This window comes from Prionailurus viverrinus, unplaced genomic scaffold, assembly GCF_022837055.1.
Source record: "Prionailurus viverrinus isolate Anna unplaced genomic scaffold, UM_Priviv_1.0 scaffold_49, whole genome shotgun sequence".
Lineage (NCBI taxonomy): Eukaryota > Metazoa > Chordata > Mammalia > Carnivora > Felidae > Prionailurus > Prionailurus viverrinus.
The window spans coordinates 1418381-1486184 of record NW_025927612.1 but is presented as its reverse complement, the minus strand read 5'-3'; the positions used below and the strand labels follow the sequence as shown (position 1 = coordinate 1486184).

At 55.1% G+C, this 67804-nt stretch overlaps 4 protein-coding genes across 14 annotated transcripts; 3 read left to right on the top strand and 1 right to left on the bottom strand.

Annotated features, from left to right (window-relative positions):
* Positions 1-13443: 13443 nt before the first annotated feature.
* Positions 13444-33246, bottom strand: IKBKG (inhibitor of nuclear factor kappa B kinase regulatory subunit gamma). 4 transcript variants are annotated; one of them, XM_047847450.1, is made up of 11 exons: positions 33057-33209; positions 29194-29395; positions 26277-26488; positions 21101-21219; positions 18991-19143; positions 18344-18440; positions 17112-17255; positions 16730-16872; positions 16451-16512; positions 16075-16251; positions 13444-14427 (listed from the first exon to the last, which is right to left on the bottom strand). In XM_047847450.1, exons 2-10 carry the CDS (start codon positions 29378-29380, stop codon positions 16109-16111), a joined length of 1260 nt encoding a protein of 419 aa, XP_047703406.1. In that variant the 5' UTR covers positions 29381-29395; positions 33057-33209; the 3' UTR covers positions 13444-14427; positions 16075-16108. The 4 variants fall into 4 exon arrangements, with proteins under 4 accessions (XP_047703406.1, XP_047703408.1, XP_047703405.1 ...); XM_047847452.1 differs by having other exon boundaries at positions 13444-16251; positions 33023-33246; XM_047847449.1 differs by having other exon boundaries at positions 13444-16251.
* A 257-nt stretch (positions 33247-33503) lies between these two features.
* On the top strand, positions 33504-47206 carry G6PD (glucose-6-phosphate dehydrogenase). Of its 2 annotated transcripts, none has more exons than XM_047847447.1 (13): positions 33504-33716; positions 34624-34751; positions 41960-41997; positions 42079-42187; positions 42866-43083; positions 44049-44207; positions 44366-44491; positions 44806-44899; positions 45288-45474; positions 45760-45995; positions 46086-46162; positions 46248-46340; positions 46441-47206. In XM_047847447.1, the coding sequence occupies exons 1-13, from the start codon at positions 33605-33607 to the stop codon at positions 46529-46531; spliced, it is 1668 nt and encodes a 555-aa protein (XP_047703403.1). In that variant the 5' UTR covers positions 33504-33604; the 3' UTR covers positions 46532-47206. The 2 variants fall into 2 exon arrangements, with proteins under 2 accessions (XP_047703403.1, XP_047703404.1); XM_047847448.1 differs by lacking the exon at positions 33504-33716 and adding an exon at positions 33834-33990.
* A 4721-nt stretch (positions 47207-51927) lies between these two features.
* On the top strand, positions 51928-59917 carry FAM3A (FAM3 metabolism regulating signaling molecule A). Its single transcript, XM_047847471.1, has 11 exons — positions 51928-52011; positions 52223-52390; positions 52573-52769; positions 54181-54294; positions 54832-54855; positions 57037-57160; positions 57250-57308; positions 57774-57824; positions 58148-58232; positions 58309-58435; positions 59251-59917. The coding sequence occupies exons 3-11, from the start codon at positions 52757-52759 to the stop codon at positions 59344-59346; spliced, it is 693 nt and encodes a 230-aa protein (XP_047703427.1). The 5' UTR covers positions 51928-52011; positions 52223-52390; positions 52573-52756; the 3' UTR covers positions 59347-59917.
* Positions 59918-63852: 3935 nt separating this feature from the next.
* Positions 63853-67613, top strand: SLC10A3 (solute carrier family 10 member 3). 7 transcript variants are annotated; one of them, XM_047847464.1, is made up of 5 exons: positions 63853-64211; positions 64570-64603; positions 64725-64880; positions 65149-65227; positions 65810-67613. In XM_047847464.1, exons 3-5 carry the CDS (start codon positions 64762-64764, stop codon positions 67379-67381), a joined length of 1770 nt encoding a protein of 589 aa, XP_047703420.1. In that variant the 5' UTR covers positions 63853-64211; positions 64570-64603; positions 64725-64761; the 3' UTR covers positions 67382-67613. The 7 variants fall into 7 exon arrangements, with proteins under 7 accessions (XP_047703420.1, XP_047703419.1, XP_047703421.1 ...); XM_047847463.1 differs by having other exon boundaries at positions 63853-64603; XM_047847465.1 differs by having other exon boundaries at positions 63853-64880; positions 65810-66304; positions 66392-67613.
* Positions 67614-67804: the final 191 nt, after the last annotated feature.

The window sequence follows — 67804 nt, the reverse complement described above, 5'->3', positions numbered from 1 at the left end:
ACTTCTGGTTATTTATCCAAAGGAATTGAAATCAGGATTCCAAAGAGATATCTGCACTCCCCTGTTCACTGCAGCAGCATTATTCTCAATAGCCAAGATACATAAATAACCTAAATGTCCATCAACAGATGAATGGATAAAGAAAATATGGCATATACATACGAAGGGATATTATTCAGCCTAAAAAAGATGGAAATCTTGCCACGTGCAACAACATGGGTGGGCCTGTGGGACATTATGCTAAGGGAATGAAATAAGCCACAATACAGAAAGACTAATACTGTATGATTTCATATATTTAAACTAGTCAAACTCATAGAAGCAGAAAATAGAATGGTGGTTGCCAAGGCCTGGTGGAAGGGGGAAATGGGGAAAAGATGGTTAAAGGATACAAAGTTTTAGTTACAAAATAAATTTATAACATAAATTCTAGAGATCTATACAGCATAGTACCTATAGTTAACAATAATATATACTTAAAATTTGTTCAGAGGGTAGATCTTATGTTAAGTGTTCTCAACACAAACACTAATAATAATAACAATAATAATAACAATAATGGCAGGAGGAAACTTTATGGCGTAGATTGCAGTGATGTTTCATGAATGTATACTTATCCCCAAACTCATCGAGTTGTATACATTAAATATGTACAGCTTTTTATATGTAAGTCATACCTCTATAAGTGAAAAAGACAACAATGAAGAATTATTACACAGCAATAGATAACTAAAACAGTAGCAAAGCTATAAAGAAAAGAAAAAAGAACAGTAACATAAAACACAGGGTGGTGGTTACCTCTAGGAAGGAAGTAGAGTCATGATTTGGAAAAGGTACAGGGCTTTCTGGAGTTATGGTAGTGTTTTATATCTTGCCTTGAGCAATGGTTACACTAATGTTATAGTAATGTATTAAACTGTACATTTATATTGTGTGTCCTTGGCTATATGTGTGTTATATTTCACAATAAAAGGCTTAAGAGGGGTGCCTGGGTGGCTCAGTAGTTTCAGCATCCAACACTTGAACGGGCCTGTGATCCTCTCTCCTTCTCTCTCTGCCTCTCTCTTTCTCAAAATAAATAAATAAACTTCTAAAAAATTTTTTAAAGGCTTAAGAAAGATTCAACCAAGCCGGTGTGTATATCTCTAGTTCATTATTTTCACTGCTATATAATACTCCGATAAATGATAGCACAAGAATATAAACAGATAACACAACCTGATAACACAATTAGACCTGGAATAGCTGAATATCAGACATTGCCTCCCCTCCCCTGCCCAGCCCCCGTTCTCAAACAGATGCAGTCTAAAGTTTTTACTTTCACCAGGAGGTCATGGAAGGGAGGGTAAAGCCAGGAAGGAAAGAAACACATAGCTTTGTCTCAGGAAGCAAGATGGAGGGAGGGTCTCCCCAGTATTCTCCCAACCCAATATCCCCAGACCAAGTAGATAAAACAAGGCCCAACTAAGTGGGAGATTCCTATAGCTACTGTCCCTCTCCTGGAAGTCCCAGCCCTTGGACCCAGAATCTTCATCAATGCTTATGCCAGGGCAACACCTGCCAGTAGATGGCACCAAACTCTAGCCAGGGTCAGGACAGATTTGGATGGTCTAATAGGCTTGCCCCATTCATTTCATTAATCCCACAATGACAAAATTTCACATTTTATATGATTAAATTTCTTGTAAGCTATCTATCACATTATGGCAGGGGTTGATATTACTCCAATTTATCCATTCTACTGTTGATGGGCACTTGGGTAGTTTCCAGTCCTTGGCTATTATAAACAAAGATGCTATTTAATTATTTAATTACATCGCCTTTAATTTCTTTCAGCAATGTTTTGTTGTTTTCGGCACACAAGTTTGTACTCCTTGGATAAATTTATTCCTAAGTACTTTGCTCTATTTGGTGCTATTTTAAATGTTTTAAAATATTTTTTTGAAGAAAGAGGGTGCGAGCAGGAGAGAGGCAGAGAGAGAGGGAGACGCAGAATCTGAAGTAGGCTCCAGGCTCCGTGCCGTCAGTGCAGAGCCCAACTCGGGGCTTGAACTCATGAACCATGAGATCATGACCTGAGCCAAAGTCAGATGCTCAACTGACTGAGCCACCCAGATGACCCTATTTGGTGCTATTTTAAATAGAATTGTTCCTTAATTTTGTTTCAAATTGTTCACTGCTTGTGTATAAAAACACAACTAATTTTTGCATGTTGATCTTATATCTGCAACTGTGCTGAATTCATTTGTTACCTTTAACGGTTTTTTTGTGGATTCCTTAGAAATTTCTATATATGGGGTGCCTGGGTGGCTCAATCGGTTAAGTAACCGGCTTCAGCTCAGTCAAGTTCTCATGGTCCATGAGTTTGAGCCCCATGTCGGGCTCTGTGCTGTCAGTTCAGAGCCTGGAGCCTGCATCAGATTCTGTGTCTCCCTCTCTCTCTCTGCCCCTCCCCCACTCACACTCTCTCTCTGTCTCTCAAAAAATGAATAAACATTAAAAAATTATAAGAAATTTCTACATATAACATTACGTCATCTGCAAATAGAGATAGCTTCACCTCTTTCTGTCCAATATAGATGTCTTTTAATTCTTTTTGTTGCCTAATTGGATTGTCTTTTTTTATTATTAACTTGTTTTATTTTTTGTTTTTTAAGTTTACATCCAAATTAACTAGCATATAGTGCAACAATGATTTCAGGAGTAGATTCCTTAGTGCCCCTTACCCATTTAGCCCATTCCCCCTCCCACAACCCCTCCAGTAACCCTCAGTTTGTTCTCCATATTTATAAGTCTCTTCTGTGTTGTCCCCCTCCCTGTTTTTATTTTATTTTTGTTTCCCTTATGTTCATCTCTTTTGTCTCTTAAAGTCCTCATATGAGTGAAGTCATATGATTTTTGTCTTTCTCTGAGTAATTTCACTTAGCATAATACCCTCCAGTTCCATCCACGTAGTTGGAAATGGCAAGATTTCATTCTTTTTGATTGCCGAGTAATACTCCATTGTATATATATACCACTTCTTCTTTATCCATTCATCCATTGATGGACATTTGGGCTCTTTCCATACTTTGGCTATTGTCGATAGTGCTGCTATAAACATGGGGGTGCCTGTGTCCCCTCAAAACAGCACACCTGTATCCCTTGGATAAATGCTTAGCAGTGCCATTGCTGGGTCATAGGGTAGTTCTATTTTTAGTTTTTTGAGGAACCTCCATACTGTTTTCCAGAGTGGCTGCACCAGCTTGCATTCCCACCAGCAATGCAAAAGAGATCCTCTTTCTCCGCATCCTCGCCAACATCTGTTGTTGCCTGAGTTGATAATGTTAGCCATTCTGACAGGTGTCGGGTGGTATCTCCTGGTGGTTTTGATGTGTATCTCCCTGATGATGAGTGATGTTGAGCATTTTTTCATGTGTTGGTTGGCCATCTGGATGTCTTCTTTGGAGAAGTGTCTATTCATGTCTTTTGCCCATTTCCTCACTGGATTATTTGTTTTTTGGGTGTTGAGTTTGGTAAGTTTTTTATAGATTTTGGATACTAACCCTTTACCTGATATGTCGTTTGCAAATATCTTCTCCCATTCCATAGGTTGCCTTTTAGTTTTTCTGATTGTTTCCTTCACTGTGCAGAAGCTTTTTATTTTAATGAGGTCCCAGTAGTTCATTTTTGCTTTTGTTTCCCTTGCCTCCGGAGAGGTGTTGAGTAAGATCAACACGTGAGTAAGACGTTGAGTAAGACGTGCTGCGGCCAAGATCAAAGAGGTTTTTGCCTGCTTTCTGCTCGAGGATTTTGATGGCTTCCTGTCTTACATTGAGGTCTTTCATCCATTTTGAGTTTATTTTTGTGTATGGTGTATGAAAGTGGTCCAGGTTCATTCTTCTGCATGTTGCTGCCCAATTTTCCCAGCACCACTTGCTCAAGAGACTGTCTTTATTCCATTGGATATTCTTCCTGCTTTGTCAAAGATTAGTTGGCCATATATTTGTGGGTCCATTTCTGGGTTCTCTATTCTGTTCCATTGATCTGAGTGTCTGTTCTTGTGCCAGTACCATACTGTCTTGATGATTACAGTTTTGTAGTATAGCTTGAAGTCTGGGATTGTGATGCCTCCTGCTTTGGTTTTCTTTTTCAAGATTGCTTTGGCTATTCGGGGTCTTTTCTGGTTCCATACAAATTTTAGGATTATTTGTTCTAGCTCTGTGAAGAACGCTGGTGTTATTTTGATAGGGATTGCATTGAGTATGTAGATTGCTTTGCGTAGTATCGACATTTTAACAATATTTGTTCTTCCTATACAGGAGCATGGAATCTTTTTACATTTCTTTGTGTCTTCTTCAATTTCCTTCATAAGCTTTCTATAGTTTTCAGCATATAGATTTTTCACCTCTTTGGTTAGATATATTCCTAGGTATTTTATGGTTTTAATTGGATGTCTTTTATTTCTTTTTCTTGTCTCATTGCTGTGGCTAGAACTTTAAGTACAATGCCAAAAAGAAGTGGTAAGGGGCACCTGGGTGGCTCAGTCGGTTAATAACACGTCCAACTCTTGATTTTAACTCAGCTCATGATCTCACAATTCATGAGTTCAAGCCCCATGTCAGGCTCTGTGCTGATGGTGCAGAGCCTGCTCAGGGGTGTCTCTCTCTCTCCCTCTCTCTCTGTCCCATGCTCTCTCTCTCTCTCTCTCTCTCTCAAAATAAACAAACTTTAAAAAAAAAAAAAGAAGTGGTAAAAGTGGACATCTTTATCTTATTCTTGATCTAGGGAGAAAGTCATTGAATATTATGTTAGTCATGGGTTTTTCATGAATGCCCTTGATCATGTTGAGAAAGTTCCCTTCCATTCCCAGGTTTCTAAGCATTCTATCATGAAGGGGTGTTGGATTTTGTCAAATGCTTTCTCTGTGAAGGATTTTTGGACCCATATTCATAAGGGGTAGTGGTCTAGTTTTCTTATATCTTTGTCTTGCTCTGGTATCAAGGTAATGCTCGTGGAATGAAGGGAAGGGAAGGCCCCACACAATGGATTGGGAAGTATTTCCTCCTCTTCATTATTTTAATGAGTTTAAGAAGGATTGCTGCTAATTCTTTAAATGAAGCTATCTGGTCCAGGACTTTTCTTTTAGGAGTTTTTTTTTTTCTTAAGTTTATTTATTTTGAGAAAGAGAGTGCACACACATGGAAGAGAGTGAGTGGAGGAGGGGGAGAGAGAGAGAGGGAGAGAGATAGAGTCCCAAGCAGGCTCCACTGCCAGCATGGAACCCGACTCGGGGCTCAATCTCACAAACCACAAGATCATGACCTGAGCCAAAACCAAGAAGCTTAACAGACTGAGCCACCCAGGCACCCCAGGAGGTTTTTGATTACTGATTTCCTTGGTCCATATGGGTTGCTTTAACAAAATGCATGGATGGGTGACTGATTAACAACAGAAATTTGTTTCTCATTTGTTCTGGAGGCTAGAAATCTGAGATCACAGTGCCAGCATGGTCAGGTGAGAGCTCTCTTACTGGCTGCAGACTTCTTGTGATGTCCTTACATGGTGGAAGGGGCAAGCAAGTCCTCTGGGGCCTCTTTTATAAAGATGGGTCCCATCTCAATCATCTCCCAAATGCCCTATCTCCTCATACCATCCTTTGGGGGTTAGGATGTCAACATATGAATTTAGGGGGAACACATTCAGATCACAGCAATGATTCAGTCTCTTTACACATGATAGGCCTGTTGAAATTTTCTATTTCTTTTTTTTTATTTTTTGTAATGTTTATTTCTGAGAGAGGGACAGAGCATGACTGGGGGAGGGGCAGAGAGAGAGTGAGACATAAAATCTGAAGCAGGCTCCAGGCTCCAGGCTCCAGGCTCCGAGCTGTCAGCACAGAGCCGATGCAGGGCTCGAACTCACAAACTACAAGATCATGACCTGAGCCGAAGTCGGACACTCAACTGACTGAGCCACCCAGGCGCCCCCCCCCCCCGTTTTTCTAATGTTTTGAAAATTTCTATTTCTTCTTGAATCAGTTTTGGTAGTTTGTGTTTCTAGGAATTTGTCTATTTCATCTAAGTTACCTAATTTGTTGGCATATAATTAATTATTCATAGTATTCTCTTAGGATCCTTTTTAATGGGGGAATTCAAGCTAACTTTATTAATAATCACATTGTTCATATCTTACCAATAAACATACTTCTAAAAAAAATTTACCGTTTATTTTTGAGAGAAAGAGACAGAGCGTGAGTGGGAGAGGAGCAGAGAGAGAGGGAGACACAGAATCTGAAGTAGGCTCCAGGCTCTTAGCTGTCAGCAAAGTCTGATGCGGGGCTCAAACTCACAAGCAGTGAGATCATGACCTGAGCTGAAGTCAGACAACCAACCGACTGAGCCACCCAGGGGCCCCCTTTTTTTTAAATTTTTTTTTTTTTTACCAATAGCATATTTTAATGATGACAATTTAATACCACCCCAGATATAAATAAAAATACATACTCTCAAGGGGCACCTGGGTAGCTCAGTCGGTTGAGTGTCTGACTCTTGGTTTCAGTTCAGGTCATGGTCTCATGGCTTGTGAGTTGAAGCCCCACGTTGGGCTCTGTGCTGACAGTACAAAGCCTGCTTGGGATTCTCTCTCTTTCTCTCTCAAAATGGATAAATAAACTTTGTTAAAAAGTTTTTTAAAAAAATACATATTCTTGGGGCACCTGGGTGGCTCAGTCGGTTAAGCATCCGACTTCAGCTCAGGTCATGATCTCGCGGTCCGTGAGTTCGAGCCCCGCGTTGGGCTCTGTGCTGACAGCTCAGAGACTGGAGCCTGCTTCCAATTCTGTGTCTCCCTCTCTCTCTGCCCCTCCCCCGCTCATTCTCTCTCTCTCTCTCTCTCTCTGTCAAAAATAAACATTAAAAAAATTAAAATTAAAAAAAAATTTTTTTATTTTTATTTTAAAAAAAAATTTTTTTCTACGTTTATTTATTTTTGGGACAGAGAGAGACAGAGCATGAATGGGGGAGGGGCAGAGAGAGAGGGAGACACAGAATCGGAAACAGGCTCCAGGCTCTGAGCCGTCAGCCCAGAGCCTGACGCGGGGCTCGAACTCACGGACCGCGAGATCGTGACCTGGCTGAAGTCGGACGCTTAACCGACTGCGCCACCCAGGCGCCCCCCAAAAAAATTTTAAATACATATTCTCAAAGGACAGAAAAGGCTTGAGATAGAGATCAAGATATCAGTCATAAATGATTTGCATTTGGGGGGGAGCAATAATAAATGTTCTCAGCTTTTCTTGTTTATTATTCTTTAATTTCTCTGAAGTTTACCCAACGTGGGGCTTGAACTCATAACTCTGAGAACAAGAGTCACGTGCACTTCTGACTGAGCCAGCCTGGCACCTCACTCATGGCCTTTCTTTATCAAGTGTAAGAGGGCTGGGGTCTGCAGTGATGTCTTCTCAGTTCTCCAATATCTGCATCCCACTCAGGTGGCTCCACGCAGTCCAGAATGAAGGCCATCTCCTTTGGGACAGAGCAACATGTGGACTTCCATCTCCCATCATTGGGTCCCAATGTCCTAGGGACCATGTCTCAAATTAAGTCACCATGAACTATTTGACTAGAACAAGTAATGGGATAAAGCTGAAGTGTAAGCCTTCCAATTGGATTTCAGGTGAAGTAACAGCAAATTGGAAAGAGATGCAAAGATGTTTCAAGAGTCTTGGAAATTCGCAGTCATCTAAGAATACACTTCACTCAATTTCAGAAAAAAATCCCAGACTCCCCTAACTCCTGGTCCAGGCATTGATATTCTCCTATGATATTTCCTTTGCTGAAAAAGGAACATTGGAGCTTAGGAGGGAACACTTTGATAAGATTTCAAGTATTTTCCTAGCTTTTCATTTTCTCTTTTATATATACTCCAATTAAATTTTATTTTGTTTAAAGGCAATTTTTAATGTTTATTTACTTATTCTGAGGGGGACGAGCACAAGCGGGGGAGGGCCAAAGAGACATAATCCCAAGCAGATTCCATTGCTGTCAGCACAGACCCCGATGTGGGGCTCGATCCCACGAACCATGAGATCACGACCTGAGCCAAAATCAAGTTAGACACTTAACCGACTGAGCCACCCAGGAGCCCCATCCAATTAAATTTTAAACAGTAGCTGGGGGGCACCTGGGTGGCTCAGTTGGTTAAGCATACAACTTTGGCTCAGGTCATGATCTCGTGGTTTGTGAGATTGAGCCCCACATCGGGCTGTGTGCTGACAGCTCAGAGCCTGGAGCCTGCTTTGGATTCTGTGTCTCCCTCTCTCTCTCTGCCCCTCCTTCACTTGTGTGCTCTCTTGCTCTCTCGCTCTCTCTCTCAAAAATAAACATTAAGAAAAATTCATAAAAAATAAAAATAAATAAACAGCGTTGGTCATCCAGAAGCACAGACTGTCATAGTTTTCATGTCCCCTATAGTGCCTTGCTAAATATACATTTGTTGACTGAATCTTTTAAAAATGATTATTTTTGAGAGAGAGAGAGAGAGAGAGAGAGAGAGAGAGAGAGAGAGACAAAGAGCATGGGGAAAGGGCAGAGAGAGGGAGACAGAGGGTCTGAAGCAGGCTCTGCACTGACAGCAGCAAGCCTGATGCAGGGCTTCAACTCATGAATCTTTAGACCATACCCTGAGCCCAAGTCAGACACTTAATTGACTGAGCCACCCAGGGGCCCCTAGTTGAATCTTTAAACCCACAAGTAAAAATTTACTGCTGTAAAATGTAAAGTCACTGGTAAAAATCGATCTTTCAATCAACATAGATCATGGAGGGGCACCTGGGTGGCTCAATTGGTTAAGCATCTGACTCTTGATTTCGGCCTAGGCCATGATCTCGTGGTTCGTGAGTTCGGGCCCCACATCAGGCTTTGCTCTGGCATCGTGGAAACCTGATTGGGATTCTCTCTCTCTCTCTCTCTCTGCTCCTGCCTTGCTTGCTTTCTCTCCCTATCTCTCAAAAAAAAAGAAAAACCTAGATCATGGATGATGAGGTTTGGGGTGATGGCTGGGGTTCGTGAGGTTCAGGACCAATGGCCAAGAAAGAATTCTTGAGACATCTTTGATGCAAAAATGGTGATTTTATTAAAATATGGGGACAGGAGCCATGGGCAGGAAGAGCTGCCCTGGGACCCTGAGGAGAGACTGATTATATCCTTGGGAGTCAGAGGAGGTAAAGTCAAGAGAAAGTTTCCCAAGAGATTTTCACATGCTAAAGAAGGATACCAGAGGCCTAGCTATTGTCAAACTAGGTTGATTTTCCCTCCAGCAAAGCATTATCATTAAGACAGTAGTTGCAAATGACATATCTGGCAAAAAGGGCTAGTATCCAAAATCTATAAAGAACTCACCAAACTCCACACCCAAAAAACAAATAATCCAGTGAAGAAATGGGCAGAAGACATGAATAGACACTTCTCTAAAGAAGACATCCAGATGGCCAACAGGCACATGAAAAGATGCTCAACGTCACCCCTCACCAGGGTAATACAAATCAAAACCACACTCAGATACCACCTCACGTGGGTCAGAGTGGCTAAAATGAACAAATCAGGAGACTATAGATGCTGGTGAGGATGTGGAGAAACGGGAACCCTCTTGCACTGTTGGTGGGAATGCAAACTGGTGCAGCCGCTCTGGAAAACAGTGTGGAGATTCCTCAGAAAATTAAAAATAGATCTACCCTATGACCCAGCAATAGCACTGCTAGGAATGTACCCAAGGGGTACAGGAATACTGATGCATAGGGGCACTCGTACCCCAATGGTTATAGCAGCACTCTCAACAACAGCCAAATTATGGAAAGAGCCTAAATGTCCATCAACTGACGAATGGATAAAGAAGTTGTGGTTTATATACACAATGGAATACTACTTGGCAATGAGAAAGAATGAAATATGGCCATTTGTAGCAACTTGGATGGAACTGGAGAGTGTGATGCTAAGTGAAATAAGCCATACAGAGAAAGACAAATACCAATGTTTTCACTCTTATGTGGATCCTGAGAAACTTAACAGAAGACCATGGGGGAGGGGAAGGGGAAAAAAAGTTAGAGAGGGAAGGAGGCAAACCATAAGAGATTCTTAAAAACCGAGAATAAACTGAGGGTTGATGGGGGGTGGGGGGGGGGGTGAGGGTGGGTGATGGGTATTGAGGAGGGCACCTGTTGGGATGAGCAACGGGCATTGTATAGAAACCAACCTGACAATACATTTCGTATTTTAAAAAAAGACAGTAGGGAGTTCTGAAGGAAAGGTTTACTTTGCCTGCCTCAAGTATTTGCCAATGGGCTGCAGGTTATAAGGAAATTTAATTTTATCTGCCAATTCCTTCTGTCTTTGCTTCCCACATCAATGGAAACATCATTCCTAAATGGCACCATAATAGATACAAAAGAATTAGGGTTTTTAATAAGAGTTTATTGTTGGGGCGCCTGGGTGGCTCAGTCAGTTAAGCGGCTGACTTCGGCTCAGGTCATGATCTCGCGGTCCGTGAGTTGGAGCCCCGCGTCGGGCTCTGTGCAGCTCAGAGCCTGGAGCCTGTTTCAGATTCTGTGTCTCCCTCTCTCTGACCCTCCCCCGTTCATGCTCTGTCTCTCTGTCTCAAAAATAAATAAACGTTAAAAAAAAAAGTTAAAAAAAAAAAGTTTATTGTTAAGTAATCTCTACACCCAATGTGGGGCTCAAACCTGCCACTCCCAAGATTAAGAGTCACGTGCTCTACCAGCTGAGCCAGCCAGGTGCCCCAAGAATTAGGGTGTAAATTTATTTATTTATTTTGAGAGAAAAAGAGAGAGAACAGAAGCAGGTGAGGGGCAGAGAGGCGAGACCGAATCCCAAGCAAGTTCCATGCCATCAGTGCAGAGCCTGAGGGGCTTGAACGCACAAACTCTGAGATCATGACCTGAGCCAAGGTCAAGAGTCATACACTTAACTGACTAACCACCCGGGAGCCCCAAGAATTAGTTTTAAAGGAGCACTTTGAACAACCTTCACTTAAATTCACCATGGATTCTGATCTCAGTCCACTGCACTTAGAGCTATTTGGATTTACTTGCTTTGACACCCAAGGCTGATTACTAGTGAGGAAAACCGTAGGGCAATTTGTTTTCTTCCTCCATAAGAACTTCCAATAAATGAAAGAAAGAGGAAAAGGGGAAAAAAGAAAAGAAAAGAAAGGGAGTGGAACCCTGATGATGTCTATTTAATAAATATAATATTTACTACTTAAAGTACTTAAAAGACAGAGCTCCAGGGGTGCCTGAGTGGCTCAGTCGGTTAAGCGTCCGACTTCAGGTCATGATCTCCTGGTTCACGGGTTCAAGCCCCACATCGGGCTCTGTGCTGACCGCTCAGAGCCCGGAGCCTGGTTCGTGGATTCTGCCTCCCTCCCTCTCTGCCCCTCCCCTGCTCGTACTCTGTCTCTGTCTCTCTCTCAAAAATAAATAAAACATTAAAAAAAAATAAACAAGAGCCCCAGAGATGCACAGTAACTTAAAAAAAAATCATAATGCTCAGCTACTTACTATTCAGCTGTTACATCAAAGAATAATTAGCCTACTACAGGAAAATATATCCTCGGGTGATATACCTTGTGGAACAAACTAACAGTGGCTTCAGAAGAGGAGGAAAGAAAGGAATATTGGGGAATGCAGAGAAACCATGAGGCGGCCACACGGCCATGCTGAGAAGCTCTTGTGGCCCTATGGGATTTCCTCCTTCTCTTCTCCATCCATTGTTGTGGCAAAGGAGGCAAACTACAGCCAGCTCTCAGCAGCTACTCTAATGGAAGGCAAAGCTTTGAGGTTCTCATGTTATGGATGTGGAGACTGGGGCTCGGAAAGGTGAAGTCATGGACCCACCATCACACAGCCACCGGGCCCAGGGCGGCCTCCTCTAGCACACCGTCCCCTCCTCCGCTGCTCTCCGAGGCTCAGCAGAGAACGTGGGAGAACCCATGAGCTCCGTTTGGATTACTAGTATCCTGCTGCGGGGCCTAGTCCTCAGCCAAGGAAGCCAGCTCAGCCCGGTCACCTTCGTGCAGTATCAATGGTCAGCTGTCAATGGAAGGCTTCCTGCTCCTGCTGTGGGCCGGGCCGCATGCTCTCCTGCTATGAAACGGGGCTGGGCTACCCGTGCGTTATGGGCTAAAATGTGTCCTCCCGCCACAAGAAGAAATGTGGCAATCCTAACCCCTAGGACCTCAGAATGTGACCTTACTCGGAGACGTGGTCTTTACAGCCGGGACAGTTATCAGGAAGTCACGAGGGCAGGCCCCAACCCAAGAGGACCGTGTCCTTATAAAAAGGGGACGTTTGGAAACGGACACGCACAGACACGCACATGGGGAGACCATGCCAAGCAGATGGGCCTCGAACCAGTCCTTCCCTCACAGCCCCCAGGAGGGACTGAGCCTCCCAACACGTGGATCTTGGGCTTCTGGCTTCCAGAGCCGGGAGAAAATACGTTTCTGTTGTTGGGGCTGCCCAGCCTGCCGTTCCTTGTCCTGGCAGCCCCAGCAGATACACCCCAGGAGCATCAAATCAGTCACTTAGACAATTCATTGGCAGTCACGTGAGTGTGCCCTTTTCTCAGCCACTAGCACAGACAAAACCTCAGTGCTAATACCAGGCGGACTTTGCAGTAACATACATTTTCTGTGTATCAACTTACTACGTGCAAAGTATAGGCATTCAGAAGACACATTAAATACAAAAGGAAAACTTCAGGGGCACCTGGGTGGCTCAGTCGGTTGAGCGTCCGACTTCGGCTCAGGTCATGATCTCGCGGTGAGTTCGAGCCCTGCGCCGGGCTCTGTGCTGACAGCTCAGAGCCTGGAGCCTGCTTCCCGTTCTGTGTCTCCCTCTCTGTCTGCCCCTCCCCCACTCATGCTCGCGCGCTGTCTCTCTCTCTCTCTCTCTCTCTCTCTCTCTGTCAAAAACAAACAAACATTAAAAAATTTTTTTTTTAAAAAAGGAAAACTTCATTACCGGTCATCCTACCACCCACACCCATCCAAACGGTAACCGGGTGTGCACCAGCTGCGGTTACTTTTTTATTGGGGTCACACTCTGTACAGAATCTCGTCTACTGGCTTTTTCACATTGACGTGCTACAGAGTGTTCCACGTGGCCAGATGTTCACAACACAGTCCCCAAGCACAGCTACAAAGGATGGCACGGCGAGCGCCCCTGCGATGCCAGAGTCGCTGTGTGCACCCGGCTGTCGCTTCCACTTCCGGTGGAGCGGGCTGAGGCTGCTTCCTAAGTGCTGGTTCCAGCCTGCCAAACCAGGCCCCGGCAGGGGGCCGGCCATGCACTTTGCCCGCAGGACACCCAAGGTCTTCATGTGTTGCCAGTTTGACATCACTTTTTGTCAAGTTTGTGTGTTTTAGTTACTAGTGAAGGAGAAACGCTTTCTTACTGTGCTCATTTTATTGGTCACCTGGATGTCTCTTCAGCACTGACCAGCACGTAGCCACACAGTCAAGTGTGAGCAACAAGGAAGGACTCGGGTTTCGGCGGGATGCGCTTCTAGCTCGGTCTTTGTCTCCCGAACCCAGGGTTGTGAGGGTCAAGGGGCACGGTAATTAGGTAGGCAGGCTGCTTCCCTCACAGGAGGGATCTAACCACTTATTCTAGAAGCCCAATCTCAGGAAAGCCAGAGAAGAAAGCAGAAGCCCCTCACTCCTGAGTGAATGGTGTGCTTTCAATCCTTGGGGTCTAACGTACAGTGGCCATACGGGCGCACGGCCATGCGGGTGACGCTGCCAGAACCCGAGGCAAGGTCCCGGGACGCGAACATCTGCCTTTCACTACTGCCGGGTCTCATCCTCTTCCTCTCAACTCCCTTTCAAAAGACAGGGCCGGTCACAGAGGGGCTCCCCATGCCTGTGTTCGCTACCCCGACAAAGCAGGAAGCCCGTCCCTACCCAGATGGTAGCTGGGGCCCAGGGCGAGGGCCGCTCCCTCGGCTCTGTCCCGCAGCCTCCCCCTCCTCTCCCCGCCTGTGTCTGCCGGCCCTGGCGCAGTGTCCAGCTGGGCACACGATGTCGTAAAGAGCGACATTCCCACCTGCAAGGACCTGCCCCACACCCAACCAGTCACGTGCCTCTGCAGCCACCATCACCCCGGGGAACAGAGCCCCACCAACGGAGCCACCAGCGCTGAAGACATCTGGCTTCAACTCCATTTGTCCTAGTCTGTGCGCTGTAGAAGACAGCCCTGTGCTGGGCTCAATGGTGGCCCAAAAGATGGATGCATGTCATAATCCCCAGAATTTGTGATTACGACCTTATCTGGAAAAAAAGAGTCTCTGTGGATGTAATGAAGATAACGACCTCGAAGTGAGCTCATCGTGGATATGATGTAGGTGGGCCCTACGTCCAGTGACGGGTGTCCTTGTAAGAGACAGAAAAGATGACACGGTCAGAAAAAAGAAGAGGCCATGTAACCACGGAGGCAAGCACCAGAAGCTGGGAGATAGGCCTGAAACTGATTTGCCCACCCCTGCTGTCACTGTCACCCAGATTTCAGACTCCTGACTTCCACAACCACAAAAGAATGAATTCCTGTTGTTTTAAGCCACCACATTGGTCTCTTGTCACAGGGGCCACGGGAATTTAATACCCACCCCCCGCAAACTAAAAGTGCTCTTACAGAAAAATCACAGGACCAGGACTGAATGCAGCAGGTGAGAGTCGGGGGGGGGCCTGTCCGGGCCTTTAACATTTTCCCAAAGTATAATCACGTGCAATTAGACACTTGGGCTTCGGGCAATGGAAAAGGCACCCCTGCTCCCGCAAGCGCCACCCAAGCCCTGGGCCAGGCTTGTCTTCAGCAACAGCCCGCTCCCAGCCAGGGGAGAACAGAGGAGGGCCCGAGGAGCGTAGGACATTCTCCCTCCACTTCCAACATTCTTTCCTGACAACTGCAGGGTTAACGCCCGTGGCTTTGACATCCAAGGAAACATCCAGCATCTTACAAAGCAACGATAAGGAGTGCTCCAGCGTTCACGATCTGCCAATCACACTGCCTAGTGGCCTCCCTTCACAAGCACCGCTGCTCACACAGGGCAGCGACGCGCCCGGGGAGGGCAAGAGCACGCTGCGGTGCAAGGAAAGGGAAAGGAAAAGTGTACACGTGGGAAGCGGCTCCCCGTCAGACCGGGAGCTGCTCACAACGGCAAACCCAAAGCGGTGCAGGACAGGTGGAGAGATGTGAGTATGAAAGATAACAAAGTTCAGACCCATGACACGCTGGTACAAAGTCAGGGTAGGAGAGGATCATCGCAATGTCTACCACACTCGAGAGCTGATCCTGCTTATGACCGGTAGAAAAGTGGGCAACAAGTACAAACGAGCCATTACCACCAGAAGACCTGGAGACGATCCTTCAAGCTCCACAAAGATGCTCAAACCCGCCCTTAACAGACAACCCCACGCCTGACAGATGGGCAAGGCTACAAGGAAGTGGGGGCAGCACCCTGACACCACCCACCCCGTGTGCACGTGCTCAATGCCACTGCCTCTAACAATCTGCCCCAGAGATACGTGTAACTGATGCACACGGCTGTTCGCTGTAGCATTCTCGGTGACAATAAAAGAGCGGCCACAACCCAAATGTTCGTCAGCAGCGGACTGCTTGGATCGCGCATGGTGCAGCCTCCAAACGGAATGGCACACAGCCCGCGAGAGCGCTGGCGCCACGGTGTGCTGGAGCTTGGGGGGGGCTGGCGCGGGGAAGGGCTTCTGCCCATCTCGGCTTAAGAAGTTCTCTCTGAGAGCCCTGGCCTTGATTCTCAACTTCCCCAGAGGAGGTGGAAAAAGACAGAGCCCCTAGAGGCAGGCAGTTCAAGCAGACAGAACAAACAAAAACAGCAGAGCATCGGGCCTAACTGGGGTCGCAGGTACCCTAACTGAGGCAAGCCAGCAGATGGGGGAGCTGAAGCGTGAGGTCCTCGAGCTAGCCCTTGGTGCTCAAAGAGGCGGCCCGCTCCGTGTCAGCCAGCCCGTAACCGAGGACCGGGCGCGCAGGACAGCACGCACCGTGCGGCCCCGTGCCACTCGTCAGCAGGCGGCCCTACTCGATGCACTCCATGACATGTATCTGCAGGGTGTCCATATCGGGAGCCTGATACTGGCACTTGGGGCAACAGAAGTCAGGCGGCTCCTCGGGGGGGCTTCTCCTCTGGTTGGGCAGGGCCAGGTGGAAGGAGGGGTGAGCTGGAGAAAGAGGGGAAGCCGCAGAAAGTACGGAGGCCTGTCAGAACTGTTGGGTGTGGCTCCTGGAGTCACCACCACCGGCCCCTCCCCGTTAGGCCCCCCCAGGGGGCAGTGCGCTCCACAGAGTAAGTCCGGGGAGGCGGTAAGGGGCTTTTGCTGGCACCCTCCCTCTCCACCCACCCTCCAGCGGCTCACTCACCTGGGGCAGGGGCTACGGGGGCCTGGGAGGCCTCCACGTGCCGCTTCCTCATATCTTCAATCCTTTGAAAAGAAAAACGGCCAGATCAACGAGGGCAAGTAAAGCTCCAGGGCCTACGTAGGAGGCTGAAGGGAGGGTGGGGCAGGAGGAGGGGGCGGGAAGAGGGGACGGACGGAAGGCGAAGGGCCGACAAGCCACGAGCCCTGCCTCACCGCTCACTGCGAGAGAAGGGCACCGGGTCCCAGTCCTGGGGCGGGGGGGGGGGGGGGGGGGGCCCACCTGGCGGACTCCTGGCAGCTGGCCTTCAGGCGGCTGTAGTCCCGCTGCAGCTGGGCCAGCTGCTCCTGCAGAATCTCCTTCTTCTCGGCCAGCTTCTCCCGGGCCTGCCTCTCAGCCTGGAAGTCGGCCTTGTAGATGTCCGCCTGGCAAAGCCAAGAGAGGGGCATGCCTGCCATCCGTCGGCCATTCACCGGACACTCCGTGCTGGGGGACCAGGCAGAGCTGGCTCCTGCCCTCCCACAGCCCACAGCACAAGGGAAAGTCACCCACACGTGCACCGACAGGTCGAGGAATGGCACGAGGGGCGCGAAGGGCTTCCCAGAAGCCACGGCAAAAGGACACGAGGTCCCGGAGCCAGCAGGCCACAGAGGAGCGCGCTCACCTGGGCTTTTAGCACCGGAACGGTCTCCATCACTATCTTGTGCTGCTCGGCCTCTTCCTTCAGCTTGTCAATCACTTCCTGCTTGGCCACCAGGGCCTCCTCGGCCTGTTGCAGCTGCTGCTTCAGGTCCTCCAGCTGCAGTCCCTAGAAATGGGCAAGTGGGGGGCTGCCGGAGCCCGAGCTGGCCCAGGGCAGGGGCCGGCGGCCGCTCCAGGTAACAAGAACCACGAGGAACGAGAGACCGAGGCCGGCCAGCGCCAGAGTGATGCCGACCACAAGATGTCGGTGTGTGCAGGGCCCAGGAAAGGCAAGAGGCTGGAGGGGGAACTGTGAGGTCAGCCGGTGCGACGTGCCTTTCCCAGAATCCCCAATTGCACAGCCCTCCTCCAACCCTTCAAGGGGCACCGCCAGACCCCCTCCTGAGGCCATCCTCCACACCGAGCGGGTCTCCTGCACGAACGCTCCACGACATGCCACCACTTAGCTGAGAGCCATCAGTCTTCCACCCTGCCCCCTGGTCAAAGGTCTGCTGGTCCCTCACAGAGGTCCCCCGCCCCCGCACGCACACACATACGTTACAAACACACACATGTACGTACACGCGGACAGCCACACACACCACGAAGCCTTCCTTCTGGAGACCAAGGGGCCACAGCTTTGTAACCAACTGTTCTTCACAGGGTCGGTTTCAGGCTTGACCCTTATAAGTCTCCCCTGCGTACGTTCACATCTGACAACATCCTTCGCAAAATGTGCTCGCTAGAAACTGCGCCCAGTACAGATCTGATGAGAACAAACCAGAAGAGGGCTCCCAGCCACCTTCAACAGGGGGATGGAAACATTCCCAGGGCTTACCTTGGCTCTCAGAAATCTGAGCCAGGAGCCGATCTGGTGATGGCTGGCAGGAACGACTGGCCATGGAGACAGGCAAGTTCCCAGCCCACAGAGAGAGCATCCAGAGGCCCAGCCCAGTCACCCATAGGCAGCAAACGGCACGGCACACAGATCGCCGTCTCCCCACGTCCTGCCCTGGGCTGTCACACCGCGAGCTTGACAAAGCTCTAGGACAAGTCTGGTATCCCTCCTGAAAGCCAATTCTGTCAACTCTTCAGATAGGGCCTTGAGTTCCAACGTCCCTAAATTTGGGGAACTAGGCTCCGAGTCTAGGCCACAGGGAGAGGAAGCAAGGCGGAGTCCTAGACAGTCCCAGGGACGTCTCCCCCCGTACTCACTCGGTTCCGCTCGCTGCTCACCACGCTGCTCTTGATGTGGCTGTCGTACTCCTGGAAGAGCTGGTGATAGGCCACCTGTAGCTGCGCCAGCTTCCGCCTAAGGAAAAGGAGCTTTTGCTGGAGAAACACCTCGTCCTGGCTCAGCCACAGGCTTCTGTGCCTCCCACTCCACCCTTGTCCTTCTTGTCACGTCCACACACCAGAAAGGGGGTGGCCAGGGTGCCTCCGGGCCTAGAAGGCCGTCAGCTCTGAGGCAGGCTTCACTAAATGCTCAGCATCCTTTTTTCTTAAAGCTAACATTTTTAAAAATAAGAGAAGGAACGTCTGCAACACTGTGGAACCACCTGTGCTCTTCGAAAGAGTCAGCGTCCCAAAAAACACAGAAAGGCGGGAGGACCGGCCTGGGTGCAAGGAGACTCAGAGGCACGCCAAGAAAGCCTCCCGGGGTCCCGGGCCCGATGCTGCCGACACGTGGGCCAAACGGCGCCGTGTGCACGTGGGCCACGGAGCAGACGTCGTGGGACCGAGGGTGGGCCGGCTGGGTGTGACGGCGCTAGGGGACGGGCCCTCGAAGGGCTCCTCGCCGGGGAGAGAGCCGCTGACGGCCCTCCGGCCCCTGTCGGCCCAGGGGGTGGGGCGCCACTCACTTCTCCTCCGAGGCGGCCTGGCGCTCCATGCGCAGCGCGGCCTCCACGCTCTGGCTCTGCATGCGCAGCTGGTCCACCTGCACGCTGTGCTGCTGCTGCAGGGCCTCCCGCTCGCTCTCCAGCTGCCGGGCCTGCTCGCTGGCAGCCCGGGCCCTGGCACGGGGGAAGGGGGAGGTCACGGCGGGGCCCCGGCCAGGCCGAGAAGCCCTGCGGCCCGCGGGTGCGGGCGCGCTCACAACGTCCCATCGATGCAGAACCGGTTCTGGGCGAGAAAAGGGGGAGGCTGTCCATGTCAGCGTGGAAGCACCGTCATCAGAGACGGGGCAACCGCACAGGGCTGGCTTAGGGGAGTGGCTCTCTCCCTCCCACTCAGTGTTCTAGAAGCGATGAGGCAGCTGACCCGCCGCAACGGCTCAGCCGGAGCCCCCGGCGCACACACCTGGAGTGGAGCCGCGCCCCTGCCCGGCTTGCCTCTTCTCACCTGGACCCCATGCCCCCGTCCTCGCAGCCACATCACCCCACAGCCCCCAGTCTCCCATTTCCACACTGCTCCCTAGATGTGCAGGCCCAGGCTCCAGCCATGTCATCCTGCTGGCCCAAGGCCTCACGTGGTCCTCTCTGTGGAGGCGACAGTGGCTCCTTCTGGGTGGGAGAGGCCACCGGGGACGGTCACTGCTACCACTGTCCAAATGCACGGAGCACACTGCCCTCTGTGATCTGTCCTGCCCAGGGCACAGAAGTGTATGAAGTCTGCAGCTCTTAAAATGGCCACGTGGGAAACCCTAGGTGTGAGCGAGGCCGTGTCCACGCTGTCCAGTTCAGCATTTGAGTGCCAGACCACATCAGGAGGGACACAAAAGGATGTTGCTCAACAGCCCAGAATTGCTGAAGTAAACATTCGTGCGGGGTCGTTAACCGACCAAAGTTGCCTCTAGCTGTTTCTTTTATGTACACAGAAAAAGACAGGCAGAAAAGACACCAAATTGTCCTACAGGTGATACACGTGATTTTAGAAAGCTAGACGTACAGAAGAGTCCACCGGGGAAAATACCAGAACATGACGAGCCAGAGGCCACCAAGCTCGGCCTTCTGATGCCTTTCCTCACTCACGGTCGGCTTTCTGGATGGAAGCACATTCACGTGGTCTCTCACCTCGCTCTGATACTGGAAAACTCGGGTCCGCTCCCCTCAGCGCCTTCAGGAAGGCGTCTTTGCCACCGCCCAGTGCACCCCAATCACCTCCTGCACCGGGAGAGCTGGACCCGCTGTCAGGGGGACCCATCTTTCTTTCTGGACGGCAGCACCTGGGTGGCATGAGAGTGCGGTGGGGGGGGGGGGACATCTGTGCCCTCTGACCCAATGACCCCACTACAGGAAGCCCTCTGCAGAAAAGAGCAACCGGCAGGCCACTCACATTAGCAGAGCCACTTGCCAAGTCAGCCCTCTGGTGGCACCCGGGCAATGGGCTGGTGCGGGTCCCTGAAACGACATGACACTTTGCCTACTGACAAGGGTGGTCCCTGCGCCTGGACTGCTCGCACAACTGGCTGGTTTATTCATAGCACCTGCTTTGCAAGGGGGCAGGGAGTTTGCTGTGTGCCCGGCAGAGGGGGCCCATGTGACCAGCGTCCAATAAGACCCCTGCTGCTGAGTCTTGAGTGGGTTCCCTTGGTCTCCAGGGATGTATCTGTCACTGCTGGAGAAGGGAGAGCACTCAGCCGGCCCCCCACGGAAGGGGGGAGGGAGCCCAAGGCGTGGAGTCCTTCACCCCGACCTGTGTCTTCTGTCCTCACGGGTCCTGTGTGCCCTCTCCCTGTAATAACCTCAGCTGTGAGAGCACGGAGTACTTCTAGAGGATAACTGTGGATCACGGGTGTGCTCCTAGGGTCTCCCCAAAATGCTCCCTAAGGAAATGATCCAAGCTCCAGCAAAAGGTCAGGGAGCCCAGAAGCACCGCTGGGCTCCAGATTCTCCAAGCCCCTGTGTGCTCACACTCCACATTTTCCAGTCGATTCTCTCCCAGAGGAACCCCCCCAGAGGTCCCGAAGGTGCCTCACTCTTCTCAGGCACCGCGACAGCAGCCCCTGGCGGGCTCTCCCTTCCCACTCACCTGCCCTCCAAAGCCTGCCGCTCTTTGATGGCGGCCTCCAAGCGACTCTGGCTCTCTTGGAGCTCCCCCAACAAGGACGTCACCTGGGCTTTCACTGACGCCTTGTCCTCAGCCAACTGCTGTGTGAAAAAAAGCCACTTCCCATTAGTGATGCTTTCTTGCCAGCTGCCCACCCCCAGCGCCCCTGAGCCCCAGGGCAGCCTGCAGGCACTGAGACATCACCTAAGGGCTTCTCTCCTGCCCCCAGTGCCACCACTCATCTGGTCTCTCACCTCCAGAAGCTTCCCAACCCCAACAAGGCAAGTCTCCTGGGACCCCACACCCCCAAGCCCCTCCTCATCCCCATGGATGGTAGCATGGAGCTGCCTCGAGTTTCATGAGGCTGGCGAGCAGGCTGCGAGGACGGAGCCGAGTGGGAATCTCTCAGCCTCTGAGACTTGCCGCCAACGGAGGGGAGACCTAAAGACAGTGTCAAAATACACGCTCCACCCACAGGCTGAGGCTGCCAGAAGGAGCGCTGAGACGGACTGATGTGTTTCCAGAAGACCTACGCCAGTGACAAAACTCAAGAGCCGTTCATACGCCCTGAGGCCCATCCTCCCTCATCCAACTGTCCACACCAGGTCCCCTGCAACCTCAAGCCACTCAAGCCCAGGGTTGGCCTCGGTCCTCTGCATCCCGAACCCTCCATAGCGAATAACACTCCTGTCCTCTGTACCCCCACCCTGGGCTCCTGTGCGGGCACCACACCAATGCTCCTTCCCTTCTCTGCAGGGACTGTGGCCCAAACCCCCGGCTTTCTGCATATACATACCTGGGGCTGGTCTGCAGGCCTGCTGTCCCCCTGCAGGCTAACAGGACAGACTCCTCCCACGAGCCCAGCCCGGCTGTCCAACCACCTGCCCCACGGGTCCATATCTGTGCCCATCAGCAGACCCCATCGGCTAGCGCCCACCCCACTAAAGGCCCTCGCCGGGGGCTGCGATGGCGTCCACCTGGCCTCCTCCTCCGCTCCCGCACCTGTAGGAGTCAGTCTCCTGGGTCTTCTCTAAAGAATCACAAAGCAGGGCTTACAACAGCAGGAATTTACTGCCTCCCAGTTCTGGAGGCCAGAAGTCCAAGAGCAAGGAGCAGGCAGGGTTGCTGCCTTTTGGGGGCTCTGCAGGAAAATCTGCGCCGGGCCTCCGTCCTGGCCTCAGAGGCCACCAGCGCTCCTTGGCCCGTAGATGCTTTGCCCCGATCTCTACTTCTGTCATCTCGTGGCCATCTTCCCTGTGTGTGTTTGGACAGACCCATCCTGATCCAGCATGACCACATCCTAACTACTATTTCTCTTTTTTATGAAAACTTTCTTTAACTTTTATTTTTGAGAGACAGAGTGAGTCAGAGCGTGAGCAGGGGAGGGGCAGAGAGAGAGACCCAGAATCTGAAGCAGGCTCCAGGCTCTGAGCTGTCAGCACAGAGCCCGACACGGGGCTCAAACTCACGGACCACAAGATCGTGACCTGAGCTGAAGTTGGATGCTCATCTGACTGAGCCATCCAGGCGCCCCCCCCCCTTTTTTTTTAATTTATTTATTTTGAGAGAGAGAGAGAGAGAACATGTATGTGTAAGCAGGGGAGGGGCAGTTAAAGGGAAAGAGAGACTCCCAAGCTGGTTCCTTGCTGTCAGCACAGAGCCCGATGTGGGGCTCGAGCCCACAAACGGTGAGATCACGACCTAAGCTGAAATCAGTCGGACACTTGACAGCCTGAGCCACCCAGGCACCTCTAACTTTACTACTTCTGCAAAGACCCTATTTTCAAATAATATCGCATTCTGACGTAAAGAGTGTAGGATGTGGACATTTGTTTTGGGGGGACACAATTCAACCCATAACAGTCCCCCCTATACTCTACAATCTACATGAAACCAAATAATGTCTCACACTAGCACAGAAGCCCCCACAGTCCCTGTCACACTCGGGTCAAAGCCCAAATCCTTCCATTGGCCCCACAAAGCCCACAAAACCAGCCCCTACCATGACTCTCCCAACCACTCCTCAGCCACTTCCACACAGCCTCAGTCATGTTTGCCTCTCGGATGGTCCCTGAAAATGACAGGCATGCCCCTGCCTCAGGACCTTTGCACATGCTCCCCCCCCCCACCCGCCACAAAACATGCTCTCCCCAGATACCCATGCGGCCCAGCCCCTCACTGTGTTCTGGTCCTTACTAGAAGACACCTCAGTGAAGGTCTCCCCACTGAACAGTGCAAATTCCCCACACCACCTGGCCTGTCACATCAGCATCTCCACTTGGGTATCTAGTAGTGTTCTCGAGATGAACCTCTCTTAATCTGCACTCCTGATGGCCCCCCAAAACCAGTTCCCCCCCACAGCCCTCCTTATTGTCGGCAGATGGCAAATCCATCCTCCAGCTACCAGCACAGAAACCTTGGAGTCCCTCTGGACTCCTGTGTCTCACGGCTCACGTCCAATGCATCAGGAAACCCTGTCAAAATATATCCCGGATCTATTTGATGATACTGAGCGATTAACGTTGACTGTTCCGGGCAGGACAGCGGTATTGTGGTTATGTCTTCTCTAAGCCCTCTCTCACAGACGCACACTGAAATATTCACGGATGAAAGCACACAGCGTCTAGAACTTGCTTCAAACTAACGGGGGAGCCACTAGGTATGTACCCGATAATGGAAACACATGTCCACCCCCAAATGTTCATGGCAGCATTACCGGGGGCGCCTGACTGGCTCAGTGGGAGGTCATGAGTTGGAGCCCCACGTTGGATACAGAGATTAAGGAGATAAAACTTAAAATAAAAAATAAATACACAGCAGCATTACTCACCAGCTAAAGAGTGGAAATGAGCCAAATGTCCGTGAACTGATGAACGGGAAAACAAACTGTGGTATCTGCGTACACCGGGATATCACCCGGCATGAAAGGAACAGCACGCACACACTCACGCTGCAACGTGGATGAGCCTCAAAAACACCATGCAGAGTGGAGGAAGCCAGAGGTGAGGGGCACACGCTGGATGGTCCCACTGGCATGCGAGGTCCGGCACAAGCACACCCACAGACAGAAAGCAGACCAGGGAGTGCCAGGGGCTGGGGAGAGGGTGGGGAGTGACTGCTAACGGGGGTGGGGTTTCTTCTGGAGGGGAGCGCGAGGCTGGGGAGGAGGAAAATGTTTTGGAACTAGTGGCAATGGTTCTACAAGTCTACAAATACGCCCAAAATACCACTGGATTCTATACTTCAAAAGGGTGACTTTTATGGCGTGTGAATTTTATCTCAGCAAAACCGTTAAAAAATTCCAACGTATTGTTCTACTGACTTCTCCAGTGACGGGCACTCGGGCTGTGCCCAGGTTTTTGCTCTGCTCAATGGACAAGAGCTTCTCTGAGATGCCCACCTTGGGTGAGGCTGCTCAGTCAGGGGCAACCTGAATTTTCAACTTAGAGAGAAAATGCTTTTCAGAGCTGACAGGCTTGTCAGCGGAGAAACAGGGCTACCGCAGGGGTCCTGGCCCCTGCCGGGAAACCAGCACCCTGTCACGGGAGCCGGGGCCGGCCGGTGGGGGCTCCCGGGGCTGCACGGACAGAGGCCCTGAAGGCACTTAGTAAAGAGCAGTGAGTCCATCTGTCCGAGGCTGTAATGGGCTGAATGGCAGCCCCCAAAAGATAGGTCCACGTCCTAACCCGCAGAACCTATGAATGGGACCTGATTCACAGATGCAATCAAGTTAAGATGAAGCCGTACTGGAGGAGGTGGGGGAGGGAGACCCAATGACTGTTGAGAACTACAAAAGATGTCAGCACAAAACGACTTTGACTCCATCCGAAGCCCTGCACTCAGAGCCGATCTAAGAAAGCTCAGCGCTGCCAAAATTGCCTGTTCTAGCCATCACCAGACCTAGGCCCCCACCTCCGCTCACTTAGAGCATTTACTAAGAGGCCTCCCTAATGTGAAGCCTTCCTCTGTCCCTTTGGAACATCTGCGCACCTCCCACAACCCGGGACACTTTCTCAAGGGCTTGAGAACCATTCCCAGGCTCTGTGCGGGACAGAATGCTAACTTCCGTAACTGCCAGCTAGCCTCATGTATCTACACCGATGGCCCCTTTGTGAGTTTTCACTTGAGCCCCGGATCACTGCCCCTCCGTCCCCATCACTCTTTATGTCGCCAGTCACCTCTGCAAATCACAGTGGAGCTCAGCTCATCCCCTGCTGTCAGTAATTACCAAATAAAACCCGTTCTCACCACTGCAACTACCGTCCAGCTGTATTTCTCTCTGACCCTGGTGTCTTCATAAGAGGGGGAGGAGAGACACACGGACATGGGGAGAAGGCAAGGTGACCACGGAGACAGAAGTGGAGCGCTGTGTCCACAGGCCACGGGAGGCCAACCATCACAGCCATAAGCCAAGGTGGGGAAAGCAGCCTGGCCCAGGTTCTCCCTCGCGGCCTCCGGGAGGCACCCGTCCCGCCCAGACCTTGCTCTTGCACTTCTGGCCTCCAGGACCGGGAGGCAGTACATTTGTTTCTTAGAGCCACCCAGTCTGTGGCCCTTTGTTATGGCGGCTCCAGGAACCCGGCACACTTCCCTGAGGGCCCTGCCAGGCCGTCTGCGCCGACAGTGTGATTCCTGGTGGGGCCCCGGCTTCACATCTGGGGGGCAGAGACTGAGGATCTGAGGTCAGCCACGCGGGAGCCCCGGGCCCACAGGACCGACCCCCACTGAAGACCCCGGACGCCGGTGCTCAGGGAAGCTTCCCCGGCGGTGGCATCCTGTGCGCGTCGTCACGGGTCACCGTGGGTCGGACCGCACTGCCCCACGACCCCCCTGGCCAGGGACCCGGAAGCCCACCCCCGGTCTGTCCCGGACCCCGCCGTACGCCCCTTTGGTCCTTGCTGACTCCCCCCTGTATCCTCTCACTGTAAGCAGCCATCGTCACGGCCGTAACCACGAGTAGGACGGCTCTGCTGAGTTCCGTGGCCCTCCTAGTGCAGCACCGAGCCTGAGGGTGCTCTCGGGGACCCCTGACCCCAGCTGCCCTCTGGGAATGCTGGCGTCCCTGCGGTTTGCAGAATGCAGGCGGCTGGTGTCACAGGTGGCCGGCAGCCCCGGCCGGCCGGCTCCGGGGAAGGACCCACCCTGCCCCTCTGACTACCTTCTGGCATCTCTTCAGATGTTCCACCTCCTGCAGGGCCTGCTCCCTCTGCCTCCTCAGGTCGAGCTTCTCCAGGCTCAGTCTCTCCACCAGTTTCCTGGCTTCCTGGAATTTCTGCATGAGGAACTCCTTCTCTTTCCTCTGGCTGCCTTGGAAACGCTGCAGCTCCTCACAGCGCTCCCGAAGCATCTGGTTGCTCTGCCGGATGGCATCTGGCGGCAGAGGAGAGAGCAGAGAGGTGAGACCCGGTGGGCGCCCCACCAGCCCCTACCTGGGCCCATCACGGCACCCTCCCCACATGCGGCCTCTTACACAGACGTGGCTTTGAGATGGTTCCTTTTATTTTACGTAACACTTTCAGCATCAATTACGCCGACGGCCAGCACCTAAATTTCTCCAAACAAATCAGCTTCACTCAAAAGTGTGTGCCAAATGGCACTCTCTTTGTAAGTGACTCGAACTCATTCTGGTCATCTGTACTGTGGCCGGGTCAGAGGCACGCCTGCCTGCCCTGGGGCGCTCAGTCACAGTCTTAGGCGGAGGGAAATCCTACCCTGCCTGCAGACTCCAGGAAGGCCACCAGGGGAAACTCCCTGTGCCATCACTGGCTGCGGCCTGGGAGCACCAGGTTTGCAGGTGGCCTCCCTGAGCTTTACCGTCCTCGTGTGCCTGTTCAACGGGGATAATCGCACCCACCTCATAGGACGCGGAGGGTTAAATGAAAAAGCAAAGTGCCCAGGGCACAATAAACACACAGGAGACAGCCAGTACCCCTCTCACCAGGCCAAAGGATGCGCGTGTGCAAAGGCCAGACAGTCAGCAGAGGCTGAGGAAAGGAGAGCCACACACCCAAGGACACCCCAGGCAGCAGAGGACCATCGAGCGTTGACAAAACCGATCAGTGACACATGAAGGTTCTAGCAACTACAGAACCATATAAGATAGGAACAGGCAATAGCTTCACGTCACCCTCTGGTCAAAACCCTTGACCTGACGGAACATTCTTTCACTCAAACTACAGTGGCTTTGGAGCCCGGCTCCAGAGTCACCTTCTGCACTCTCCCGTCCCCGTGTGACTTCTCCCCTGCAGGGCTTCCAGCTTCACTCGCCCGACTCCACCTGTTGTAATCCTGCTCGGTTCCCCACCTAAGGCTCAACTCATATGTGACTTCTTTTTCTACTGAGGTAAAACTCACGTAACATCAAATTAATCATTTTAACTATTTTAAAGTATACAGTAATTGAGTGGCTTTCACGTATTCACAAAGCTATGCACCCATCACCTCTAGCTACCTCTAGAACATTTCCACCACCACCCCCAAAAAGCCCATACCCACTGGCAGTCACTTCCCCTGGCCCCCAGCCTCTGGCATCCACTTATCTGTTCCTCTCTCTGGATTCACCCCTCTTGCACATGTCACATAAATGCACTCCTACACTAGCTTAATGCAATTTCTTCCATGACATTTTCCCCCACACACATACTCATTCCAAGAGAAGTCTGTGTCCTCTCCCTGCCCCCTCCTCCTTAGACACAATCATGGGCATTGTTGGGGAGCAGACACCTTCAGGGCCCTGGCGGTTTGACCCAGGACCTGACACAGAGCACCCATTTAACAGGAATGTGCACAGCCGATGCTGTGTGGAGCCAACACACTGAACAACCGTGGGCCAGATGCACAGAAGCAATCCATGCAGCTTCAAGGTCTCTACCTGCTACTAAAGCCTGAGCTCCCTGGGTGGGGAGCTGGTGGTGCCATAATCCCTCTACACCCAGCCTGACAAACTGTCACCCCAAGTTCATGTTGCCAGAGCACCCTGCTGGGGACCAGCAGAGGCCACACATGTAGCTGTGGAAGGTGAGCTGTCTCCCTGCCCCCAACCTGGCCACCAGCTCCATGTGACCCCAACATAGCAAGGCATTTGACAACATTAAGAACACTGTTTGTTGTGATAACTGGAGGAGTGCTATTGGCATCTAGGGGTAGATGCTAGGGATGCTACTCGATACTATGCAGTGACCAGGACAGCCCCTAGATGTCTAAGCGTGATTACAAGGCAGGGAGCAAGGGTAGGGTACTGTCACACGCCAGGCAGAAATGTGCCCCTTCCCAAGGGTGGCCACCCTGCCTGAGAGGCAAGGTGCAGGCCCCTGGGACCTGGAGAAGCTGCCGCAGAATACCAGTGAGGACGCGGCAGATGAGCAGATGAGCGGGTGGGGGCGGTGACGAAGACAGACAGGAACTGGTTCCAGGTTCCAGGAGCCACCGCCGGGCCTGTGGTTACGCCCCGCACAAGCTGAACCAGAAATCCCCTTTCCCAAAGCAGCCCGCAGGCCCTTCCCAGGGCAGGCCACGCCCCCTTCCCAAAGCAGCCCTCAGGCCTTTCCCAAGGCAGGCCGCGCCCCCTCCCAAAGCTGCCCGCAGGCCCTTCCCGGAACAGGCCACGCCCCCTTCCTGGGAGCCTCCCGGCTACTCCCAGGATAGCCAGTGCTTCATGATGGATCAGGAGGAGGCAGAAAAGTCTGGCCCCGTTGGCCCAAATGGGGCAACTCAGAACGGTGGCTCCGGTTCCAGAGCTCCCGGTAGGGTCGGCCTGCACTGCTGTCCAGCTTCTCCCCGTGCCCACCCCTGCTCCTTCCCTGTCCTTCCCTTCCCTTCCCCAAGAGTGGTCCTGTGTAGGCGCACTCTAAATAAACCTCCTGCACATTAATCTATACCTCAGAGTCCATTTCCAGGGAATTCCCTCCTCAAACAAAAAGGGAGGGTGGCTGAGTTTGAATCACTAGCTGGCTCTCAGGTGTACTCCCACCCCAGACCCAGTAAAAGCAGAGGCACCAGTGAGGAGAGTAAGCCTCCCCCACCAACAGGGCTGGGACCTCTGACGTTTTACTCTGCACACCTGCTATCTTCCTCACCTCGGAGCTCTTGATTCTCCTCCACACAGCGTTGGAAGGTCTCAGGAGTGCCCTGCTCAGAAGGTAGGTGGGGCATAGCTGGCTTCCCCAGAGAAGACTCTTCACCCAGCACGTCCTGGTCCCCTGCCGGGCCGCCGCTGGGCTGCACCATCTCACACAGCTGACTCTTCCAGGGGGGCCTGCTCATCCAACAAGTCAGAGTCTGGAAGAGCAAGGCAGCAGAGGTGTCACATGAGACCCTCGCCGAATTCTCTTACCTTGAAGGACAGGGAGTGCAGTCTGTGCAGGAGTTCCAAGGCCACACTTTAAGCAGAATGCCAGGCATTGTGTCAAGTGTAATAGGATGCTAAAATGGGCTTTTCAGTCTAAACGGGGGATATACTTTCATTCCAAAGGGAGGTTCAGGCCCATATGTGGGATTAGAAAGGCTATGTGTATGGCTCAGCACTTGTTATAAACTCTGTCTGGCACCTATCTCCAGGCTGTAAACTGAAATTAAGAATTTAGGGGTGCCTGGGTGGCTCAGTTGAGCGTCAGACTCTTGATTTCACCTCGGGTCATGATCTCGAGGTTCAATAGTTTGAGCCTCATGTCAGGCTCCATGTTTACAGCATGGAGCCTGCCTAGGAGTCTCTCCCCCTCTCTCTCTCTGCCCCCTCCTGCGCACACACGTTCTCTGTCTCTCTCTCTCAAAATAAATAAACTTAAAAAAAATTCCCCAGAGAGTGGAAATTAGGGAGAGAATTATTTTTGTAGGGAGGTATCAGTGTGCTGTGAATCCTACCTGCTACATACACCTCCGAGCAGGAGTGAAGGGTTTTGGCCCCTTACCTAGTGTAGTGGGTTGAATGATGGCCCCCAGCAAGATATGTCCATGTTCTGACCTTATTTGCAAAAGGGGCTTTTTGCAGGTGTAAGTAACTGAAGGATCTTGAGATGAGATCATCCTGGATTAGAGTGGCCTTAAGTCCAATGACAAATCTCCTTATAAGAGACAGAAAAGGAGAGACACAGACACAGAGAAGACAACGTCACAACAAAGGCAGAGAGTTATGTGGCCAAGAGCCAAGGCATGCCTGGAAGAGGCAAGACGGGTCGTCCCCTAGAGCCTGCGGGGGGAGCGTGGTCCTGCAGACTCCTTAATTCCAGAGTTCTGGCCTCCAGAGCTGGGAGAGGATAAATGTGTTACCTAGCCACTCGGCTTGTGGTCATCTCTCACAGCAGCTCTAGGAAATTAATCTGCCGAGTAAGGGGAGCTTCAAGGACACTGCTCAGAACCACATGAGTGTTCCCTGGAGCTGAGGGCTAGAATGGGACATCCAGTGTCTGCTGCGCACTGAGGGATCTGAAAGTGGGAGCTGGACTCGCAGCCTAAGAGAGCAGGCTGAGCTGCGCGCACTCCCCCATGGACTAGTCGGCAATGTGGGGCAGCACTAGCCTGGAGCCCTTATAAATTCCACCCAAGAAGACTGACTACCTGGAGGAGGAAGCCAATCCCAACACAAGCTTCCAGGAGCAGGCCTGCGCTCAGAGAGGACGGCTTTAACGCTGAATAAACTATTACGCTGATAATGCTCCCCTGAACGCCCCACTGAACCATCCATCCACAGGATGTGATGAGCCACCAGTCCTTCCCTCAGCTTCCAGAAAAGCACACTCTCCTGGTTCTCCTACCTCACTGGCTGCTCCTGCTCAGGCTCTTTCACTGGATCCTCCTCACCAAGCCACCCTATCATGTTGTGGTGCCCCAGAGCTCTGTTCCGGGGTCTCTTCTCTAACATCGGTCACCCCAATACAGAGTTCATTCAGCCTCTCAGTTTTAACCCCCATCCTCTTGCTGACGACGCCCAAACCCAGCATCTCCACTTGGATATCTAGTAGTGTTCTCAAAACTAACCTTAAAATTGCACTCCTGACAGCCCCCAAAAGCCAGTCCCCCTCCCCCAGCCCTCCTTATTGTCAGTGGATGGCAAATCCATCCTCCAGCTACCAGGACAGAAACCTTGGAGTCCCTCTGGACTCCTGTGTCTCTCGGCTCACGTCTAATGCATCAGGAAATCCTGTCAAAACGTATCCCAGAATCTATTTGATGACAGTGAGCAATTAATACTATTTTAGGTGTGATAGTGCTATTTTGTTCATGTTTTTTTTAATCCTTTCTTAGAGATGCATACTGAAATACTTAGAAGTGAAATTATACAGTGTCTGGAATTTGCTACTAGGTACCTATCTCCCCGGCAGAAACAAAAACACATGTACACACGCAAATGCTCACAGCAGCATTACTCACAATGGCCAAAGAGTGAAAATGACCCAAAAGTCCATCAACTGATGAGTAAAAGTCCAGCACATTCTCATGCCAAAAAATGGACCAGTCTTACACACATAACACTAAAAGAAGCAATTCACAAGAGACAACATATTGTGTGATTACATTTATGGGAAATGTCCAGAACACGCAAACCCATAGAGACAGAATGATTGGTGGATGCTTAAGAGCTGAGAGATAGGGGGTAATGAAGGTGATAGCTAACGAGGTGCGGGGTTTTTTTGGAGTCATGAAAATGTTCCGGAATGAGATAGTGGTGATGCTTACGAGGTGCAGGGTTTTTTTGGAGTCATGAAAATATTCTGGAATGAGACAGTGGTGATGGTTGCACAACTCTGGATATACTACAAACCAGGGAGCTGTACACTTTAAATGGGTGAATTGGGTGGTATGAGAATTATGTCCCAAAGCCACTATTGAAAATAATAATAACAAGAGATGTGTGTGAGAAGCATAAATTAAACAAAAGTAGCCCTGGGGCGCCTGGGTGGCTCAGTCGGATGAGCATCCAACTTCAGCTCAGGTCAAGATCTCGTGGTTTGTGAGTTCGAGCCCTGCGTCGGGCTCTGTGCTGACAGCTCAGAGCCTGGAGCCTGCTTCGGATTCTGTGTCTCATTCTTTCTCTGCCCCTCCCCCACTTGTGCCCTGTCTCTCTCAAAAATAAATAAATGTAAAAACAATTTTTAAACAAAAGTAGCCATGAGTTGACAACTGTCAAAGCTGGGAGATGAGTACATGGGGTTTACTATTCTATTCTTTCTACTTTTGTACATCTTTGGACTTTTTCATAATAAAATGTTCAAAGCACCACCACCTCTCATCTGGATTACTGCGATAACCTCCTAAAAGGTCACCCTGCTCCTAACTCTTGTCCCCTATAATTTGTTCTCCCCACAGGGGCAGACTGGCCTAACAGGTAATTCTGATCACGTCCCTCCTCTACTCTGTTCCCTACCAGTTCCTCATTGCCCTCCGTGTAAAAGCCAAGGTCCCTAAAACGGCCTGAAAAGCCCTCAACTGTCTGGTCCCTCATTGCTTCTTCTCCAGGTATTCTCCCCTCACACACTCTACTCCAGCTACAGTGGCCTCCTTGCCATTCCTTGAACACGCCAGGATGGCTCATCCATCCCCAAGTCACAGAAACGGTTTGAGGTCGGGTAGACATTAATCGTTTTGCAAAGCGAGGCACATGAAGTAAGACACGTAGCTGCCAAACTATATTTGAAGCCTTTTTAAAGAACTTAACCTCCAATGCAGTCAAGTTTAATGAACAGAAAATGTCTCGGAACTAGAAGAGTCATCCACAAAGCAGGGGTGTGGTCAGACTCCGCAGCGGTGGCGGAGGACGGAAACAGTCCCGCTCGCCAGCAAGGTAACCCGGCCCCTGCATCTGCCGGCCGCGGCCGGTGCGCTACAAGCAGGCAGCAGAAATGGGCCAGGCCCAAAAGGAAAGGGAAGCCTGGATGTCCGGGGGAGTCTCGGAGACAGCGGAACGCTCACCGAAAGTACCCTGTCTTCGAGAAGACGACCACACCTGTCAGGAGAGTCGGTCCGAAGAGAAGCGCAGGAACAGCGAGCCGCGAGCACTCCTCGGGCTCCGGCGCTCCGAGAAAGTCCGGGTTCTGCGGTCACCTTTTCCTTCTCCCGCTGCCGAAATTCACACTTCCGGCTTCCGGTGTCGTAGCTGTGAGATCCGGAAGTAAAACACGCAAGCCCCGCCCCCACCCAGGAGCCGGCAGAGATGTGGCAGAGGCTGCTCCCGAGGGGAACCCGAGCCCGTCAGCCTTCGCTGGCCCACAGGACGTTCCCAGTGATATGCAGCACCTGGTGCTTTTCGGAGCATCGCGACCCACTCTCACCCTCGTCTCTCGGGCGGAGGTCTCCAGCCTCCAGGCGGTGGGCCGCCCCGCCCCCGCCAGGGGAGGAGCTAATAGGGAGCCTCCTGGCTTCAGAAGGCCCCGCCCTGGAACAGGGTCAAGGAGGTGTGGTCACACTGCCGGCGGAAGTAGACCCCTCCGCGAGGGTGCAGGGCCGCCCGAGACGGGCGAAAAAACTGGATTGTAGGACCGGGCCGAGCTAGCGATGGGTACGCGGGCGGACAGCGCAGAGCTGCGCGCGGACCCGCGAGGCAACGAGGACGCGGCGCAGCGGCGGCAGGGACAGAAGGCGCCACACGGCCGGGAGGCGCGAGCAGGTGCCCAAGGGGCGGGGCGGGCCAAGGGTGGGAGCTTAGCGGGGGCGGGGGCCCCCAGCGTGGGATGCGCGCGCACCTCCCCGCGCCCGATTTCCGCCCCGCCCATGTGGGGGAGGGACACGCTGAGGCCCCGCCCACGCGCGTCGCCTGAGGCCGGTCAGCTCAGATTAGGCGCCCGCCCCCGCTGGTTAAATGAGCCGGCGGGGCACAGCCCCCGGAAACGGCCTGGGATTCAGGGGCTAGGAGCGCGGCGTTCATCGGCTGTGAGACGCAGGTAACGTAGGGGCCAGGCGCCGCGCCAGCGGAGGAGCATGCTGTGCCGCGCGGCCCTTTGATTTGCCATGCTTGGGAGCGGGGCCGAATGGAGAGGGTTTAATTGGTCCCAGTGTCCCCTGCATCTCTCCGTTGAACCCCTGAGGAGATAGAGACCCTGAGAGGGGCGGCGACTTGCCGGCGTCTCCCAGCTTGGCCGGAGGAGCGCTGGAACTGCACCGTCGTCTGCGTGGTCTAATATGCTCCCGCTCATTGTGGAGTTTCCGCTGGAGTCTGGGGTGAATTGGTCCCAGGCAGGCTACGTAGCGCTCCAGCAGTTTTCCATAGTCCCGCAGAATTGAGGCTCTTGCTGGCATCCACCAGTGCTTTGAGTGTGGTAAAGTATGTATATTTTGTAGAGTATGCCATGAAAAAAAGTTGCCTGGATAGTATGGTGGGAGCCCAGAGCCTGCAGTTTCTAACCCCCCAGAGCCTGCAGTTTCTAACCCCCCAGCCGTCCTGTTCCCCAGCCATTGAGTGGTTTCAATAATCAGGCATCGCTGGGTGAGATCCCAAAGGGACCCCTCCAGAAGCGGACCAAACTTCTCAATGCTCTTCTGTTCTGTGCCTTGTCAACGAGCCTTTCTTTAACCAGAGAGCATCATGGCAGAGCAGGTGGCCCTGAGCCGGACCCAGGTGTGCGGGATCCTGCGGGAAGAGCTGTACCAGGGCAATGCCTTCCATCGATCTGACACACATATCTTCATCATCATGGGTGCATCGGTGAGTCTCCCCGCGGGCCCCACATCTTAAACAGGCTTCGAGTGTGACATTGCCTCAGGTCCCTTCCTGCTGGGTCCCTGGGCTTTCCCAACTCATTGTCGTGGGGCCCCAGGGGCTCCGCTCCACTAGGCCCTCCCTCTTGCTCCTGCCCGTATGCCACTATCTTCCCAGTACCACCCAGTATAAGTGCACTGCCAGGTGGTCATGAAATCCGTGTGCAGCCATTGACTATAGACCCATGTCCTGGAGCGGGGGGTCCTTAGAGACTTCTTCCTTCACGGGGAAAACCGAGCTGCCGACAGGGGAAGCTGTTCACTTTGGATCCTTTTCCAACCTCTTTGTGACTTGACAAATGTCACACAGTTAGTCCCAAAGGCAGGATCTGAGGCCCGAGCTCCACCTTGTCCCTCTCTACCACAAGTTTCCCCGGAGGGGGAAACACTCGACCTTCCTTTGAATACCATGTCATTACCCAAACTTCCACGGCCTGCTGAGGAGCTATGACCTGTCCCACCCCAGCCCATTGTATCAGCTGTGGAACTGCCATTTTGGTCCAGAAGGTCAAAGTCAGAGGTATAGCACATGAACTGGACATGGTGGAGGGTGGAGACAGGAGGGGGTTGGGGGTGCCTAGTGGGGCCGTGACCCCCCAGCTAAAGCATCCCGCCGGTGTGCCCTGTGGAAACCAGATCTGCCGGGTGGCAAGGTGAGCTGCCAGGGTTTCATCTCCAAGTAAAAGTGATCTCTCTTCACTTTCCTCCTGGGCAGAACGACAACCTGCTAACCATCCCGTGACAATTTCTGCCAGTAACTTGTACAATCTCAAGCAGGAATTCTAACAAAGTAGCTGACTCTTGACAGGGTACACGTTGTCTCTCTGTGCCTTCCATGTCAAGGTCCCCTTAGCTCTGGAAGAGAACTTTGTTCTTTGTTCATGTATCATATGCAGAGCCTCTCCTTGCCAGCTTTTGTGATTCTGATCAGAACTCAGAAAGGGAGGGCAGGACACAGTGCTGCTGGGGGGAGCACTCTGTCAGAAGGTGGGGGGAGGGCAGGCCACCCCAAGCACTGTCCTCTGAGTCCATAACCCCAAGAGTAGGGGGAACCCGGGGACATGGGGCAGCGGGGAGCAGCCTTGGTCTCTACCCTGGCCCTCCTTCGAGGGAGCACGTTCTGCTTCGAGGAGCCATACCTGTATTGGCCACAGACCTTCCCACCTAGGACTCTGACCATTAGGCTGTTTGTTCAAGAAACAAGTTGGAGCAGAAAGCTACTCAGGATCGTTCCTCTTCCTTCCCCCGTCCATATAGCAGCCTGTCATAGGGCGCTCCACCAGCGGACCCCAGGCCACAATAAATGGCTTAGAACTCCAGGCCCTCAACTCTTAGATGCTTTATTGAGAGCATCCAAGCTTGCTGTGTGACTGGCAAGTGTCTTTCCTCTCTGAACCTCAGTGTTTCCACATAGCAAATGAGGCCTTTTGAAACAGATGTCAAGAGACTTGGAGCTGAGCTAATTCCCTGATTGCTCACTGCCTTCGCCTATGGCCAGCTTGGGGTTGAGCAACTTTTTTTGCAATTGATAGGGTTCCCCTTTGCTCTCCTCTGCCCTGAGAGCAACATTCAGAGGCTTCCAGAGCAGAAATGGGAAGTGCCACTACAGCAGGGTGGGGTGGGGGAGGACCCCTTGTCCTGAGTTGTTTCTCCTGTCCTCCTGCTCAAGGGGGCTGGGGCTAGGCGGGTGGGCGTCCCGTGAGCAAGCAGCATCTAGAACAGCTCCCGCTGTCTGATGCCTGCCCCCCCCCCCTTTGTAGGAGATAGAGCGGCACTGGAGACGCACTGTGCCACAGCCTGATTCTGGGAACCAGCAAGTTCCCTACTCGTTCATCCATTAAATCGTAGTCAGTGGCTTCTCTGCGGTGTAGTGAACACGGGCTCTGCTTTCTTTGTGTGATCTGTGTGCTGGGCTGAAGGGACCCAAGGAGAGTTGGTAGCCGAATAAGAACTCGTAGTGGCGCACGTGACAGAAAAAGGAAACAGGCCCTTGTGTCCCCAGCCACCTCCGGCACACAGTTCCCATGAGGAGGGCCTTCCGAGTGAGGTTTGCAGAGCCAGGGTTGGGGAGCACGCGTGCAAAGAGAGGAGCAGGTGCAGAGCCGCCAGTGGCCAGCAGATGCCCCAGGGCAGGCTGGGCCCACAAGGCCACCCTCTGCCCCTTCCTCCTTCCTCCCCTGTTTACCCACCCCTCGCTCTCACGCCTAGCTTCCTTGCTGGGAGCGTCCTGATGCTGGCTTACGGAGCTACCCAATAGGCTTTGAGCTGCTCTCTGTTCCTCTAGTGTGGCCGTCACCCCCTTGCTCAGGACTCCTGCGCCCAGCCGGGGAAGGAGTGGAGGTACTTACTGTACCCGTCGGGAATGAAAGAAACAAGTTTCTCTTTACAGACCAGTGTCAGAGGGGAACCTTGGGCCTGGCAGGTCACCTCCTCTCCCAGCTGATAAGACCACGGATAGGCCAGCAGACTCTCCCCCATAGAGGATGGAGAAAGGAATGGAGGAGCGGGAGAGAGAATAGGACAGGGAGTGTGCCTGGGCAGAACTGGCTCGCTGCAGGGTTCTCGGCAAGCCCCTCGCCTCCCTGGACCTCAAATCTCCCCACCTGGACCGCAAGGGCCATGGACTTGATGGGTGTTCGAGCCTCATGCCCGTATGACCTGGAAGCACTAGCGCGTCTCTCCTTTGGGGGCATTTCTGGGCTGCCTTTCCCCCTTGGGTCGATAAGATTCTTGCTGTGTCATGATGACCTTGGCACTTCCCCAGAGGCCTGATGATTCACGAGCCCCAGGGTGTTAAGAGGGAGGCCCTTTTGTTGGTTTTGCAGCTGAGCCTACCTCGGCAGCCCCCAGGTTCTCCCCGGCTGTCAGGAGCCGACTGGGCCCCAGCCAGGGCCCAGCCTCCACCCCAGGAGTCCAGGCAGATCCTTGACCCAGGTGACCCTCGGGGGACCTGGGTGGCCCACCCCTGCCAGGCCTCCAGCTGGCAGCCAGCCTGTGAAGCTCTCTGCTGTACCCTCCGCCGTAAAATCCTCACACAGAGATGTCGGCAGTGGCTCGGGTTTATAACGCTAGAAGCTGAGGTCAAACCTAGGGGGCAACACGCAGGTGGTGGCCCCCACTGCACTCCAGCGGGGACAGATGTTGGTACCTGGAGATCTTAACGAGGGCCGCTTCTCCTGCTAGGTCACCACAGGTGTCAGGGCAGCTCTTTCCCCACTGTGGTTCTCAGGCAAAATGGGGGGGTTGGGAAAGAGGAGACTTCCAACCGCATTTCACCTGGAGTCCCTGTGCTCCATCCCCCCCCCCACCCCCCCTCCCTCCCGGCTCATGGCATGCTTTGATTTGGTCGATGCCTTCCCACGTTCCTTCTTGCAAAGGAGGCTGGTCTAGGCTGGGGGGGAGGGCGGGCCACTTCCCTGGAGCAGCCGCCAGGACCCCCTACCACTGTCCTGGGTCCCACCTCACCTCTCCCGTGGTTGACGTGGAGCCCAGCAGGCCTCTGGTCACAGGGACTGAGCTGAACAAGGCAAGCAGGTTCTGTTGCTGGTTAATCCCAAGGGGAGCAGCAAGAACAAACAGCTTAGGGTGTTGGGCATCGTGACTCAGCAGACAGGAGGCTAGTCCCCTGCCACCAATCCATTGCCCGCAACCTGTCCCGATTCCTGTCAGCCTACTGGAATTTGATCGTCAGCAAACATCACCTGCCACAAGGAAGGTCGGGAGGTGTTTGCAGGCCGTGGTTCTGATTGTTTCTCCCGCGGGCTGGTCCCCAGCAAACCGGTCCTCTCTGGAGCACGCAGGGCTGAAGTGACCTGAGCAGTGTCTCCCCCCAGCCCCACTGATGGGTCGGTCACTGTGAGGAGTGCCGTAACGAGGGCTGGTGGGCACTGAGGGACATGGACAGGGAGCTTACTTCCCAGGCTGCGGGTTGGAGTGGGACCTTGAAAGACCAGCGACAGAAGCCATCTGAAGGTGGCAGTTACAACAGGGACCCACACCAGATTCCTTGGGGGATCGATTGTGAACAGGAGACGTGGGCACGGGCACCAACACAGGGAACCCTGGTTTGGGAACCACTGACTTTGGGAGTTTGGGGTCCCATTGGAGCCTGGAAATGACACAGGGAGATGACAGAAACTTGCCTGCGTGGGGACATCGGGTCACCCAAGGAGCAAAGAACAGGAGGAAACTGGAGCAAACAAGGCACCCTCGAGCCTGCACCCGCCCCCACCCAGAGTCGGGATCTCCCACCCAGGAGCCCGCTGGGTGCCTTCCTAACTGCTTGTCTCTTGCAGGGGGGAGCATTTAACCAGGCCAGAATTGCTTTGGTTCTGGTCACGTGGCTTCCATTTTGCAGCTGTTCATAGAAATGAGTTTATCCAGTAGTTACATTGCTTCTAAAAGGTAATTTCACATTGAATATTTAGGTCCTCGTCCCTGGAGTTAGTTTCTCGGCCTGCGGCAAGTCCAGTACACCCCAGCCTGGCTTCCTCTCTCCCCGATGATTGGCAATGCTTGGCGGAGCGCGGGTTCCCGCCCGGGGCCCATCCCACGCTCTAATTGTAGGGCACACAGATGAAAGGGCTCTCTGCTGCTCTGTTCTTCCGGAGCCCATGACCGTTCTTGCCCCTTCCTCTTCCACCTGGAGCAGAGAATTCCTTTGTTAGCTTACAAAATTCAACCTTGGTGGAGCGGGGAGAGAAGGAACTCGGTGATTCTTTCTGGGGTGGGGGGGGTCCTCTTGAATATCTGGGATGCGCCACGCTGTGGCTCGAAGCTGCCTTGTGTTCAACACCCTTTCGTTTTGGAAAATCTCGCACATCCACAAAGTAGACAGAATGACGCAGCGAATGGCCGCTGTCCATTGGCCGGCTCCCGTGACTTTCTGCCCTTGTTTCGCCCATTCCCCAGCCTCTGCTCGACTGTTGCATTGAGGTTTGGTTCGGTTCGGTTCGGTTTTCAGGGTTTGTTTCTTAGACGAAATCTAAATGTTGACTGAGCATCTGGGTTGTCCCGAGCGCGGGGCCACCGCGAGTTAACGCTGCCGTGAACGTCCGCGTACAGTTTGCGCCGCCTCCTCTCCGGCGCTCGGCGCTGCCGGTCGTTCGGATTGCAGCCGTTCCAACAGACGTGAAGCAGCATCTGGTGGTTTAACGCGCGTTTTTCTGCCCCCTGATGACCTCGCACACTTGCTCACGTGTCTATTAGCCATTCGTTTCTCTTCCTGGCCAAGTATCCAGTCGATCTCTAATTGTGTTGGTTTCTTATCTTCCCGTAGGAGTAAGTTATATATTCTGGGTCGTAGGCAGAGCTTGCCTCCGGACGGGCTTCCCTCTTGCCGGCGTTTCGGTAGGGCCCCCTGGTAAAGCGCCCTAGTGCACGGGTCAGGGTTTGGTACTGTCGGGGCCGAAAGGTTTGTGGCCGCGATCCGATTTCCTGTGTGACCATCACCCACTCAGGTCCCTGTCCATTTGGATGGATTGGATTTTTCTAGAAATTTGTCCATTTCGTCAAAGTTGTCAGACATGGCGTGAGGTTGTTCATAAAATGCCCTTTTGTGTTTTCCTGACTGTGCTTTTGTCCTGTTGCTCTCCTAATTCTTGGTGCGTTTTAGAAAAACAGTCTCGCCAGAGGGTTGTCTGTCTTCATTAGTCTTTTTAAAAACCAACTTTTGGCTCTGTTGATATATTTTTTCAGTTTGTTTCCCATTTTATGAATTTTTAGTTTTCATTGTTTTCTGCCCTGTAATTTGTTTGGCTTTAAAATCCTCTCGGGCCGCACGGGTGGCTCAGTTGGTTGAGCATCCAACTTTCAGCTCAGGTCATGATCTCACGGTTCGTGAGTTCGAGCCCCACGTTGGGTTTGCTGCTGTCAGTCCAGAGCCCACTTCCGACCCTCTGTCCCCATCTCTCTGTACCCCTCCCCCATTCACACTCTGTCTCAAAAATAAACAAATATTTAAAAATAAAATAAAAGTTCTACTGTCTTGTGTCTGATTTCTTAAGTCTGGCACTTAGCTCTTTAGTCCCAAGCTAATGTCAGCATTTCAGGCCATGCCTCCTAGGTTTTCATATATGCTACTTCTGTTGCCGTTGGGTTCTAGAGTTTTCAGGTTTCCTCATTTAGCCTGTGGGCTGTTTAGAAGTGGGCTATTTGAAGGGTGCCCGAGGGGCTCAGTCTTTTGAGTGTCTGACTTCGGCTCAGGTCATGATCTCCATGGTTGGTAGGATCGAGCCCCGTGTCAGGCTCCATGCTGACTGTGCGGAGCCTGCTTGGGATTCTCTCCTTCTCTCTGTTCCTCCTCGACTCGTGCTTTCTCTGTCTCTCAAAATAAATAAATAAACTTTAAAAAAAAATGGGCTTTCTGAAACTTTTTTTATTTTCGTTTTAGAGAGAACAGGCGTGCACACGTGAGTGAGCAAGGGAGGGGCAGAGGGGGAGAAAGAGAATCTTAAGCAGACTGGGTGCCTGGGTGGCTCAGTCAGTTGAGCATCCGACTTCAGCTCAGGTCATGATCTCGCAGTCTGTGAGTTCGAGCCCCGCGTCAGGCTCTGTGCTGACAGCTCGGAGCCTGGAGCCTGCTTCCCATTCTGTGTCTCCCTCTCTCTCTGCCCCTCCCCTGCTCATACTCTATCTCTCTGTTTCTGTCAAAAATAAATAAACATTAAAAAATTAAAAAAAAAAAAAACAAAAGCAGGCAGCATGCCCAGCATGGAGCTTGACACAGGGCTCGATCACAAGACCGTGAGATCACGACCTGAGCCGAAATCAAGAGTTGGACACTCAGCCGGCTGAGCCTCCCAGGCACCCCGGAAGTGGGCTCTTTGGCCTGGGTTTTACTGCACTTGCACCTGAGACTGGAGACCATGGTTTGTGTGGTCACAGGGCAAGCAGGTCGGTGGACGCTCCTCCTGGGATGAGGTCCATTCGCACCAGGGCAGGGTGGCTACTGTGATACAGGGGTGCTGTCGGCCCAGGGGCAGGGTAAAGGGCTAGCGCAGGCTCTAGTTCCAGCTCCTCTCGCTACTTACAGGGGCGAGACAGGTATACGTGTAGCTGAGCGGTGACCCTGGGCGAGTGCCCCGGTCTCCAAGGCGAGACCGTCTAGGCACTGCCCCCAGCTTCTCCTAACCGTGCCTGTTCCCTCTGCCGCAGGGCGACCTGGCCAAGAAGAAGATCTACCCCACCGTCTGGTAAGCATGTCCCGTACCGTCCCACTGCCCCCAGCCCTCCCGACCCTCCCCGCCCTGGCCACAGCCGTGCTGTGCCCTCAGGTGGTTGTTCCGCGACGGTCTTCTGCCCGAAGACACCTTCATCGTGGGCTACGCCCGCTCCCGTCTCACAGTGGCCGACATCCGCAAGCAGAGCGAGCCCTTCTTCAAAGTGAGTGGCATCTGGGGTCTCCGTGAGGGACATGCCCCCTTCCCATCCCATCACAAGATGCCCTTTCTTCCACGTACTCCTGCTCTCTGGGACAGGACCCTTTGTCCCCTGCCGTGGCCAAGGCCAAGGCCTTGTTAGGAAGATGGCTTGGAGGCGCTCATGCCCTCGCAGTTGTCATCCTTGCCTCCCCCCAGGCACGCACACTGCCCTGGCACACTGGTGCACAAAACCCTGCCGGCCCGAGAGCCCCATCTCCCAGTCCCCCTCTGACCCAGACATAGCAGGTCCCCCCTGCTGCGCCCCCCTCCCCCCGGGGCCAGGAGCCGAGAAAGTCTCTTCACCGCAGAAATCTTACAGGTCTGCCTTTCCCAGCACACCGCAGTTTGGTGTGGTGACTTGGGAGAGAGATCTCTCTCCGGTGTGTTTCTCCCAGGTCACAGTTTCCTGGACTCTAACTTGTGTCTTAGGGCACAAGGCCCCCAGGGGTGACCGCTGGGCCCCAAATCTTGCAGTGTTCATGCTGCCTCAGCCTCCCCCCGTGGGCATGCAAAGCTGACAGGATGGGGGTGTACCCAGCGTGGAGCTAGGATGACTGACCGCTGAGGGAGCCCGCCCCGGCCGTGGGAGGACAGAGGGAGGGCTGGCAAGGGGCAACGTCCCTGGCTCTGTCTTTCTCAGGCCACACCGGAGGAGAAGGCCAAGCTGGAGGAGTTCTTCGCCCGCAACTCGTATGTGGCTGGCCAGTACGACGACGTGGCGTCCTACAGGCGCCTCAACAGCCACGTGAATGGCCTTCACCAGGGGCCGCAGACCAACCGCCTCTTTTACCTGGCCTTGCCGCCCACGGTCTATGAGGTGGTCACCAAGCACATCCATGAGACCTGCATGAGCCAGACGTAAGGCTTGTCTTTTGCCCTCCCTGCCTGCCAGGTGTGCCCTGTGCTGGTCTGGCCTGCCCTGGCGGTTGTCCAGAGCCCCTGGGCCAAACTAGTCTCCGGAGTCGGAAAAAGATGGTGACCCTTGTTTGTTCTGCGCGTGAATTAGCTCCCCCCAGAAGACAAAAGGGTATAAATACGGGTGCTTTGTAATAGCATTTACTGAAAATGCTACCCCACTTGTTTACCCTGGAGATCCTCGTGCCCCTCGTGGTCCATCTTGCTAGAAATCCGTTTCCTTGGCAGCTATCCCTGCCAGGACCACAAGGTGGCAGTGTTGCTCCACAAAACTCCTGCTGCTGGTTCCTTGTTCTCTGGGTTTTTTTAGTGTTTTCTAAGGTCACCTTCGTGGCCACAAGGTGGCAGCATAGCTCCACGAGCATGTTGCTTCCTACAGAACACCAGTCCTGGCAGTGCGTCCTTCCCAAAGCCAGTCGTCTGTTTCACTTTGCCTTGGTTTTGAATGCAAAATGCCACGTTAACTGTCCGTGGGAAATAGCAAAGAAAGGGACCTTTATTCATTTTAAAATCCATGGAGACAGCTGTGCCCCTGACATCCGCTCCCCGCCCCATCCCCCAACTAGCTCCCAGGCCACTCCTGAAGATCCAGTGTGGGGCTGGAGGGGAGCGGGATCCGCTGGACGGAGCACTCTTGCTAGTCAGCAGCGGGTCGGGCCGGAAGGCTTCCGAGGAAATTTTGAGTGTGGCATTGAGGGCCGCAGACGACGACTGTCCTTGGGTCTGGGGGCTGTGTGCCAAGGTGGGGCAGGAGGCCTTGCCTAGCAGAGTTTCATTGGTCATCTGAGAATGCACAGGGGAGGGAAGGCTCTGCCTCTCCTTGAGGAAGGGACCCTGGGGGGTGACAGGATTCTGGCCCCTGCTCCCCCAGGACGGGTATGGGGTGATGTGGCTCTGGGTTCCCACAGAGGCTGGAACCGTATCATTGTGGAGAAGCCTTTCGGGAGGGACCTGCAGAGCTCTGACCGGCTATCCAACCACATCTCGTCCTTATTCCGTGAGGACCAGATCTACCGCATCGACCACTACCTGGGCAAGGAGATGGTGCAGAACCTGATGGTGCTGAGGTCCGGCCAGGGCTGGGCAGAAGCCATGCAGCTGGGGAGGGGGGGGGGGGGAGGGGGGGGTGGCCGGGGCGGGGCCGGGCATAGGGAGCGGCGGGGCCGTCCCAGCCTGATGTTGCCCTGGCAATGCGGTGCCACCCTCCACCGTGCGCCTCCTGCAGATTCGCCAACAGGATCTTTGGTCCCATCTGGAACCGGGACAACATCGCCTGTGTCATCCTCACTTTCAAGGAGCCCTTTGGCACCGAGGGCCGTGGAGGCTACTTCGATGAATTTGGGATCATCCGGTGAGAGCCTGTCACCCTCCCTGTCCTGGGGGCTTCTCCTCCCCCCTCCAGGTTCACATTCGTGGGTGGGTGTGTGAGTGGTCAGTGGTGACCGTGAAGCGATGGTTCACTGTCTCTTTCCTTGACTTGAGGTGACGTCCAGGGGTAGCCATGGGCTCGGAGCAAATGTCATAGCTTGTTGCTAGCAAGCCATGTCTGAGGTGCCATGTGCCCGGGCGTGGCCGACGGGGAGGGGCTGGGGTGAGCCCACGCCTCCCCCTTCCTCCCAGCCTGGAAGCCCCTGACGTGCGTTGCGCGCACTCTTCCCTCTGCAGGGACGTGATGCAGAACCACCTCCTGCAGATGCTGTGTCTAGTGGCCATGGAGAAGCCCGCCTCCACTGACTCGGACGATGTCCGCGACGAGAAGGTGGGTGCAGGCGCACCCTCCTGGTCCCTGCTGCTGGCCCAAGAGCAAGAAGCCCAGGATGTCACGTCCCAGGACCGATAGGACCCGTGGGCAATTCGGCGCTTAGCCTCTCCCTCAGAAAAGAGGAGAGCGGGTCCAGGTGGCCCCAGAGAGGCCTTGGGTGGGAGGCCACGGTCACGCCCCTCGGCAGGGTGTGCGCAGCTGGCCGGGCACCAGCCCCTGTCCGGGCACCAGCCCCTGTCCGCACAGACCAGGCAGCCCTGCGGGAAGCCCACCCACGGTCACGTGGCCGCCTCAGGCCGCTGCCGTCTGTCCCCTGCGTGGCTGCTCCGCCCCGGTACCCAAGGAGCTCCCCACACACCCCCCCCCCCCCCCGGCTCTCTTCCAGGTCAAGGTGTTAAAGTGCATCTCTGAGGTGCAGTCAGAGAACGTGGTCCTGGGCCAGTACGTGGGCAACCCCAGCGGAGAAGGCGAGGCCACCAAAGGGTACCTGGATGACCCCACGGTGCCCCGCGGCTCCGTTACTGCCACCTTTGCGGCCGTTGTCCTCTACGTGGAGAACGAGAGGTGGGAAGGTAGGTGGCATCTCCGGGCCTGGCGGGCGGGCCGGCGTCTACCCAGGGAGCCCTCGTTCCCGGGGTGTGACCCGCTTGGGCGCGGCAGCCAATACACGTGGGACTCCGGGCCCGAGGGGCGCTGGGCGGGAGAGGCCGCCTCGCCGCACACGTGCGCACTCGCCTTCACCCCCACATCACGCTCGTTCACACAGCCCCCACCTCACCCCCTCTCTCGCCCCCTCACGCGCGCTCAGCCTGGGCCGCTGGGGCAGGGGGACCTGAAGTCAGCTCCGCCCCAACCAGGGGTGCCCTTCGTCCTGCGCTGCGGCAAAGCCTTGAACGAGCGCAAGGCCGAGGTGCGTCTGCAGTTCCGCGACGTGTCCGGAGACATCTTCCAGCAGCAGTGCAAGCGCAACGAGCTCGTGATCCGCGTGCAGCCCAACGAGGCCGTGTACACCAAGATGATGACCAAGAAGCCTGGCATGTTCTTCAACCCTGAGGAGTCCGAGCTGGACCTGACCTACGGCAACAGATACAAGGTAGCCACGCGCCCTGGGGCGGGGGGGCAGGGGGGGCGGCTGGGGGGGTGCGCGTGCATGGGCGGCCTGAGTACGACCCCCTCCCTGTAGAACGTGAAGCTCCCCGACGCCTATGAGCGCCTTATCCTGGACGTCTTCTGTGGGAACCAGATGCACTTCGTGCGCAGGTGAGGGGCGGCCCCGGGGCCCACAGGGCAACCCGCTCCCCCACTACCCCGGGAACGACGCCAGAGCCCCCCTGTGTCCCCTCAGTGACGAGCTCCGGGAGGCCTGGCGGATCTTCACGCCGCTGCTGCACGAGATCGAGCGCGAAAAGCCCCAGCCCATCCCCTATGTTTATGGCAGGTGAGGCGCTGGGGCATGGAGGGGGGAGGATGGGCTGGGGGCAAGGGACACGGGGGCCAAGGGCTCCCTCACATCTCCCCTCTGCCTGTCGCTCTCTCAGCCGAGGCCCCGCGGAGGCAGACGAGCTGATGAAGAGAGTGGGCTTCCAGTACGAGGGCACCTACAAGTGGGTGAACCCCCACAAGCTCTGAGCCCCAGGTCCCTGCCCCACCCACCGTGGCCCTGTCTGTCCTGTTCCACCCACTCGCCCGCCACCCCGAGCCCACGTCGGGAGGGCTTCAGGACCATAAGTCTCACATTCCTGGCCCCTGGCCACCCTGCCCGCTCTGTGCCGCCTGCCACCCTGGGCCTAGCTACATTCCGCAAGCACCACGCACTCAAGACTCGCGCCATGACCATCCCTAGCTGCCACCAGCCTTTCCTGAGCCACCTCTGTCTGCAGGAGTGAGCCCCAACAGGAGGAAGTGGCGTGGCTTCTCTGCCGGTCTGGGGCTGCTCCTACCAGGACAGGAGGGAGAGATGGCAGGGAGGGGCGGCGGGCAGGCCACTCCACACTCCGCCGGCTCTGAGCGAGCTCCTCAGAACAGGGGCGGGGCGGGGCAGGGGGCGAGCGCTTTCTCACAGGTCTCCGTCTCGGTGCCGCTTGACATTCCTGGTCACCTGCTGGGAGGGACCTCCGTGCCGCCCCGCCGTCCCCTGTGTCATGGGCCCCCTGAATGTCCCTCCGCCCCACCGGCTCCCCCCGCCCCTCCAACTCCGCACTCCACGGCCCACGCACCTACAGGGGGCCCCCTCGCCACTGGAAAAACAGAAACAGCAAGGGGCACTCACCGTCTCAGCCCCCTGCCATTAAATCCACAGACAGACCCGTCTGCTCCCTGGTTGTTTCCTTCCTGCCACTCGCAACCATGGAGGAGGCCACCTGCGCCTGATGCTGGCCCGTTTGGTGGAGGGCCCGGGGCCGCCCCATTTTTGTCACCCACTTCCCTCCGCAGTGTGGGCTCAGGACCTAGGCCGTCAGCCCTGACCCCGGGTGTAGCTGTGGCCAAGCCCTGCGTCCCAGCTGCCTCCTGAGCCCCCTGTCCCATCTGTGCTCTTCACTCTGCACCGAACGCTTCCATGCACTCGCTGCCCACGTGGGCATCCGCCCTGACGACGTCCCCGCCCCGGCCGGCTCGCTTAGCAGAGTGGCTGGGGGCCGTGTACACACGCCGCCGGTGCATGCTGGCGAGCGGGATCTGGGCACGAGAGGCAGAGGGGGTGCTGGGGGAGGGCGCCTGTAGCAAGGCACCACGCCCGATGGGGTGGGGGGAGCATAAGACAATAGACTTTTATCCTGTCACAGTCCTGACGCCAGAAGTCTGAAACCCACGTGTTGGCAGGGCTGCACTCCCTCCGAAGACTCTAGGGGACGACCTTGCCTCTTCCGCGTGCAGGTGGTGGCCAACATCCTTGGCCTTCCGTGGCTTGTACACACATTACCCCTGTGTCTGTCTGTGTCTCCACACGCCGCCTGGTGTCTGTGCATGTACGGCTCCTGCTTTCCCTCCCGAGGACACCAGTCTTGTTGCATGCATTCAGGGTGCGCTCGGCTCCAGCACGGCGTCAGCCTGGCTTCCCTTGGTTATCTCTGTAAACGCTCTGTTTCCAAACAAGGCCATGTGCCAAGGATCCAGGTGGACACAGATCAGGGGGACCGCTGTTCATCCCAGTACACTCCCAACAAAGGCAGCAGCCCCCAGTCTTTTCTGCCACCTCCCCCAGCTCCGCTCGGCTGAGCCACAGGGACACGGCAGGAAGCGACACTGCAGTCCCTGCACTCGTGGCCTGGGTTCCACTAGATGCAACCAACCAGAAACAGAAGGACACCACGATCAGGTGCTGGTACATTTTGCGGAGGGAACAAGGGGCCCAGAAAGACACCAGGGGAGGAAGGTTCCACTCCCAGGGAGGTGAACACGTACCCCGGGGCCTTGCGGCTGGCCTGCTCCCTGTTCCGGGAGGGAGAAGGCCCTCAGGCTGTTGAGGGCATTCAGCTGTGACCCCTCCCTCCAGCTTAACCCGTGCCCCACTTGGGAGGCAATCAGTTGCCCAGAGCTTTTCGCTCCAACCGTCTAGGCCCGTTCCTGCCTGCCACCAAGGAGAAGCAGCCAGCCTTAGCTCCTGCATAGCCCCCTCGCCCGGAGCTGGGATGGTAGTAGCTGGGAGCCTGGGTAGGGAGAGGCCAGTGGAGTGCAGTGTGGCAGGCAGATTGCTGACTGCAGGGGGACAAACCAAGGCTCCCACCCACGACTCTGCAACAGCAGTACGGAGATGAAGAAACTCCAATGGTGGGCTGATCTGTTCCCCCCACATATGCTAGGGTAGCAGGTCACCCCTGGACACATGACCTGCACCCTAGGGTGCCATCTCCACCCTCCCACCCCCTCCTGAAGCCAGGGAAAGTGGCACACCTCCGATTAAGGAAGGGGGGAGGTCACCGAGTTCACTGGAATAGGGATAGGATACAGACAGATCACAGAGCCTTGAGTGCCAGCTGGGTGGGAACTGGACCTCAAAACCTGTCCTGCCCCAGGTCCATGCAGAGAAGCTGAAGACTCCATGTGGACAGGATTGTAGGCCAGGCTTCGGCCAGAGGGCAGTGGCGTTCACCCTTATTTCTAGTGCCTGTGGCCTCCTGGAGAGGGGGCAGTGGCAAAGGCTTCCCCAGGAGTCAGTGGGGGCCAGCCTGGGAACTCACAGGCTCTCCTGTAACACTTTGGCTCCCACGTGGCTACAGAGAGTCTTTGTCCTTGGCTGTGGTGCAGCCACAGTGATGGGAGGATGAGCTGAAATGACAGGAGAGGGCCGGGCCCCGGGATGGTGGCCCGGAATGGGGCAGAATGGGTCCCTCCCTGAAGATACGGCCGTGCCTTCCCCCTGCTTCCCCCCCCCAGGGGGTGCTGCCCTGCCTACTCCAGGGGAAGAGCCATCTAAGTCTGCTGCTGCTGCCCTGGCCCATCCTGCAAACCTCAAATCCTCAAAATACGGATATGAGGATAATTTCAAGCCCTTGGTGATGGGGAGGAGTCAAGTAACTGAGGGTGCGGGAGTCCTTCCTGACCCCTCAGGGATCTTCAAGTTCAGAGTCCTTCGCAGTGCCACACAGGCATTCATACACTGAGGAACCCAGCAGAGCTGGATTCTGTCGACAGTCCTCCTGGGTCCCCAGGTCCCCTGGGGACCGTGCTGGCATGGCATGACCAGGGAGGGTGCTCCTGGGGGGATCCACACAGGGGCAGCAGCAGGAGGCCAAAGTAGAAGAGGGACACAGCTCCAGGGCCAACAGCACATGATGACCATGTGTGAGCACGGAGGGAGGAGTGTTGGGGCATCCCAATCTCATCGTGTTCTGAGTGTCTCTCCTGCGACAGGCACATGGGCCCAGGTGACGACAGTCAGCTGACATTTCAGATGTAGGTGCTACGCTGGGGCAGACATAAGGGCCCTGCTGGTGACATTCAACTGTCACCTGACCTCTGGGTGCCTCTGTGGAACAAAGCGGTGAGGGCCCTGATGAGGACAGTCGACTGTCCTCTCAGCCCTAGGAGCCTGCAGTGGGGACGAGGCATGAGATCCCGGGTAAGGACATTAAGCTGTCACTTTCACTCTGGGTAGCAACATTGGTGCTGGGGTATAAGTGCTTTCAACTGGCGCTGAATGTCTACACTGGGACAGGATGGGAGCACCTGTGTGAGGCCGACCAACAGTCCTGAGCTCTGGGGCCCTAAGTCCTGCGTCCGGGTTCCAACATTCAACTACCATTTAAGTTGATCGTACTCTAGGGCAAGGCTTGGAGGTCAGGTGTGGAGAGCCCCCTTTCAGCTCTTCGTGCCTATGCTCGGGTGAGGGGCAGGTGTGGGCACTGAGCGGTTACCTCAGGTCTGGGTCCCTACCCTGAGGCAGAACGTGAGAACCCGACACGATCCACAAGTAGCACGTCCGAAATGAGAGCTACACAGGCAGGGATGTGAACCCCGCCGGAAGGCACGCCAGTGCCTCCTCAGTGCTGTGGCCCCAGGTGACAACAGCATTCGAACGAAAGCCCATGTCTGTATCCTGTGCTGGAAAGGAGAATGAGGGACCGTTGAGGTCATTCAAGTGTCACTTTAGCTGTGGGTTATTAAACACAGAGGTCTGAAGGACTGGGCGGGGGGAAGCCAATTGTCCCTTCAGCTCTGGAGTCCCGCACTGTGGCAGAGGTGAGGGCATTCGACTGCCACCTGAGATCCGGTTGCCCAATCTAGAGGCCACAAGGCCCGGGTGAGGGGGTCTACTGTGGGGTAGAAACCCGCAGGTTGGGAGGCGGACCGTTGACTGACAGCTCCGTGGCCAGTTTCTACGCTGCAAGAAGCAGAGGAGAGATCAGTTGAGGATATCAGCCGGCACGTCCACTCCAGATTGCCTACGCTGAGGCAGAGGCAAGGGGACCCAAGGAACAACAGTCAACTGGCGCCTCAGCTGTGGGAACTATGCTGGGGCACAGGTAAGAGGGCCCACAGGAATCATTTTCTGCTCCTTCACGCTGGCTGCCTGTGCTGGGGCGGCAACATGAGGGCCTAACCCTCCGTATGTCCGAATTGAAAAACAGTCCCCAAGAAAACAAGGGAGTTGTGCAAGGCTGTCCCACAAGGCCCCGAAGACCTGAAACTGAATGCCAGGCTTCTGGCCCATGACTTATGTGGTGCCCGTGGGGATGGTGGGTGTGCCTCAGGACCCTCAGGGGGACTCATTAAAGCAAGCGTTCCAAAATGCGTGCTCTGAGCAAGATGTAAACAGTGGCCTCTCTGAACTACCAGTCTGGCAGATGCCCCTCGTCTGGCTGGCAGCCCAGGAGCTCCGTCCTGGGCACCACGGCTACAAGCATTGCAGGAAAGAGCACTGAGGAGAGCACTGGTGTTTGACAGATGGTCAGCATTATGTCTGATACCAAATTCCGTGGGGAAAAAAAAAAAAAACCTGTGCCTGCAGCAGCCAGGGCCTAAAACCGATTACTTTGATCTTGTGTGTTGCATACACCAGTGTAGACGGTACTGGGTTGTAACCAGAGCTGTCACTGCCTAGCTTTACAGGCTTTGTCTGTATTTTGGATTCTTTCCTCATGAAGGCTTTGTCGTGGGGTCATTGGGTCAGGGGGCACAGGTGCCCCCCCCCCCCCCACCGCACTCTCATGCCACCCAGGTGCTGTCGTCCAGAAAGAAAGATGGGTCCCCCTGACAGCGGGTCCAGCTCTCCCGGTGCAGGAGGTGATTGGGGTGCACTGGGCGGTGGCAAAGACGCCTTCCTGAAGGCGCTGAGGGGAGCGGACCCGAGTTTTCCAGTATCAGAGCGAGGTGAGAGACCACGTGAACGTGCTTCCATCTAGAAAGCCAACCGTGAGGAAAGGCATCGCAAGGCTGAGCTTGGTGGCCTCTGGCTCGTCACGTTCCGGTATTTTCCCCGGTGGACTGTTCTATACCTCCTGGTTTCTAAAAGAGACACATACCAATTTTGAAAGAATTTCTAATTAAGACCCCAGATACATCCGCTTCATTCAAGGCTTCAGAAATCCGACTGCAGGGCAGGAGTGCAACCCCAGCCCTCGAAGCCTAGGAAGGCCGGCTCGTACCGCCTTAGAGGAGTCTGGGGGCAGGTTTGTACCGCGAAGCACGCGTGGATCAGGAGCGCGACCACACGGCTCCTCCCATTTAGAGGCCTGGGGACCCCGCCAGAGCGCCTTCCGAGGCCGGGCCGGTGCGGGCCCCTCCCACCCGGCGGCCAGAGCGGGTGGTGGAGGCGGGCCTGTGGGCGGGGATGCGTTGAGCCCGGGGGCGGGGACTCCACCGCCTCCTCTCCTCTGCCAGCCCCGCGGCGGGGGCGGTACCGGCGGGCTGTGGCCCCGCCCCCGGGCCGCCATTGCCGGGCCTGTCGGACCGAGCTGCGCATCTCCCTCGTCTCCCCTCGCGAGCGGAGCCGGGCGACCGGCCTGACAAGGCTGCCCACAACCCAGCTTGCATCGCGCCACGGGCCAGGCAAGTCTCCACCAGCTAACCGGCGTCGTCCGTCCCCAGCCTGGGAAGGGCGACCTGAGCACGGGGCCTCCCATGGGAGGAGGCCTCCGTCCGGGCAAACCAGCTTTACTTCCCGGCTCCAGGGGCTCCCGTGGGCACGGCTGTGAGTCGACGGGTTCCTGAGGACCTTCTTGTCCCGACAGGGCCTTTCTGCGCGTGCCCGAGGAGCCTGGCCAGGTGGTTGGACGAACAAGCCGGTGCACCGGTCGCGTCCACCCAGCAGCGAGGACCAAGCACAGGCTCACGCTTGTGTTTTGTTGCCCCCAGAGTGCAGGGTCCCCAAACACTGCACCTGCCGACGACCCCAACCCCGCGGGAGAAGTGGACATGAGGTTGGCAGGTGGGTGGCGTCCAGAGTGATTGCAAAGGAGTTGGAAAGGGGATCGCCCTGGCGACCCAGGTGTCCAGAGATCGGTGTCTGGAGGTGCCCTGATGGACCACTGAGTGTGGTTTTGGAAACGGAGAACCCTGCACAAAGTGTCATTCTATGACCTTGAGCAAATCTTTTCACCTCCCAGAACTTCAAGAACTGTGAAAGGAGGATTAAGATAGTCGATTTGTCCCAACTCGGATAACCGGCCGCTGTGGCCGCTGTCTGAGAAAATGAGTTGTGCGAGAGGCTTCGCGGAGCATGGCGGCTAGCTCCAGGGGGCGGGGTGTGCTACCGGGGAGGCGTGGTTTCAGAGGAACTCAAGAATTGCCACTTCAGACCTCCTAGGGTTGCAGCGTTGTAAATCTATCCTCGTGACAACTGGCCGGTGACGGACTGGATGGGAAGTTACGGCCTCAAGATCAGTCAGGGCTGCAGCAAGAAAGGAGGCGGTTAATTCAGGGCCAGGACTTGATGAGGGCACGTATAGGAGAGTAGACTGTATGTAGGGAAACAGGGGCACATGGAGCTTTTCAGTGGAAAATAGATGAAGATCATTTGAGCAACGAGGCTGACGACCGTCCAGATGGGGTTAGAATGTGCTGTCTGAGAACCCAGTGGACAAGTATTTCCAGCATGGGGACCCACAAGCGACTCAGGGAGCTAACACCAGGAAGGTCATAGGTGGCCTTGACAACAAGCTGCCTTGATGGGGTGATGTAGACAAGGCCAGGCTGGAGTAGGTGGGGACACAGTGTAAGGTGACATGCAGAAAGAGGCAGTGCAGATGCCTTTGGACATGCTAACTGGGAAGATGAAGGGAAGGGAGAGAGAGGCCATGCTAACTGGGAAGATGAAGGGAGGGGAAGATGAAGGGAGGGGAGAGAGAATCACAGGATGGGGCTGTGATTCTGAAGGAGCCCCTTCGCTTCGGTGACTTCTTACAACGGGAGATGTTGAAGGTACAGGAGAGAGAGCAAGATAGAGCGAATGGGGACTATGACAAGAAATCTGCGTAAGTAGAAGACCTCAGGGTCCAGCTCCCAGCAGGTGAAGGAACAGGTCTTCAAATTGAGTAGGGACCCCCTCCTCCATCATAACAGGAGAAACAGAACACGATGGATGGCACAAGAATACACTGGTAACCTCAGAGGCCAAAAGTTACAGGGCTCCACAGAGAACCCAGCTCCCAGCCTGGGGCTCCGTTTCCTCCATCTACCTGCCACGATCTCAAGTTCCTGTCCCAGGCCTGCCGAGTGGCAACAGGTCCCCACCTTCTTCTTCCCAAGGGGGCATGGAAATCCAGTCCTGAGAGGCCCTAGGGTCATTCGGGAGCTCACTGGCAACTGAGGTGGCCTTCCTGTGTCTGTCCTGCCTCCAGGCCCCCTCCGCATTGTGGCCCTGATTGTCACCGTGGGCCTCACCTGGATCGTGGTCAGCATTCTCCTAGGTGGGCCTGGCAGTGGCTTTCCTCGTATCCAGCAACTCTTCTCCAGTGAGTGTGGGACTCTTGATTGTCTGTGGAGGTCGCCAGGGTGGCCACCCTGGCTCTGGGTGAGGTGGGTATGGCCTGGGTTTTCTGTCTCCCTGGTGGGCCACCTCTAGCTAACCCCAGTCGGCCTCCTGACATCCAACACATTCTTCCCTCTACCACCCAGTTGTTTCATTTGGGAACTCCAATCCATGTATTTAGAATTCTGTGCCCAGTTGGAGTCACTAGTGTCTGAGAGAGGGGCAGGGAGGCTTCCACTGAACACTGGGGACGACACCCTGGCTGCTCCCTGCAGGCTATATGCTGGGCTCTGAGAAGGTGACGGGACTCTACGCCTTGTTATTGGTGACGATTCACCCAAGTACCATTTACAATTGCAATTTACTTTCTTCCCGGAGCAGGGGGCTTGAATCTGGCTTAGCCCCTGGCCCCTGAGCCTGATCAATCCTCCACCTTGACTTCACGGTGTCAGGCCAGGAGGCTCTGCTACAGGGCCCTGGAGGCCTCCACCCTGACACCAACAACTCTCTGTATCCACAGGCCCAGAGAACTCAGCAACTGCAGGTAAGCCTCCCGTCACCTCCCTGCTCCTTTCCTGTGCCCAGCCCTCATACTACTTCTCTGATACTGCTACCTGCCTTAAGGCCTGCAGGCTCTCTGTTCTCCCTTCATCCCTCCCCAAACTGGCCATCACGGCCCACTGGAGCTGCTTGCATGCTGTGAACCTAGAAATCCAGTTACTGGTAAGATAAGCATAGGATAGATGTCCCCACTGCAAGAGGGAGGAACCGGAAGGGATAAACCAGTCACCAGTCCCAGTAGGGCAAATGCCATTAGGATTCAAGGCCTCAGGAGAATCCTCTAGGGCCCAATGCTCTGTGCTCTGGATGTAACTGAACGGGGGTGAGGGGCACCCTCTGGAGTGGAGGGTGCGGTCCTACCCTCTGGGCCTGGCCCATCTCTGGCCTCGGTAGCCACCGCTCTGCCCTCAGAGCCATGCTTCTTCCTTCTGCCCCTTTTCTGTCCCTTTCAGCCCAGAACAGCACTCTTTCTGCTGGTATAAAATTCTCAAAAAACATTGTTGGTCTCTTGTGCGATTTACGAGACTCTAAGCGAGGAGATGAGAGGGCCCTCCAGATCTCTCGTGGATAAGGCCGTTTCTGTTCCTGGCTTCTACTGACATGCTTGCACGGGTCCACAAGTCGCACCCTCTGGCTCCGTAGTAAATGCTCATCCAAGCACAGAGCCTGCTCTCGCACGTTTTGCTGTGAGCACCAAGGAGAAACCAGGCCAAGCCCTCAATACTGTGTTTGGAAACCTCCTCAACTAAGTATCCCAGTTCAGTGTTTATGAGTTCTTTGCCACTTTATGAACCTTACCTCCAGGATCCAATACCATGTTCCCGGTTTCCATCGGAGACCTCACCAGAAGCGCCTTTTTAATTTTTGTTAATGTTTCTTTTTGAGAGGGAGATAGAGACACACACAGGGAGATGGGCAGAGCGCAAGTGGGGGAGGAGCAGAGAGAGAGGGAGACGCAGAAAACAAAGCAGGCTCCAGGCTCTGAGCTGTCAGCACAGAGCCTAACACGGTGGCGCTCGAACTCATGAGCCGTGAGATCATGACCTGAGCCAAACTCAGACACTTCACTGATTGAGCCACCCGGGTGCCCCACAGGAGCGCCTTTAACCTTCATGTTGCCGACGACAACATGGTCATGATGATGTATGTGTTCTCCCCGCTCTCAAACCAGCTCCGCCCTCTTCCATCCATATTTCTACCAACAGTCCCATAAGGCAATCGAGGCCTTTTCTAGCTGCACCCCAAAATTCTACAGCCTCCCTTCATTGCCCCGTTCCAAAGCCCTTTCCACCTTTTGGGGGACTTGTTGGAGCAGCGCCCACCTCCTGCTGTCAGATGTTTCCTGGCTGTAACAAAGGAGCACGCACCACGTACACTGAGATGTTTCTTCTCCTCAGACGCGGCTTCTCCCCCAGTTCAGGAAGCCGGAAGGCTGAAGTCTGCAGGCTCCAGGGGAGGCTCCCTCCTGCCTCTTCCAGCCTGTGGGGGCCGCAGGTGCACCTTGAGCGGTGGGCACGTCCCTCCGGGCTCTGCCTCCGTCTGCACAGGGCCTCCTTTTCCGTCTCTGTCTTGTCTGTCCCTTAAAAGGACACTTGTCATTGAATTTAGGGCCACCCTACTCCAGGATGACCTCATTTTAACAAATTACATCTTCAATGAGCCTATTTTCAAATCGGCTGGTATTCGAAGGTGCTGGGAGGTAGGACTTGAACGTGTCATTTGCGGGGCACAGTTGAACCTGTAACAGAGGCCAGCCGCCCTCCTCCCGTCCTCCCACCTCTGCCGTGGGGTTCAGGCACTCTTTTTTTTTGTCACCACTTTCCTGCAGTCGCCCTCCCAGCTGCCCCTTCCTTCCCCACCTGTGCTCTCTCCATGGCGGGGCCAAGCGAAGGCCAGCCCTCCTATCTCTTTTCTCCCACCAGTGGCAGAAAAGCCTCCCCGAGGTCTCTGTCACCTTGTGCTGAGGCCGGCGCCAGCAGGATGCAGAGTGTCCGTGGAAGTGTCCCTGGCCTTGGCCTAAGCCATGTCCCCCCCCACCCACCCCATTGGTCCCCTGCTCTGTGGCCACTCATTCCTACCTGTGGGCTGGTCCTGACCTCCCCCTCTCAGATCTCAGGTGACCCCAGGGCCAGGCCCGTGGGTCACCCCTGCTGTACCTGCCCAGAGCCACGAGCCAAGAAGTACAAATGCGGCCTGCCCCAGCCATGTCCTGAGGAGCACCTGGCCTTCCGCATGGTCAGCGGGGCCGCCAATGTCATCGGACCAAAGATCTGCCTCGAAGATAAGATGTGAGCTCCTTGCGGTGAGGGGGTGGGAGCCTGAAAGCTAGATCTATGAGGGACATTTGAGGACTCTGCTCCCCTCCTCCCCCCGCCAGGCTCATGAGCAGTGTCAAGGACAACGTGGGCCGTGGACTGAACATCGCCCTGGTGAACGGTGAGTCCCTGTGATGTGAGGTCAGAGTTCAGACCAGAGAAGCAGATCCATGCCATGATGTGCCACCCTTGTTCCCCACACCCTCCCCATGAGGAGGCATCTGAGTGTTCGCCTTGGCCCTCTCCTCCCTCCGCCCCACTTCTGGAAATCCACAGAGAGGCCCGGAAGAGGGTCCGTGCACACTGAAGTTTCCACAGAAGAAGTGACCCAATAAACAAAACCAGTAAAGAACCAGAAGTTTCCAGGAAGTTGGAGGGTGCTTCCTAGGGAGCCCCTGGATGGGCCGCAGCTTTCTGAACAAGGGGCATGGTGGGCATGAATGGGCAGGATGTTTGCAAAGCTTCCAGAAGGGCTGCGCCCATGGCTGCTGCCGTGTCCTTAGCCCAATCTAGGGTGGCCGGGATGGTATGGTGGCCTTGCCCTGGTGGCTCGCCCAGCAGGACTCTTCCCTCCCTGTCAACCCAGGGGTCAGCGGTGAGCTCATCGAAGCCCGGGCCTTTGACATGTGGGCAGGAGGTGAGTGGCGGTCATGGCCTCCTGCTCGTCGTGCGGCAGAATGACTGGGCGTCTCTCCCCTGAAGCACCGTTCTCTGTCTATTCGCCGTGGCTTCTTGAGCGCTTCCTTGGGTTTGGAAAGGGCAGGGAGAGGAACAGGTGTACGGTCATGGGCATGGCCCTGGCTTCTTGTACCAGTTTGTCCCTTTCACTTGGGGACCTTGGTGGGTGTGTCCCTGGCCTGATCCCTGCTTTAGTTTCCTTGTTTGGAGACCAAGGGTTGGTGAGGGAGGGTTACTCAGTGGTGCCCGATGCTTTGTGTTTCATGTGACCTGACACCCCAGATGTCAACGATCTGCTGAAGTTTATTCGGCCACTGCATGAAGGTACCCTGGTGTTTGTGGCATCGTACGACGACCCAGCCACCAAGTAAGTGATTGCCGAGGCCGGCCTCAGCCTCGCCCTTCCACAGCGACTGCTTATATGTCTTCCTTCTGTGCGGCAGGATGAACGAGGAGACCAGGAAGCTTTTCAGTGATCTGGGCAGCAAGAATGTGAAGGACCTGGCCTTCCGGGACAGCTGGGTGTTTGTGGGGGCCAAGGGCGTGCAGAACAAGAGCCCATTTGAGCAGGTACAGGTGGAGAGCCTCGCACCGCAGAATAGTGTGCCTGCCCCTTCCGTTCACCCCGCAGGCTTCCCTGGATTCTGCCCCAGCACCCCTAGCCAAGGTGCCCCAGACCCCTCACCGGGTGCACAGGGAGGGGCAGTATAACTTTGACCTTCCCTGTCCTGTATGGATTTCACCCTACAGGGTCCTTAAATGCAAAGCTTTCGTAATGGCAAGGCTCACAACTAAGAGACCTTTCTCGCAAACATCTTCAAGATGCTCAGTCCTGTCCCGTGCTTCTGCAACCCCGATCCCCGATTCACACTGCACTGGCCTTCTCCCCCCAGCCCCTGCTGTCCTCTGACTGACCCCCCAGACCCACACATGTCAAGCCCCACGTGCGGGGCTGGGAGGCCTCAGGTGCCATCCTCCTCTGTGGTGAAACCATGGGGCTCCCCGCCCTGTCCCCCACAGCAGGACAAGGCAAATAGGCTGCTCCAGTGCTTTCTGGAAGGCTCTGGGTGCCTCAAAAGAGCAATTCAGCACTCCGAGCACAAATGCTCCCTCTGGCCTTTTTCTTCCTGAAATTTCCAGCAGCCCCTGTGGGCCAGGTGAGAGCGGGAATATTCACGTGTGCCACACACACATACGTGCAGAGAAGCTGGCTTCTTCTACTCCACCCATTCGGTAGATGAGAAAATCGAGGTGTATTGGGACAGACGGGGATGTGCCCCGAGAGTGCACAGTCGGTTGACAGCAGCACACAGGGACTGCAAGCCCTGTCTGTCCCTTGTGCCTTAGGGCTGAGGCCTTGACCCCCTGCTCCCCAAACCCCACAGCACGTGAAGAACAGTAAGCACACCAATAAGTACGAAGGCTGGCCCGAGGCCCTGGAGATGGAAGGCTGCATCCCCAGGAGGACGACGGCTAGCTAGCCGGCCGAGCACAGGGACCGGGCTGAGGGGGGCTGCGTGTGCCTGGCCAGGAGAAGGCGGTGGCGGCGCCGGCGTGAGGCTGAGGCCTGACCCCATGCCCAGCCGGGAGTGCTGTCTTGCCCCAACACCTCGGGGCTCCGAAGCGGTGACGGGACCAGGTGTGACCGGTGGTGGGGGTCTCTTTGTAAAGCTGCTTCCCCGGGTCAGCCCCGCCTGATTCCCAAGCACCCGTGGTCACAAGGGCCCCGGGTGCTCGCCCCTTGCTGCGCCAAGTCTGGTAGCAGCTCCGCAGTGGGTCGGGGCATCTTCCAGAACCTCTCCATCCCAGAGCCGCTCGCTGCTCTTGGGGCTGATCCTGTTTCCAGGGTGATTCCTTCAGATGAGCCACGCCCGGCTGCCTCCTGCGTCGCACTCTTCGGGAAGGGGCCTCGTCGGAGCCGAGCCAGCCGGGGCACCAAAGTCGCCTGATCACCGGCCCTGTCGCGGCAGATGGCGGCTCCCATGCTTTGTCGGGGGCCCACCTTCCAGATGACCTCTCAATAAATTAGTGGCCCCAGTGGAATAAAATGCATTAAGTGGGGAGTCGGGCAGCGTTGTCCTTGCGGGGAGGGACACGTCCCCGAGGCTTAGCCAACCTGCTCCCACAGCCTTAGCAGACACACTTTGTCTCCAGGGTTCCTGCCGCTGACAGTCTCTGCGGTGGCTGAGATGTGACACAGGCAGAAAGCAGAGCAGCTCCCCAGCTGGCATTCCTGTACCCTTGCCCAGGAGAGAGGGCTCTACCCTCTGGGGGAGCAGGAAACCCACCAACTCCCTCGAACACCTCAAAGGCGGGCAGAGACAGGGATGGGGATTAAAATCAGCCCAGGTGCCTCCCCACTCCCCTCAGACTCCCTCAAGAGCTAGGGTGTCTACCTGCAGCCCTTGGCTTTGGATGCCTTTGAGATCAAGGCTTTGAAGCCCAAGTCATGTGACCTATTTGGCATCTATTTCCCTTCGTTAAGTGAAAACCAACAAGAAACTCTAAGGAGTTTTCCTGGAATGCTACATCCCGTGGGCAGAGAAGTGGTCAGGGAAAGGGGGAAAGGCACTTGGAACTTCCTCAGTTTGGGGAATCCAGGAGCCAGCCGGGCAGCCTCGAGGGGGCCGTAGCAGTGGCGATGGACTTAATGAGTCCTACTCTGGAAACAGGCTTCCCGGGCCTCCACCTTCTAACAGGTCAGTGCTACCGGAGTGTGAACAAAGTGGCAAGAAAGGGAAGTATTTATGGAGCAGGCAGAAGAGGAGAGGCTGTCTCAAAGATCAGGGAGGTGGCGACAACAAGAGCCCGGGCGCTTGGCCGGGAGATGGTGATCAGAGAAGTCAACAGCCAGCCTGACCCCGAGCCAAGTGCTTTAGAGACTTGCTTTTTTAGAGCAGTTAGAGATGCACAGCAAAGATGAGCAGAAAGTGCAGAGAGTTCGCACAGGTAGGTCCCCAACCTACACTGACACCTCATCACCTGAACCCCAGAGTTGACGTTAGGGTTCCTTGTTGGTTTTGAACAGTCTGTGTGTTTGACAAATGTGTAATGATGTGTGTCCACCACTGTGGTATCAGACGTGGATCCACTTTTAAATCTTTTATTATAGACCGTTTCAAATGTCCCCCAAGGGAGGGAAGACACTATAATGAGGTCCGACGTACCTGTGGGGTTGCCCCAGTGTTTCACCTGCACCCCCACAGCCCATATCCCCTTAGTTCCTCCATTGGCATTCCCATTATACACCTACTACCTGCGTGGGCCTCATGCCAACCCTAGCAAGAAAGGACTGTCATTCTCCCCATTCACAGAAGAGCTAAAAGTCCCCGCTGAGCCCAGGAGGTCGGAAGCCAGGTAAGTGGGGCTCCTCAAGGTTGGTAGCTTGCCCCGAATGAAACTGAATGTCACTGAAGGTCCACACTGCAAGCCTGGGAGGCCTCTCAAGCCACCGCTGTGATTGCCTGACCTTCCCCAAACATTCGCCAAGGCCCTGCCCTGGACCGTGTTACATTCTGGGGACACAGGACCGAGCCCCAGCGATGGCCCCTAACTCCTCGGGGCGGGGGTGGGGGCCGTGTCTTCACTAGGAGTCTCCACAGTCACAGAGACAGAAACACTAAGCCCAGCTTTATCCCCCACTTGGTCCAACACAGGCTATGAAGCCAATGGCAGTGTGAGGTAGAGCCTGCCCAACTTTCCAAAGTAGAGGTAAACCTTTCTATATCCTTCAGCCCTCCTCCACCGGGGTGGTGCCGCTGCCCCGAAATCCCACTCCCACCTACCAGAGTTAGGTCACCCTTTGTTTTAAAAGCCAGAATCCCGAGTCAAACGGACATAAGCAAAAATAAGCAATGACAAAAGAGGGGGACTAGTGTTCCCACATCAGACCCCAACGCCCACAGTAATTCTAGCCCCAGTAATGTCATTAGCACATGGGGTGATTCCCATGCAAACCTTGTGTACCAAATGTGGAGGAGGGATTGAGGTGCTGATGCTGGGTAGACAAAAATGACCGCTGTCGCTACACTTCGCTGTAAATAGCAAGTGCATGCCATACTTGTACAGAACACGTCTTCCACGCATACTTATCACAGTGTCCCCGGACAAACCTGCCTGGAGAGGAGGAAAGTGGGAGTAAGCACACCTCTTAGGGCCACCATCGTGACTCTATAACATAGTACAGTGGCAGGTCTCCCATCCGAACTGCTGTCACTGTCGTTTGCTCTGTATGTTCTCTCAGTCTAGATGACATTCTCTTGCCTTTAATTTAGCCGTCCCTTTTTCCTGTAGAGGCCGCCAAGTTCCCTCATGCCAGACCCCCCACCAGCCCACTCTGGCTTTTCAGGGAGTGCTGAAGCGACTGACAATAACGGGGAGCAGCCTTCTGACTACATTTGTTCCCCTTGACCCCTGGCCCCAATTCCCATTTAGTTGAATGATTAAAACATAGGTTTCCTCCAGGGAGGACAAGTCTTTTAGGTTTTCCTTCCCCTGCCTTTCTGGCTGACCCATTCCTCCTCTCCCTATGGCCAGTAATACCCAGTCCCCGACGGCCCCACCCCCACTGCCCTTTTGCAAACTGCACCCTGCTTCCATCAGGACTCCCTCAACCTCATTTGAGAGGGACAGTACGGAGATGTTCTTAGACAAAGTGCACACACACACACACACACACACACACACACACACACACACGGCTTATGCCTTACTGGTCCTCTGAGGCTAAACAACAGCCTAGAGCTAGGGCCTCTGAATGTTTCTGATCACTGACATAAATCAAACCATCTTAAGCATACACCCCAACCATGTGTTTAACTGTTTACATATCGTACACACGTACCAATCTGAACTTTATAAAACACACACAAATACAAATTTTAAAGTAAAATGTATTTAAGTAAGTTTAAACTTAATATATTTTTACTTTTTAAATTAACAGATTTTTATTAAAGTTATTCTGTACTTGAAAAATTAAAATACAGAGGCGCCTGGGTGGCTCAGTCGGTTAAGCGTCCGACTTCGGCTCAGGTCATGATCTCGCAGTCCGTGAGTTCGAGCCACGCGTCGGGCTCTGTGCTGACAGCTCAGAGCCTGGAGCCTGTTTCGGATTCTGTGTCTCCCTCTGTCTGACCCTCCCTCGTCCATGCTCTGTCTCTCTCTGTCTCAAAAATAAATAAACGTTAAAAATAAATAAAAATAAATAAAAATTAAAATACAAATGCCGTTTTGTTTTGGTTACGTTCTCAACGATGTGTCTTGTGCACCTGCCGTGGGCAAGTACCTGTAACTCTGGGGGCCACCAGCTTCCATCACAGCCGTGACAAGTTCTTCCAGCAGCCTTTCGGAACATGCAAATTTCCTTAGACTCAGCACTTGCTTATTGTCTCCCCATTTTGCCCAACTTATGCCATCTGATTGTCTATTCCTTGTCCGTGAGGCCTTCAGACCCTGCTGCTGGCGCCAAAAAGTTTTGAAAAGCGGACAAGCCCCCTGATGTCCCACAGTGTGGAACTAGACACTGGGTCCACGGCCGAACGAAGGAAGATGGGAATAGGCGGCGCCTGACCCTGGGCTCCCGCCACCACCGGCGGCCCGCTGGCGATCCGGCCCTGCTAGGGCTAAGCCCGTGTCCCACTGCCCCCAGGGGTCGCAGAGCGTTTGGGCCCGACCAGGGCCCCTAACCCGGAGCGGGTCGTCCCGGCAACAAGCGCAGAAGACTCAGCCCCACGGCGTGGACCAACCACGACCCGGAAGGCATCCGGGGCCTCAAGCCCGCGCCGACTCGTCGCTCCCGGTACGTCACATCCGGTCGGAACCGGCCCCGTTCGCTAGAGGTGAGCCGGCCGCTGCAGGGAGGGGCGGGGCCTCGGCGGGGCGGGGCCGGGGCCCCTGTGGGCGGGGTGGGGTGGGGTGGGGTGGGGTGGGGTGGGGTGGGGCGGGGCGGGGCGGGGCAGGGCAGGGCAGGGCAGGGCAGGGCAGGGCAGGGCAGGGCCCCGGCGGGCCCAGCTCGCAGGCGTCCGCCGGGCCGGCAGGCGCTGGCGCCGGCGCCAAACTCCCGGGCCGCGGCGGCGGGTGAGCGCTCTGGGCCGGAAAGGGAGGGCGGAACGCAGCCTCTGGCCCCGGCCCGGGTCCGTGCTCGCCCGCTCGGGCGGCCGGGCCCGACGGGCGCGGCCGCAGGGCCTGGGAGTGACGTGAGGGCCCGTAGCGCGATCCCGGGACCGCCCGGACGGGTCACCCGCCTGCCGACTGCAGGACGACAGCGAGAGCCCGGCGGCGGCGCGCCCCTCCCTCCTCGGTTCGCGCTCGAGCTCCGTGCCCAACCCGGCAACTTCCGGAGTCCCAGGTAGGGAGGAGCCCCGGGTCGGCAATGCCAACTGCCCAAACACCGAACTCACGGCCTGTGTGGAAAAAGCGGCCGGCCCAGGGTTCCCTCCCCTGCCTTGGGGTGCATCTGCTCAAAGTCTTCCAGCCCCTCAAGCAGAAATGGTGTGGGATCTGGGCCAGACCTCTCTTGCAGTGACTCAAAGCCGCCAGCAGTACTGGAAGGACAGGGTGGATGGCCCTTAGCCTCCTCCCTCCTGGAGGGAGGAACCATCACACCACCCCGGTGGCTTCAGTCCTGGGTGCTGTCATCTTTTCCCTGTGACTCCCCTCCACTTTGCTTCTCATACTCCCTCTGGTTTTCCTGCCTCCCTCTTCAGCGGTGGGATGCAAAGCTGGACCAAGGCCTCCAGGGTAAGTGACCCCCAAACTCCAAAGCAGCAGAGGCCATGGCATGCAGCGGGTAAGAGGGGACCTCTCCAGGGATGAGTTTTTGCTTAACCTGCCCATTCACCCTACCTCCCCTGCTCCCCAGGCTCAGATGACGGGGGACAGGGCCAAAGACTGATAGGATGTCGAGAGGCCAGAGCCTCTTCCAGGACTGGGACACTGCAATCAGGCACCGAGAGGAAAACGACAGTAGTGATGATAAACCACTGTGGCCCCATCCTGGTTGCCCCAGTTCCAGCAGGTGATGTGACTACAGGCTGGTGACAGCCCAAATTGAGAAGAGGAAGCAAGCAAACCTCTTTCCATCCCGAGGCACCTTCCCCCACTGGAAACACTAGGTCCCACTGGAGGTTCTGGGCTCTGGACCCTGAGCAGAGCCTCTCAGATGTGACACATTGCTTCTAGCAGCTCAGATTCTGGGGACAGATGAGTTGGAGCTCTGACAGGAGGAAGAAAAGCACCTAGCAAGCACGTGGTCCTATTTGACCCCCTCCTGCTTCCCCTTCCAGCAGGCTCCCTGGAGAGAGAGGACCTGCCCCCCATCCCAGGACCCCCATCTCACCACCGTCCGCACGTAGGGTAGGCCAGGTAGCCACTGCAGCACCATTCATAACTCCACATCCATGGTAGACATCAGCCCCCAAGGCCCCACCGCACACGCCCCTTTGCCAGCTGCTTTCTGCCTGGCAGGTGACAGTCAGACACCCTTTGCTCTCATCAGACTTGTCTCCTTGGCATCCCCACGCAGCCTTTCAGAGATTTCATCCTGGTTGTGGTATAGCTATGGCCCCTCTATAGCTCAAAGCCCGCGGGGAACAGGCTAGTGGTGATGGGACTGCAGGGTGGCTCTCCCAAGTCCCTTGGTATCAGGACATTTCTGCATGTTCACTGTACTGGAAAAGCCCAGGGAGATCAGCAGGCTGAACAGGAACTCCTATGTGTAGGTGGCCCCCGTGGGCAAGGGATGGGAAACTCGGCGCAGGTACGCTGGAGGAGGGGACAGGCAAATGGCACTTAAGGGTCAACACTAGCCATTGCCTTCTTGTCCCAGGGTTTGGGTCTAGGGGCTCTGCTGCGTGTCCCAGCAGGCGGGCTCACCGATCCCCTCGCTCCCGGCCTCACAGCTGGTCACCCTGACCAGCCACCTTTCTGTGTCCCGTCTGTCCTCAGGAAGAGCTCTGCCATCAAGGAGCACAGCACAGGGCCAGGCCTGGCCCATGGACCCTTCTCCGGACGGCCCAACGGCACCAGCGGGGCTGTTCTCCTAAGCCACAGAGGGCCTGGCCACACTGTCCTCAGCGAAGAGCCATGGTGTTCAGGAGGGGCAGAAGCAGCTCCCAGTGGTGGCCTCGCCTGGGAGGGGGTGGCGGTTGCCGAGGCCCCCTAGGCATGCTCAGGGCTTCCTTGCTTCTGGCCAGCCTGCCTTTGGGGGCCAGGGGAACAGCCAGTGCCAACCTCAGCACAGCTCTGGGCCACAGGGTGCCCCTGACAGGGGGCCGATACTTGAGCATTGGGGACGGCTCTGTGATGGAGTTTGAGTTCCCAGAGGAGAGCGAGGGCATCATTGTGATCTCGAGCCAGTACCCGGGCCAGGGCAACAGGACAGGGCCTGGCCCCATGCTGAGGGTCACCTCCCTCGACACGGAGGTGCTGACCATCAAGAATGTGAGTGCCATCACCTGGGGCGGTGGGGGTGGCTTTGTGGTGAGCATCCACTCGGGCCTGCCTGGGCTAGCCCCGCTCCTCATTCAGCTCCTGGACCCCCATGAGGCCCCGCCCATGCTAATTGAGGAACGGAGAGATTTCTGCATCAAGGTCTCACCTGCCGAAGATGCTCCCGCCACCCTCGGCGCTGACCTGGTCCACTTCTCAGAGAACCCGATTCTCTACTTGCTCCTGCCTCTGATCTTTGTCAACAAGTGTTCATTTGGGTGCAAAGTGGAACTCGAGGTTCTGAAAGGGCTCCTGCAGAGCCCCCAGCCCATGCTGCTGGGCCTCCTGGGCCAGTTTTTGGTCATGCCCTTCTATGCTTTCCTGATGGCCAAGGTCTTCGTGCTGCCCAAGGCCCTGGCTCTAGGCCTCATCATCACCTGCTCGTCACCCGGCGGCGGGGGGAGCTACCTCTTCAGCCTCCTCCTCGGAGGGGACGTCACCCTGGCCATCTCCATGACGTTCATCTCAACGGTGGCTGCCACCGGTTTCCTGCCGTTGTCCTCCGCCGTCTACAGCCGCCTGCTCAGCATCCATGAAACGCTCCACGTGCCCATCTCCAAGATCCTGGGGACCCTGCTGTTCATCGCCATCCCCATAGCAGCCGGCGTGGTGATCAGGTCCAAGCTCCCCAAGTTCTCCCAGCTGCTGCTGCACGTCATTAAGCCTTTCAGCTTCGTGCTGCTCCTGGGTGGCCTCTTCCTGGCCTACCGCATGGGGGTCTTCATCCTGGCGGGTGTCAGGCTCCCTATCGTGCTGGTGGGCCTCACGGTGCCCCTGGTCGGCCTCCTGGTGGGCTACTGCCTGGCCACGTGCCTGAAGCTGCCGGCGGCACAGCGGCGGACGGTCAGCATTGAGGTAGGGGTCCAGAACAGCCTGCTGGCCTTGGCCATGCTGCAGCTGTCCCTCCGTCGCCTTCAAGCCGACTACGCCTCCCAGGCCCCCTTCATTGTAGCGCTGAGCGGCACCTCGGAGATGCTGGCCTTGGTTGTTGGCCACCTCATCTATAGCAGCCTGTGCCCAGTCCCCTGAGGCCCCTGGGTCCAGCTTCCACCACGCGTCGCCTGCGGCCTCCAGCCACCGCCCCCACAGCTCTCCTGTACCAAAGGCCTTTGGCTCTCATGCACTATGCACTCAGAAAACAATCCAGGCTTATTTTTTTTACCGGTTTTTTATTCTCCAGCTTTCAGTGCCAAAGAGGCCACGCTGAGTTAGGTAGGTGGGCACTGCTCAGAAAATATATTTCAATAAAAGAGAGAAGCAAGCTCGGGTGCCTCCCAGTCTTTGACCTTTGGGGCCTGGGGAGTGGGGTAGGAATGGTGCGGCTGGGTAGATCTGGGCCAGGGTGGAGGACTGGCGTGGGTGGCAGTGGTGACCCGTGCACAGACTTTCTGTCTCAACTCTCCCTCCCCACGCATCCCCTCTCTGGGAGAGGTGGGCCCTGCCGTTCTAGAA

Excerpts from the sequence above, each read along its gene's own strand:
- FAM3A (XM_047847471.1), top strand. Across the intron at positions 57,161-57,249 it reads ATCTGCCTCGAAGATAAGAT|GCTCATGAGCAGTGTCAAGG; the intron begins GTGAGCTCCTTG and ends TCCCCCCGCCAG. Across the intron at positions 58,436-59,250 it reads ACAAGAGCCCATTTGAGCAG|CACGTGAAGAACAGTAAGCA; the intron begins GTACAGGTGGAG and ends CAAACCCCACAG.
- IKBKG (XM_047847452.1), bottom strand. The coding sequence starts at position 29,380 with ATGAGCAGGCCCCCCTGGAAGAGTCAGCTGTGTGAGATGGTGCAGCCC. Across the intron at positions 17,256-18,343 it reads TGAGCAGCGAGCGGAACCGA|GGACTGCAGCTGGAGGACCT; the intron begins GTGAGTACGGGG and ends GCCCATTTCTAG. Across the intron at positions 16,873-17,111 it reads TTCCGGTGCTAAAAGCCCAG|GCGGACATCTACAAGGCCGA; the intron begins GTGAGCGCGCTC and ends TGGCTTTGCCAG.
- SLC10A3 (XM_047847464.1), top strand. The coding sequence starts at position 64,762 with ATGTCGAGAGGCCAGAGCCTCTTCCAGGACTGGGACACTGCAATCAGG. Across the intron at positions 64,881-65,148 it reads GGTTGCCCCAGTTCCAGCAG|CAGGCTCCCTGGAGAGAGAG; the intron begins GTGATGTGACTA and ends TTCCCCTTCCAG. Across the intron at positions 65,228-65,809 it reads CCGCACGTAGGGTAGGCCAG|GAAGAGCTCTGCCATCAAGG; the intron begins GTAGCCACTGCA and ends GTCTGTCCTCAG.
- G6PD (XM_047847447.1), top strand. The coding sequence starts at position 33,605 with ATGGGTACGCGGGCGGACAGCGCAGAGCTGCGCGCGGACCCGCGAGGC. Across the intron at positions 44,208-44,365 it reads CAGAACCTGATGGTGCTGAG|ATTCGCCAACAGGATCTTTG; the intron begins GTCCGGCCAGGG and ends CGCCTCCTGCAG. Across the intron at positions 45,475-45,759 it reads GGAGAACGAGAGGTGGGAAG|GGGTGCCCTTCGTCCTGCGC; the intron begins GTAGGTGGCATC and ends CGCCCCAACCAG.